Genomic DNA, 72,089 nt, shown 5'->3' on the forward strand with positions numbered 1-72,089 from the left:
AACTCATTTTTGGCAGAACCCAGTTGAGTTTATAAGCACGGCAGCCCCAGTAAGAAGCAAATGATAAATGGCAAATCATTGATGGGTCAATGGCCTATTGAGCAATGGCCTGCCTCATTGGCATTATGGGGAAAAATGTGATAGAATGGTGGACTAGAAATTTCCACACTGACAGATATGGTTAGATCAGTAACCTTTCATGCTTATTAGGCAACTTTTTTCTTAAAAACACCTTACCTCATACATAGGGTTGTAAAGATCAAAAGAGATTGTATTTGTAAAGCAATTAGTATGGTGCCTGTGTTAGAAGAATATTTAGTTTAGCTTAGTAGGATTTGATTGATAGGGAACAAGCTCAGAATTCTATGTAGGAGACACAGAGAAGACAGTTGAACTCCTGGAGGGAGGGAGCTGCTTTTTCTCTTGTGTGTGTAGATGAACTCAGCTGAGTTCATCTACAAGCAAGAGACCTGGTTTGCTGGAGATAGGTCGAGTTGAGGTGAGACATTACAGGGATGGACTCTGGATGTCAACAATCCTAGCTCCCTCTCCTTGCTTGGATTAATAGCTGTAACAACTGGACATCTGTGATACTCATCTGCTGAAGAGATATCTGTGGACACACGTGAGATCCCCACAACTGCAGCTGGACCTGTTGACCCTCCAGTTTCTGGATTGGTTTGAGATTAGGCAGCTGTTAGCTTTAGCTTGTAGTGTAGTTCTACCCTCACAGACTTTGGGGAGGGGACCCTTAGTACTTTAAGGTAGAATACTTAATCCCTTCCTTACCTGTCCCAAATATTATTAAAATCCCTTTTATATATACAAATTCTCCTTGTTAAGCTTCCTTTCCCAAACCTGGCACCTCATCTACTATAAGGACCCACTGAGATTTGACCTAGCTAATATAACCTGGTGGTATCCCCTTTTACCCCAATTATCCCATTTCCACACCTACCCTAGCCATCAAAGGTTTAATTTATTCATTAAAGTTTAATTTAGTTACTACACCTGGCACATGTTAGGTGCTTTAAAAATATTTGTTCTCTTAAAAAGTATGGAGAGAATAATATGGAAATAGGTATCACATGATAACATTTGTACAACCCGGTAGAATTGCTTGTCAGTTCTGGGAGCAGGGAGGAAAGACAGGAGGGGAAAAAATGAATTATGTAAGCATGGAAAAATATTTACAAAATAAATAAAAATGAAAAACTATGGAGACATTCCTCCATACTCGGTTGGCTCAGACTGTTGATGTAACTGCATCACCTGAGTACAAAACAGTCACAAGAAGCTGGAGGGACTCTCAAATGTTTGGCTGTTGGAATATGATGGAACTTCTGTTCAACTTCATCAACTCACGTTCTCAAAGCCTATCCTATTGAATGACCTTCTCCTGCTATGGCTAATTAATCTTGTGTCTGTTGAAGGACCTCTAAACTTCATTTTGTTGTTTATTAAACCTAAACTCCCAGAGGCCTGGAACAATTGGCAAAGACTTGAAGAACTGGAACATAATGAGCATATCAAATTGGGGAAGAAGGGGGATGGGCAGTGCAAAGGAAAGTGAGCCTGGATTGGCCTTCATGTTTCTGGTGGTACTTTTCATGATGGCTTTAGAAATAGGGGTTACTTACTGTAGGGCATCCTCCGGTCCTTAGAGATTAGAGAGTAAACTTCATTGTTGTTCAGTTATTTCAATTGTGTCCAACTCTTTTACACCCTATTTGGGGTTTTCTTGGCAGAGATACTGAAATGGTTTACTATTTTCTTCTCCAGCTCATTTTGCAGATGAGGAACTGAAACAAATAGGGTCAAGTGACTTGTCCAGGGTCATTTTGCTTTTAAGTGTCTGAGGCCAAATTGGAACTCAAGTCTTCCTTACTCCAGACTTGACTCTCTCTCCACTGAGCCACCTAGATGCCAAAGAGTAAACTACTTATGGTCATTCAATAAGAAGAAAACAATATAAGTAGGTTCTATGTCCTTAAGAAATGTAATTTGAGGAAGCAAGGAGGTGGGTAGTAAGTCACTTAACTCACATTTCCTAGCCCTTACTGCTCTTCTGCCTTGGAACCAATGCACAGTATTGATTCTAAGATGGAAGGTGAGGATTTAAAAATATATATATATTTTGAAGGCATTTTGGTAAACTGTATAATAGGTCCTCCAGCTTTGTTGGACCTTCAGACTGGTAAGTTAAGTCTCTTTAACTAAGAAATCTCTTCAGAACTCAATTTACCTTCAAAGTAGAATGGATAAACTGAATTTTGGAGGATGGAGAGAGAGTTCCTCCCTCATGAAAAATAGACAAATTCAGAAGAATTAGTAGAATTCAGCCCTTTGCAAGAACCGGATACCTTTATATTGCAAATAGTCTTTATCAAACAAGTGCCTGGTGGGGGAGAGAAAAGGGTGTCTCCTGGGAAAAAAGCCTTTCACAAATATGAGAATGATGATTTTATAAACTTTAGTTTTGAATGCCTTTTTGGAAATGAACCAGCTGAACCAGAATGTCCCAATCGTATAATTGTGTATGAACTTGGCAGCCATTGAGCAGTAGCATGAGGGATCCTAATAGCGAGGGAAGGCCAACCAAAATAGATATAAGGAATTTGGGAATTGTTTAACAACTATGATAAAAAAAATGTTTTTTTTACTTTTTTTTTTTACTTTTGCTTGTAATTTCATTTAGAATTTTACTGAGCGACCACAATTTTGCAACATATCTTTTTTTTTAAGAGACCTATTGACTTTTCTGGACATATAATTACATTGGGATGCTATCCTAGAAGGCTTGGAAGATTCTAGTACTAAGAGTGATGGTCATGGGGGCAGCTAGGTGGCTAAGTGGATAGAGAGCCAGGCCTGGAGATGGGAAGTCCTGGTTTCAAATTTGGCTTCAGACACTTCCTAGCTGTGTGACCCTGGACTAGTCACTTAACCTCTATTGCCTAGCCCTTACTACTCTTCTGCCTCAGAAGAGATACTTAGTAATAATTCTGAGATGGAAAGCAAAAGTTTAAAAAAAAATGTGATTGTCATCCAAAGACTAGCATTTCCCAGACAGAGCTTCCTTCCTTCCACCCACAATGTAAGGAGCCTTTACCTTAAAGAAAACAAACTTGTCCTCAAGATACTGACCAGTCCTGGGCTCAGCATCCTGGTCACCAAGAAGCATAAAAATTTCCATGCACTTGGAGTCTAGGCTCCTCAGACTGTGGTCTAAAGACCACTTCAAGTCACCATTCCTTGCCCTGATGACTGGGCAAGTTTCCAAATGGTAAAAAAAGGAGCCATGAAGCCTTAACTAAGAGAATACTGGTAATAGAACTGCCTCCCACTCCATCCTCATAGTCTTTAAACTTCTTAGGGACAAGCCACTTCAAGGACAAAAATGCTAGTTTGTTATGTGGAATAGTGACTCTCATTCAGAAATTCTTCTGCAAACAGCTTCTGCTGACTGTCACTCTCAGTACAAAAATGTTCCAACCCTTCCAGGATAGTATCCCTGTGCAAGTAGAAAGGTTTGCTCAGTTCTACACAGGCCAATACTAGTGCTTGCAGGAGGTAACTGACCAAGTTTTTAAAATTTATTCAGAATTGTCTCTAAATGGTTTCAGAAGGTTTAAGATAAACTGACCTTTCTCACCCTTCTGTTGTCCTCAACCATATATCCAGAAATCAATTTATTTAGAGGTTTAGCAATAGCAACAAAGTTCTCCTGCAATAACAGCTATCTCTGTTACTGCCACCATTTTGGTGCAGACCCTCATCACCTCATATCTAGACCATTGCAATAGCCCGCTGGCAGGTCTGTCTCCTCCTACTCCAGTCTATTCTCCACTCAACCAATAAAATAATTTGCCTCTTGTTTATTTGGGCATATGTTTTGGAGTTTTTGGTTTTATAAGATAATTCACTTACAAAAATGAATAACATGGAAATATGTTTTGTGTGACAATATATGTATAACCCAGATTGAATTGCTTGCCAACTCTGGAAGTGGGGAGGGAAACAATATGGATCATACAGCTTTGGGCAAAAACAAACAAACAAATAAATAAATGTTATTAGCATACACACACACACACACACACACACACAAAATAAAGTTTTGCCTAAAGTTCAAATCTGACCACGTCTCCCTCAAAAACCTCCAGTGGCATCACTGGAAGAGTGTCCTTGATTTAGGGTTCCAGTTAGTATTCCATTTTTATTTGTCCACTTAGCACTGGATAGCTTTTAAAAAGGGATTTTTTTTTGATACAGCAAAAAGAACTCCTTCAAATATTTTCCCCCAAAACTGAGGGGATAAAGCTTCCCCAAACCACCTTTGGTGGGTATTAGGTTCAAAACTTCCTACATAGCAATGATCTCACTAAGTTCATGTCTAAAGGTGTCATTACTGCTGTCTTCTGCTAGACCAAAGTCATTTCAGATGATTGCTCCATACTGGAGGAGGGATTGGGACAAGCTGCAAAACCAGGCCTGATTTCCTGGATTCCTATATTCCTATGACTCACACTCCTCACTTAAAAAAAAAAAAGTTTGTTTATTTAATTAATTCATTTAGAATATTTTTCCATAGTTACATGAATCATATTCTTTCCCCTTCCCTCCTCCCACCCCTCTCCTGTAGCCAATGAGCAATTCCATTGGGTTTTACATGTATCATTGATCAAGACCTATTTCCATATTATTAATATTTGCACTAGGGTGATCATTTAGAGTCGACATCCCCAATCATATTGCCACTGAACCATGTGATCAAGCAGTTGTTTTTCTTCTGTGTTTCTACTCCCACAATTCTTTCTCTGGATGTGAATAGTGTTCTTTCTCATAAGTCCCTCAGAATTATCCTGGATCATTGCATTGCTGCTAGTAGAGAAGTCTATTATATTCAAATTTGCCACAGTGTATCCGGCACTCCGTATCAATTCCGGGAGGTTGTTCCAGTTCACATGGAATTCCTCCAGTTCATTATTCCTTTTAGCACAATAGTATTCCATCACCAACAGATACCACAATTTGTTTAGCCATTCCCCAGTCAAAGGGCATCCTCCCATTTTCCAATTTTTTGCCACCACAAAGAGTGTGGCTATAAATATTTTTGTACAAGTCTTTTTCCTTATTATCTCTTTGGGGCATAAACCCAGCAGTGGTATGGCTGGATCAAAGGGCATACTCCTCACTTTTGAAACTCCTAAAGTTAGAATATCTACTCTCTTCACCTAGAATAGAAAAGGATGAATAAAAAGGCCAAGGACCAAGGTATAATTTTAACACTTACAGAGAGTGTGACACTTTTTTCTCAGATGATAATGAAAAGAACAGATGGTTGATAATGACTCAAGTTGTCCCAGCTACATAGCCAATGGAAAAAGGCTTTTCCCAAACAAATGATAGGGTAACTGGATCTAGTTACAGAATGTCCCTCAATGCACCAGTCCTCATGAAGCATCTTCTTACCATTGCCCATGTGAATGATTTCATCAAACTGATGGGGTCTGCACAAATGCCAGATCCCCATCGTACTTAAAATCATAAAATTTTGGAGAGTTGGGAATCCTAGGGTGACTGATGACCTTTGGGATTCTGCAAACTTCTTTTTCCAGACTTATTATGGAACAAATAGGAGTTACAGCTACTTCTAGCTGCAGTGAGATGGAAAAGGAGGTATATCCAAACTTCAGTGTTCTCTCTTTTCTCCTGTTGCTGCCAACCTGATCTTGGCAAATTCTGAAACAACTTCCTTTCAGCCTTTGATTAACATGGTAAATGTCCAAACTAGAATCTTTTCTAAGGGTAAAGCAAAGATGTTCATTGTCATCACTACTATTTGATATCATGCTATAGGTGCTAAGTATAGCCATAAGATAAAAAAAAATAAATTGAAAGAAGTAATCAAAAGCAAAGAAGAAAATAAAATTATTTCTTTTTGTAAGATGATATGATGGTGTAGTTGGAGAACCCTGGAAAGTTAACTAAAAATTAATTGAAACTTCAGCAAACTTTTAGGATATAAGGTAAATCCACATAAATCATCAACATTCTTCTATCAATAAAACTAAGCTGGAAGAGATAGAAAGAGCAATTCCATTTAAAATAGCAACAGAATGTATAAAATAATTCAGAGTCCTCCTACAAAAATACATAGACAGGAACTATATGCATATAGCTATGAAACTTCATTTATAGAAATAAAGGCAGATCTAATAATTGGAGAAATATTAATTGCTCATGGATAGGACAAAGCAATATGACAAAATAACAATACTACTTATTGGTGATGCTATCTATGTTGGGATAAAATGAGGTACACGTATATCATTGAATAGTTAAAAAAAGAAAGGGGAAGTTTACTTCTGTTAAGATTAAAATTCTCTGGAGACTGTATATTAATTTGTAATTATTTGTTAAATAACAAAAAGTGGATTGGAGAGAGAAAAGGCATATAGTCATATGGCTGGTCATACACCTTCCCTAGCTAACCTGAGCTCACTGCTCACCTTGTTCCTCCATTCACTCTCATAGCTTAGCCAGAAAGACCCAAGAGTTTCCTTGATCTATAATTCTTTACCCCACCCCCACTCCCAACATCACTTTTCCTGGGTCTTCCTGCTTGGACAGACTTGACCTTAGTCCAAGTCAAAGGTCAGTCTTCCAGACTTCAGAAGTCATGTGGGACAAGAGGCAAGTTTTTCAAGGACACCAGGAAGCTATGAGGCTTCTGGCATCCTCCCAGAGTATACATGCATCCCCTTTATACAGATAAGCTTTAGGCCTTGGTCTTAATCCAATCAAGGGGTGGAGGCTGAACCAAAATCCAGTTCATTAGAAATTAGGTTTTCAAATTCAATATGGAACTTTCCTTTTAACATACCAAGACTGATTTTAGGGTACTAAGAAAAAGGGGGTACAAACTAATGTTAAATTCTCACAACTTCCCACTCTGATTTTTGGGGACCCATTTTAGTCTCCCCAATGAATCATTCTATATATAATATCTATACATTTCAGGGTTATCTAAACACAATGCATAAGGGCCCAAAGATATTATACATTTCATGAAAGGTTCAACTACATTTGGGTGTTTTTTAGCATATTAAAAATGATTGATGGTAGCCACACTCTTTGTGGTAGCAAAAAATTAGAAAATGAGGGGATGCCCTTCGATTGGAGAATAGCTGAACAAATTGTGGTATCTGTTGGTGATGGAATACTATAGTGCTGAAAGCACAATAATGAACTGGAGGAATTCCATGTGAACTGGAACAACCTCCAGGAATTGATGCAGACTGAAAGGAGCAGAACAAGGAGAACCTTATACACAAAGACTGATACACTGTGGCACAACTGAATGTAATGGACTTCTCTAATAGCAGCAATGCAATGATCCAGAACAATTCTGAGGGACTTATGAGAAAGAACACTATTCACATCTAGAGAAAGAACTGTGGGAGTAGAAACACAGAAGAAAAACAACTGCTTCATCACATGGATCAATGGGGATATATTTGGGAATGTAGACTCTAAGCGATCACCCTAATTAATAATATGGAAGTAGGTCTTGATCAATGATACATGTAAAACCCAGTGGAATTGCTCATTGACTATGGGAGTGGGGTGGGAGAAGGGGAGGGAAAGAACATGAATCATGTAACCATGGAAAAATATTCTAAGTTAATTAATTAAATAAAATTTTCAAATAAAAACAATAATGACAAAGCCATTAGAGGACACTCCCCTTTTCTGGCACAGGAGTTTTAAAATCAAAATAAAATATTGGCACATGGGAAAGATAGAAGTGGATAGAGGGTTCAGCCCCCCACAGTTTAGTTTGTTATATCCAAAGGCTCATTCAGAGTCTTATAATGTAATGTTTAATTTCTGGGGACATCCCTTATTGTCATCTTTTAGTCCATCTAAAATCATGATGGTCCTCACAGCATTTTCCCTGGGAGATCTGCTTTTCTAGTATAGGTTATTGGTGATAGCTTTATCTAAAATTGCTTTTAAAAATCTTAGTCTATAGACTTTTAGGATAACTTCACAAAATCTCCTCAAGAGGGTAAGATACTGCCCAGGATCTAATCCTATATCTACAAGCACATACATAACCTGAAGATAACAAAAAATAATGTTCTAACATGGTGTATATTCTTTAAGAATGTCAGTGAACTTGGTATAGGATATGTGGCTAGTTACTCGTTTAAGAATGCATTAAATAAATTACCCAAATAATATATAAATTACCTTTCCCAAAATAAGAAAAACATAAAATAAAAATTGTAAAAAGTTCCTGATATTTATTAAAGGTCTAGTGGAGGTAGGTTATATCCTACTAGGTCAGGTGAAACAATATTACAGTTACCCACTATCTGCCATAACTAAAGAAAGTTGCCATACCAAAGAAGAAAGAGGGACAAGAGTATGACAAAAAGGGGAATGTGATCCCCTAATCTTATTTCTACTTTATACAAAAGTCATAGGGATAGCAAGCTAGAGTCAGAGGTAAGTGAGAATATTCTCCATAAAAAGGATATGTTCTACCAGGCTAAGTCAGAAGAGTCCTGCTTCAGTCTTTGCTGAACAGTCACTTTTTCAACCCTCTCCTGAAATAGCTCTCCCCACCTTGGCACTGACATGTATCACCCCCACAGGAGTTATTGACATTTATAATCATTGGCTTAATAGCATTGATCAGTGACTTGTTAGCACTCCCTTTGTTGTTTATCTGGAATCAGACTCAAACATCAGTTATAGACCCATAAAATTTAATCACCAATGGCAGCTTTCAATAGTCTAAACTTTAGGGCATGTGGTGTTGTCAGGGCTGTTAGATATTGGAAACTGGCCCTTCAATTAACAAAATATCAGGTATAATGCCATAAACTCAAGTTTTAAAAATTCATACTTAAAACTAACAAAACAAAATGGAAGAGAAAAAAATTTAATCATTTCATAAATCCAATTTGACAATGTAACAGTTAAACACACATGTTTTAAAGAAACAGATTGATTACTTAAAAGTTAAATCTGGTAGGGAGAAGGAAGTAGAGCCAAGATGGTAGGACAGCAGCACAGAAAGATGGAACCACTCTGAAAATCCTTTTAAATCAAACTTAATCTAGTGCCTCAAAATGAATATTGGAATCACAGAACCAATAAAGGGATGGAGTGAAGTAACTCTCTTGCAGAAAAAACTTGAAAGATATGCAGAGAGGATCTATTTCACTGGGATGAGAGGGGAGCCAGTAGTAAAACTGCTCCAGATTCTGAACCTAAGCACAAGCCAACTTTGAAATCCTAGGACCCTGCTTCAGACAACAGCAGAGTCCCAGCCCTTTGAAGTCCCAAGCTCTGGCCCAAGTCTGCAGTGAGTCCCCAGGTCTGCAGTGCTTGGCCTGTTCAAATCTGTGGTGAAGTTCCCAAGCTCCATCACAGGGCAGTCCACATTGCACCAGGCTGGTGTATGCCCAGAATGAGGCTCTGAGCTTCTGTCCAAGACTGCAATGGAGACTCAAAACTCTGGCCAACCACAACTCAAGACAGTTCTTGTCTGGCTGGTGATAGCCTAAAGGAGACCCAAAGTCCTGTTCAAACTGGCACTGAGGCCCCAAGCCTCAAGGTAAGATAGCTCACAGTACTCTGAACCCTGTAAGACACTAGAGGAGATTGAATCAGTAGAAGAGGTGGTTTCCAGAATTTCTAGCCCACAGGCCATCATACCACCTTGAGAGAAATAAAACTTACAGAAACCTAGAACTAGAGCTGAGAGTAGCAGCAAGGAAAAACTGAAGTTTAAGAGTGTGTTCTCTCTACCCTGAGAACAGAGTCCACTTTTAAGACAAAAGTAAAAGTTAAAAAAAAAAAAAAGGTTAGGAAAATGAGCAAACAACCCAAAACAAAAAACCAAAAAATCCCTACCTAACCATAGAAAATTTTTATGGAGATAAGGAAGAGCAAGGCAGAGACTCAGTAGGTGATAGTGAGATTAAAGCAGCCACATGCAAAACTTCAAAGAAAAAAGGAATTGGTCTCAAACTCTGGAAGACCTCAAAAAGGAATTAAAAAAATAAGAAAGGCAGAGGGAAAAAATGGAGAAAACGAAAGTAATGCAAAAAGAAAATTAAAAAGCAGAATTGGCCAAATAGAAAAAGAGGTACAAAAATCCAATGAAGAAAAGAGTTCCATAAAAAGTAGGATTGACTGGAGAAGTTCCAGGCGAACTGGAGAGACCTCTGGGAACTGATGCAGAGCGAAAGGAGCAGAGCCAGAAGAACTCTATACACAGAGACTGATATACTGTGGTAAAATTGAATGTAATGGACCTCTGTACCAGCAGCAATACAATGACCCAGGACAATTCTGAGGGATTTATGGTAAAGACGCTACCCACATTCAGAGGAAGGACTGCAGGAGAGGAAACATATAAGAAAAACAACTGCTTGAACGCATGGGTCGGGGTGGACATGATTGAGGGTGTGGACTCGAAACTACCACACCAATGCAACTACCAACAATTTGGAAATTGGTCTTGATCAAGGACACATGACAAAGCTAGTGGAAATGCGCAATCGGCCAAGGGTGGGTGGTGGGGTGCGGGGGGGGGGGTTGAAGGGGAAAGGTGGAGCATGAATCATGTAACCATGTTAAAAATGAATATTAATAAATGTTAAAAAAAAAGTAGAATTGATCAAGCTCAGAGAAGAAAATCACTCTTTAAAAATTAGAATTGAGTAGAAAGAAACTAATGACTTTATGAGACATCAAGAAACAATCAACAAAATCAAAAGAATGAAAAGACAGAAGAAAATATGTAACATCTCATTGAAAAAAACAACTAACCTGGAAAATAGATCTAGGAGAGACAATCTAAGAATTATTGATCTACTTGAAAGTAATTATCAAAACAAAATGCTAGACATCATATTATAAGAAATTATCAATGAAAACTGCCCTGTTATTCTTGAACAAGAAAATAAAATAGATATTGAAAGAATTCCTAGATCACCACCTCTAATAAATCCCTGAATGACAATTCCCAGAAATATAGCCAAATGCAAGAGCTTTCAGGCAAAGGAGAAAATACTGCGAATGGCAAGAAAGAAACAATTTAAATATCATGGAACCACAGTCAAGATTACAAAGGACTTAGCAGATTCTACATTAAAAGATTAGAAGTCTTGGAATGTGATATTCCAGAAGGCAAAGGAACTAGATTTATAATCCAGAATCACTTACCCAGAAAAACTGAATATATTTATTCAAGGGGGAAAATGGTCATTTAATAAAATAGAAGATTTTTCAAGCATTCCTGATGCAAACACCAGAACTAAATAGAAAATCTGATGTCCAAACACAAGATTCAAGAGAAGTATAAAAAGCTAAATAAGAAAGAGAAAATGTAAGTGATTCAATAAGATTCAACTGTTTATATTCCTACATAGAAAGATATTTGTTATTCAATTTTTTTTATCATTAGCAAAGCATTTAGAAGGAGTTTACATAGACAGGGAGTATGAAAGTAAGCTGTTAAGGATGACACGATATTAAAAAAAATCAAGGGGTTAAAAAGAGGAATCCACTGAGAGAAAAGGGGAGAGATAAAATAGGGTAAATTACATGACTTAAAGATGTGCAAGAAAAACTATTACAATGGAGGGCACAATGAGGGTGGTGGTAGGCAATGCTTAAACCTTACTCTCATCTGAATTGGCTAAGAGAGGGGAAAACAACCAGACTCATTGGTGTATAGGATCCTATCTTACCCTATAGAGAATGTGGGAGGAGAATAAGAAGGAGGTGGGTGGGGAGGGGAGCAATATAAGGGAAGGAATGGGGGCGAAGATTAAAAGCAAAACACTTGTGGAGAGACACAGTAAAAGGAGAAAGTGCAGAATAAGAAGGGAAAATAAGATTGAGAGGAATACACAGATGGCAATTATAACTGTGAATATGAATGAGAGAAATTCACCCATAAAATGGAAGTGGATAGCAGAGTGGACTAAAAACCAGAATCCTACTATGTGTTGGTTACAAGAAACACATCTAAGGCAAGTAGACACACACAAAACAAAGGTAAGGAAATGGAGCAGAATCTATTGCTTCAACTGAGGTAAAAAAAAAAAGCATGAGTAACAATCATAATCTCAGACAAAGCTAAAGCAAAAATAGATCTAATTAAAAGAGAGGAGGAAGGAAATTACATCTTGATAAAAGGTACTATATACAATGAAGTAACTTTAATACTTAACATATACTCACCAAATGGTATAGTTTCAACATTTTTAAAGGAGAAACTAAATGAGCTTAAAAAAAATAGACAGTAAAAGTATACTAGTGGGAGACCTCATCCTTCCTCTCTCAGAACTAAATAAATCTAACTCAAAAGTAAACAAGAGGAAGTAAAGAAATTGAATGAAATTTTAGGAAAGTTAGATTTAATAGCTCTCTGGAGAAAATTGACTGGAGATTAAAAAAGTGTATGTACACAAAAATTAACCACATATTTGGGCATAAAAACTTCATAACCAAATGCAGGAAAGCAGAAATAATAAATGTACCCTATTCAGGTCACACAACAATAAAAATTAAAATTAATAAGGGTTCTTGGAAAGACAAATTAAAAATTAATTGGAAACTAAACAATCTAATTCTAAAAAAACAGTCAAAGAACAAATTTTAGAAACAATCAATAATTTCATTAAGGAGAATGACAACAAGGAGACAACATATCAAAATTCATGGGATATAGCCAAAGCAGTACTTAGGGGAAATTATACCTCTGAATGCTTATATCAATAAAATAGAGAAAAAGCAGATCAATTAATTGGGTATGCAACTAAAAAATTAGAAAAAGAACAAATTAAATATCTCCACTGAAATACTAAATTGGAAATCCTCAAAATCAAAGGAGAAATTAATATACTGAAAATAAGGGAACTCTTGAACTAATAAATAAAAGCAGGAGTTGGTTTTATTAAAAAAAAGACCCAACAAAATAAAATAGATAGAGCATTGGTTAATTTGATTAAAAAAAAAAGAAAGAAGAAAATAAAATTACCAGTATCAAAAATTAAAAGGGAGGGGGCAGCTGGGTAGTTCAGTGGATTGAGAGCCAAGCCTAGAGACGGGAGGTCCTAGGTTCAAATCTGGCCTCAGATACTTCCCAGCTGTGTGACCTTGGGCAAGTCACTTAACCTCCATTGCCTATCCCTTACCACTCTTTTGCCTTGGAGCCAATACACAGTATTGATTCCAAGATGGAAGGTAAGGGTTTAAAAAAAAATGAAAAGGGTAAATTCCTCACCAATGAAGAGGAAATTAAAGTAATTATTAGGAGCTATTTTGCTAAATTATATGACAACAAATTTGACCATCTAGGTGAAATGGATGAATATTTGCAAAAATATAAATTGTCCAGATTAATGAAAGAGGAAACAGAATAGAAAAAGAAATTTAACAAGCCATTAAAGAACACCCTAATTGAATTATATCAAACATTTAAAGAACAATTTATCCCAATACTATATAAACTATTTGGCAAAATAAGCAAAGAAGGAGTCTACCAATTTTTTTTATGACTCATATTTGGTGCTGATACCTCATCCAGGAATAGCAAAAACAGAGAAAGAAAGAAAAGCCAAAAAAAAGAAAAAAAAAAAGGAAGAGGGCCAAGTCCTCCATATAAACCCAGACACTGAGTGCCAATTAAAGAGTTAGAAACCAGCAGTGAACAAATGCTCGGCATCAGAGTTCCAGAGACCTGGTTTTTATACCAAGACAATAACAAAGTGAATATTTCCAAACAAGGATCATGACTTATAAAACAAGACATAACTTTTTTAGAAACGGTTACCCAGGGGCAGCTGGGTAGCTCAGTGGAGTGAGAGTCAGGCCTAGAGACAGAAGGTCCTAGGTTCAAACCCGGCCTCAGCCACTTCCCAGCTGTGTGACCCTGGGCAAGTCACTTGACCCCCATTGCCCACCCTTACCACTCTTCCACCTATGAGACAATACACCGAAGTACAAGGGATTAAAAAAAAAAAAAAAGAAACAGTTACCGAATTACAAAGCTGATTGGTTAGTTCATTTAGGAAAACCCATATTAGTCTTAAGGTCAAATCACAAGACAATAACCTTATTAATAAATACTGATGACCATTATCTCAGGGCTCTGATCTGTTGAGAGGATGGTTATTTCAAAATAGAAAAGGGTGAGTATTCTTGTACCATATCAGGACATGATGCAGCATTCCGGGACCTGAAACTCATAAACTCATTTTCCATCTCATGATAGAAGGGAAATATGACTTAGGGAGGGGTTGGAAATCCCCTTAGAAGCAGTTTTATGCTTTAGTTAGAGATCTTCATAAAATCATGAATTCTACTAATTGTAACTAGGATTATAATGGAATCACTTTATTTTATTTATTTGTTTGTTTGTTTGTTTATTTAAAACCTTACCTTCCATCTTGGAGTCAATACTGTGTATTGGCTCCAAGGCAGAAGAGTGGTAAGGGTAGGCAATGAGGGTCAAGTGACTTGCCCAGGGTCACACAGCTGGGAAGTATCTGAGGCCAGATTTGAACCTAGGACCTCCTGTCTCTAGGCCTGGCTCTCAATCCACTGAGCTACTCAGCTGCCCCCTGGAATCACTTTAAAATCACAATATTGATTAGGTTTAAACTTATCACTATCATTAAAATCCAATCAAGCATAAGGGGGTAAGGGGGTCTTTCTTCCTTAAATTATCCCTCCTCTGATCCAAAGAAAACTGCTACCAGTTTTCTGCAGGATCATCACAATCTAAAACCAGTGCAACATTCTATATGATAATGTCGAAAGGCACACTTACGTTAATACATGAGATATTGATTGTACATTAGTAAGTTTCAATAACAGTATTTAATCCCACAGTCAACACAATCTTGCAGCATTCAGGTATCATGACGTCTTCTTTCTTCCAACATGATAAATCTGTCCCATCCATCATTTTGGTAGATCTAGTCCATCAAGTTAGTCTCTATGTAAGTCACCATCCAGTCCTTAACTAGTTGAATCTGTGAACTTCTTTTAGAACCAATACAACAGGGGCCAAAGGCAGAACCATAATAGAAAAATTCTACTATGCGTTCCCAGGTGATTCCTTGCTCAAAAATCTCATCTGAATGCAAAGGAAATGCCTCCTTGCGAAGTCCAAATCAATAATTGTGTTGTTACAAACAGATTCATAGTGATCTCCAGCAGAGCGCATGGCTGAATATAGAGGCTTTAGTAAGGGTACATCTGCAAAGAAGTTCTCTTCTGGACTCAATAGGTTATCAAAACCTTTCTGTTTAAGTTTGTAGTTCACAAAATCAGCCACAAGAGCAGGGACAGCAGTTGCCATTGTGGGAAGATAACCTGTTAATGTTCATAAGAGCAATAATAGACATTAAATTATATATATATATNATAGAAAAATTCTACTATGCGTTCCCAGGTGATTCCTTGCTCAAAAATCTCATCTGAATGCAAAGGAAATGCCTCCTTGCGAAGTCCAAATCAATAATTGTGTTGTTACAAACAGATTCATAGTGATCTCCAGCAGAGCGCATGGCTGAATATAGAGGCTTTAGTAAGGGTACATCTGCAAAGAAGTTCTCTTCTGGACTCAATAGGTTATCAAAACCTTTCTGTTTAAGTTTGTAGTTCACAAAATCAGCCACAAGAGCAGGGACAGCAGTTGCCATTGTGGGAAGATAACCTGTTAATGTTCATAAGAGCAATAATAGGCATTAAATTATATATATATAATTATATATATATATTATATATATATTATATATATAAATTATATATATAATTTGAAAATGTATATATATATATACATATATATATACATTTTCAAAGAGACAAATGGCCATGAGGAAGTGTGACATACAACACAAAAATCAAACAATATTAACATAGTGACAAAAAGCACAAGAAGGTTGTTGTAAAGTTTCAAAGAAAGAGGGAAAACAACATTGCTTAGAGAGAGGACCACAAATCCAATTTGGTGTTATATGGTGCTGATTTCCAGTTCCAGCACATCTTGAAAAATGACAATGATGACAATCAAAGAGAGATTAATAATAGGTGTGTCTTTGAGTATCCTCAGAGGTCATAGCCAATATGGTCTCCTGACATCTACACACCATGATACATCCTTCCTTTTCCTAAATCCATCACATATATTAGACATATATGTGATTATTATGACTTTAAATCCACTAGGTAATCAATGTTGTAATCTTTTCTGAAAAATAGATTCAGATACAAGATCAGTAAGTACAGAGCTAGAAGATATGATTCCAGTAGTGGGTTGGTATGTCTCAAGAGTCACCATATACTCATTCCAAGGTATCTGTAGAATGTTTCTAAGGGAAAGGATAAAGTACATAGAATTTCAACAATATTAGATTAGAGTTCAAACAGTAAATACTCCTTTAGGACCTGCAAAATAGACCAGGATAACCTATACCATGCTCACACTTGGGACACTTCCAGGACTTAAGGCAACAATAGTAAGCTCAACATAGTTAGATCCCAAGTGCTATAGATGGAGGTTAGTTCTTTACCTATAATGGTCTGTACTTCCTGAAAGTTGTGGAATATTCATGATGTATTACACTCCTTAAATAGGAATGGCAAAAAGGACTCTAGCAGGTTTTAGCCGAATCTATGGTGAATTTGACAAGAGCACTGTGTGCATGTTCAGAGTGGAATTTAGTTTTAATGTGATGTTTGTTGTTGATTAATTCAGTCTAAGTGAAGTGTTTGTTGTTACTGAAATTTTCTTGTCCAATTTTTTCAATTCCCCAATTTTCCTATTTAATTTCAATGTTCCTAATTTCCTAATTTCAAATTTCCAATTTTCCTTTCAAATTTCCAATTTCAATTTTCCTTCCCATCCATTATCTCTCCTTGTAAGAGTAGGGGACTTTGAGGAGGCAAAGTCTCATATAAGATGTACTGTGACAAATAGATCTATACCAGTCAGTTGGGAAGTAGAATAGGCCTGGGCATTAAAGGAACAGCTAATTCCTGTCTCACTATATGTACATTCTTCATGAGTGTCAACAGTGATCACCCATTGAGAAAAGTAATTGTCTGTGATCTCAAAACAGTAAAAGGATAGTCCCTGCTTTTGACATTTTAACAAAGAATGACAAGGTACATTTTTTGTACAAGACAGATGACACTTATAGTACTCATGGTATGTCTGATTACACAAGAGAGGTAAAACAGTAGGAGTAGAAAAATTGGTTATAAAAAAAGACTCAAGCACTGGATTCTCATAGACTGAAAATAAAGGCAAATTTGTGTTATTTGGAGGGCATCTGATAGATCCTAAGCTAATAAAACAACCATGGGGAGTTAATGATGAAATGAGGTTACAGGAAACTTTAAAAAGTTTGCCCATCACTGCTGTAGAGGAAAGTATCTGAGACATCTCATAGGGTGATAGGTGATGTGAAGCAAGGCACAGGAGAGAATATACCACATATGCAAGAGAAATTCCCCAAGTACTACACATGCCCCCTTTCTCTCTTTTTGTACCCTAAATTCATCCGATGACATGTATACTCTTAAAACATGCCTCTACCTGAAAGGGCACCCACCCCTCCAACACATATTTTCTGGGGTTTGGGGCCTGGAATGCCCTACCCAGGGGAGGAAGATTCTGTGAAAAGGTGGAGAGTTTCCAGGACTGGTAGGAGACAATCCCATAGACCCTCAATAAATCTAGAAACCTTAATCCCTGCAGCTGCAATTGCCCTGACCACACCATCTGTATCATCCTTGAATAAACACTTCTATCAGATGAACAGAGTCTGAATTTCCAGTTCTTTGGGTGAGAACTTGCATTTGCTCTCCTACAATAAATTCATTCCCCCATAATATTAGCAACGTAAAACCTTACACAGTCCTCAGGATTATTGGGGTTCCATCGTGGGTCTTGTAATGGCCTCTGTTTCCTCATCTTCATCCTGAGAATTATTGGTAGTCTCAAAAATTGCCTTTCTCCCTCAGGAGTAAGGCATGCATTAGATCTATTACATCATCCCAACTTGGATTAAAACTCTGAAAAAAGACCTAAAACTGTCTCAGAACTCTATTGGATAACAGTCAGAGCTGGGTGTGTCCTTTTGCCACATGCTAAGAAAGAACAGTATGTGATATTTTAATGTTACCATATTGCCCTCAGAGGAAACAGGTCCTTATGGGAGTTGTTATTTTCCATTATTGAGTCTAAAGTCTGTGTGAAGACTGAGTAGAGAAGATGGGGAGAAAATGAACCTTCTTCATTTTGAGGAGACTACTCTGGGTGAGGACTTACCCTTGGTGGAGGAGGGGTGCAGAGAGTGGGCAGAGAGGTGGAGTCAGGAGCAGAATGGAGGGATGGGTTCAGAGAGAGTTGATCACACTTGGGTGGGTGGGTGGGGGGATGGAAATAGCCAGGGCTTTAGGGGGTGGGGAAGAGTGAGAAGACCCAGGAGGACGAAAAGAAATAGAAAATGGGTCTGCAAGTGGGTGAAAAGAATGTGTTATAGAAGGAGGGTCAGAAACTTTGGGGAGGGTCCCCAAAAGAATGAAGCAGGAGCAGGCTGAGGCAATGGGAGAAAGGCCAGAGAGGAGGGATCAGGGAGAAAAGAGAGAAGAGGGGACAGGCTAAGACAATAAGAGAGAAGAGGGGACAGGCTAAGACAATAGGCGAGGGGCCAAAAAGGAAGAAGGGGCCATAGAATAAGAAGGGTATGAAAAGACAAAGGAAAACTGATTAGAAATTTGGTTGCTTGATTGAACTTTTGTAGATTTCATCAAGGAGCATGACCCAAATGTACCAATAATCTAATTTTTTGAAGGTTTTATTTCCAATAGCTAATTATAACTCTTTTAACATCTTAAAGTCCAAAGATCCAAAAAGGAGATGAAAAGGGGTCTGTTGCTGGTATAGTCATAGTCTTTAACCTTTCTTACAAAGGCTAATGGCTTCTTTTTTTGTCATTCCTGGCTTTACTGGCAGTGGCCCTTATTCTCATGAGATGAGCAGCCTGGGTAAAGGAGATTCTCCTTAGTTAGAATTCTTGTTGCATGTATTTCCCATTTCCACCAAAAAGAACAAACATGCACACAAAAAAAGATTAGAAACTGTTGAGGAAACAAAAAATAAATTAGACACTATTGGTTACTGCCTAAGTCTGCATCTTGGATCTTTCCCTAGAGGCCACATGGTTTTGTTGAACCACCTATGCACAGTTTAATTTGTGGTTTTTCCTTCTTTAAAAAATGAGTAAAGAAATCAAGAAAGAAAACTAAAGATCAACTCTTTCTTACTCGTATATTTTTAACACTAGAGTAATGCCTTTCGCTTTTCTAACTTTGGTGTCTGGTTATTATCTTGCTTTCTTTTCTGTTCTTCTAATCACTTTTTGCTTTATTCCTCAACCAAAAAAAATGACAAAAATAATTGTCAAACAGAAACAAGAAACAGTCATCCAATCCAAAGTTTCTTCTTGATGACCTAAACTTTGCAGGAACCCAGAACTTATATATATGTCCCTCTTATATGACAAGGAAAAACTTATAAAAAGGCAAGAAAAAAGAGGAATTCAGACTCTAGATTACCAGAAATGTTAAGATTAAAATTCTCTGGAGACCGCATATTAATTTATAATTATTTATTAAATAGTGAAAATCAGGTCAGAGAAAGAAATGGCCCATAGCCACATGACAGGTTGCACACCTTCCCTAGCTAACACTACCTCACTTTTGCTTCTCCATCCACTCTCACTGCTTGATCAGAAGGACCCAAGAGTTTCCTTGATCCATAACTTATTACCCCCACCCTCCACCCCATATCACTTTTTCCGGGATCACCTTGATTGAATAGACTTGACCTCTGTCTGGGTCAGAGATCAGTCTTCTAGACTCTAGGAGTCATGTGGCACAAGAAGTAAGCATCTTCTAGGAAACCTGGGAGCCATGAGGCTTCTGGCATCTTCTCAGAGTGCACATGCATCCTCTTATACAAATAAGCCTCAGGCCTCAGTCTTAATCCAATCAAGGGGTGGGGACTGAACTAAAACCCAATTCTCTAGGGAATGGGTTTTCAAATTCAATATTAAACTTTCCTTTTAATACTCCAAGACTGACCTTAGGGTACAAAGAAAAAGAGATGCAAACTGGTGTTAAATTTTCTGAGTTATAAAGATTTTTTCAATCCTGACTTTATGATTCAATGTGTCAACCATCCTTCCCAACTTTATACAATTTTGAAGTTTTATAAGTAGCCTTCTTTACCTTTTTTCAAGTCATTGATTAAAAAAAATATACAGACTAAAGCCAAAGACAAATTCCTGAGACACTCCATTAGAGGATTCCCTTGAAATTGGCATTTTTAAAAAAACTCTTAGCTTCTGTCTTAGAATTGATACTAGATTGATTTCAAGTCAGAAGAGAAACAGAGGCTAGACAATTAGGGTTGAGAGACTTGATTGGGGTTACACAACTAGGAGGTGTCTGAGATCAGATATGAACCCAGGACCACCCATTTGAACTCCAGGCCCAGCTCTCTAGCCACTGAACCATCTAGCTGCTCCTGACATAGTTTTTTACATGACTACTGATTCTAGTTGTTCAATCAAGTCCATATTTACCTATTTTTTATTTAGCTCTCATCTTTCTATCTCTTCAACCACTGTGTATGGGAGACTCGGGCAAATATTTTGTTAAAAACCAGGTAATTTATATCTGTAGTGTTCCCCTGGTCCACCACTATAGTAACATCTACCACTATAGTTGCCCTGTTATTTTTTTAAAAAAGAAAAAATGACACTATCCTTGGATGACCTGTTCTTGATGAAGTCATGCTGACTCTTAGTAATCACCACATCCCTTTCTAAATATTCATAAACCATCTGATAATATAAAATAGAAATAATATAAAAGAAATGTAACATGTATATGTTATTGAAAAATATATGTCACATAAGCTAGGCATTATATAATTCACATAGTATATGAATGTATAAATTTTATATACTCACATAAAATAGGTAAAAACATTTTAGAATTTTATTGGAAAGTGAAGGGAAGCTCCTCAGCTTATGTTCTGAAAATATTATTTACTTCTCTTCTTTGCAAAGCAGGGCAATGTTTGACTTCCTGCAGTCCTGTTCTCTATGACCTCTCTAAGATCACTGACAAAGACTGAGCAATCATATTCAATATTTCTGTTACTATCCTGGGCATCTAGTTCTTTCTGGGTCTGGTGACTTTGTCATAGAAGGAAGCCACATGTTCTCTATCTCTTTATTTATCTTGGGTTTAGATTCTCTATTAAGTAGCTTTGATCTACCCTTTCCAGTCCAAAAATCATTTTCCTTGTCATAGAAAACAGAAGCAAAGTAAGTGTCGAATAGCTCTGCCTTCTCTTCATCATTCCACTTTCATCAGACCATCTAACCTAAAGCAAAGCTCTTATCTCTTTTTTAAACCCTTTCTTTCAGTCTTAGTATGAATTCTAAGACAAAAGAATGACGAGGGCTAGGCAATTGGGGTTAAGTGGCTTTCCCAGAGTCACACAGCTAGGAAGTGTTTGAGGCCAGCCCTCCTGACTCCAGGCCTGATGCTCTATCCACTGTACCACCTAGCTTTCTCAAGCTTACGTCTTCTTTTATTCTCTTTTCCCCAAGATATCTAAAACAAACAAATAAACAAAAAACAACAACAAAAAACCCAAATCTTTTTTTTTTCTTGGCATCTACTCCTAGAGTTAGCTTGTTCTGAGTTTTAGAAATATTAACGCTATTCTTTATAACACAGTTCTGTTTAGGGAATCACAAAACCTCTTTGCCTTCTGGGATAAAAGTAACAATTATTCAGATTAGTTGACACTCATGTTGGTAGACCCAGTGCATAGCAAGAGCTTCATTAGTGCATAGCCTACGAAGATTGAAAACCCCCCTTGCTACCAAAAATAAAGCTCCTATCACATAGGCTAGTTTTTCTTTAAAAAAAAAAAATCAATTAAATCATCCTCCAGATTTAATTGATCCAAGGGAACTATCATTAATGTAGCTTACTTGTTGCCAAAGGCATAAAATCCAACACCAAAGCAGTTGGGGTTCTTTGGGTTTGATAAACTTTGCACTACTATGTAAATTAACACATCTTTCTGAGGAATTATGCCTTCATTGCAAACCCCAAGGCCAGGGATTGTGCATCCCACTGAACCAATACTGCATCTTTGCTGAATAGCCTTTCCATGTTATTTCTAGGTAATCTTCCTTTTGTTGAATGCTATCTGGTTTACGAGTGTATTTTTTTTTCATTCCAAATTTGAGACTGAATGACCAGACTAGCCTGAATCAGGCCTGGCCCAGAATAATTTACATTGACTTTTTCCAAGTATTTAACATCACATTTATATAGAAACTTTATCATTCCCTTTGTAGAGGGCATCTAGTTTGTGACTTTGACTTCAACTCCAGCATTTCTTTCAAGCATAATTGAACTCTTTCTTCCATCCACCAATTTATGTACTGACACGCTGATTTCGTCTGCTTTTCCCGAAGGCAAATTTTTATGTCACTCTTCTAGAATAGCTCCAGTCTTTTTTTTTTTTAAACCCTTACCTTCAGACTCAGAATCAATACTGTGTATTTTGTTTCAAGGCAGAAGAGTGGTAAGAGCTAGACAATGGGGGTTAAGTGACTTGTCCAGGGTCATACAGCTAGGACGTAATTTAGGTCAGATTTGAACCCCAGACCTCCTGTCTCCAGGCCTGTCTCTAAATCAACTGAACCACCTAGCTGCCCCTAGGGTATAGTTGGGAAACCAAAGAGCAAAAGAAAAAATGGAGGTGGTGAGAGGATTGCCTTTTTTAGTTTCTCTCCAAGTAAATAGGTTCAATAAACAATCTCCCTTTGTTGTGGAAGAGCTTTGAGGTGACACCCTGGGTCTGGGACAGGTTCCTTTTGCAAGGATGCAAGGCTCCAAAATTAGTTTAAAAATAAAAAAAGAGAAATTTAATTACTTGGGGGTAATATTGAATTGTTGGGAGACAGTGTGCAGGTGGAACACTGTCTACCTGCACACTGTCTCCCTGAGGAGATAGGATATGGGGTTTTTATTTCCCTTTGACAACAGGGGTACAGGATAAGAAAGAGGGGATGGGCTGAATCAGGAGTGAGGTAATTCATTGGGTTGGGGGGGGGTATAAGAAATGATGCATGGAATTCAAAGGATGACTAGATTAGGTGCCACCCAATGCTTTTCCGGGTGGAACTGGGAGGTGTATATCTATGTTAATTGAAGATCTAGTGGTAAGTCCAAGGGGGATGTTCCTCTCAGGGAGCAGAAAGGAATTTCCTATGTCTGTTTTGACCTGGAACCCTTCTGGAGTTTGGAGTGTCTAGGAGGGAACCTGTACCTCCATATCACCATCAGGTCACACCAGATATTAAAATTTAGAATCATCTCATTCAACCCCTCATTTTATAAATGAAGAAACCTAGGACAAGAAAGAGGAAGTGACTTGGCAAATGTTACACAATGGGTAGCTAGATTAAACTCTAGGTCTGATTGCCTGTCCTTTCTACCTTACCTCTCTTTGCCCTCAGGGATCCCAGAGACTTCTCCGGGCCAATAATAAAGAAAAGAATCAGCCAGGTAAGTAGGTTAACAAGTGTTACCTCCTCAGGATTGAAGATCAGACTGGGGAAATTACACAGGATGTCAGAAGAAAATTACCACCTCTCTCATAGTTACTTGAGGAATGTTTTCTTAAAGGAGGCAGGCAGAGAGATTGTGGCTGGGGTAGGGGTCATAAAACTTTTAAATAAAGGCACAGTTTCTTGTGCTTTGTACTTTATAAAGTATAAATAATCGTATACGCAGGTGATAGTATAATTGTTGCCCAACAGGGGGGCAGAGGTCACATTGAAACATGTTCTGTGGTGGAAGGAGGCATTGCACAAAGGTAGCATTAAACAAGTTGTCATTCTGAGAGCAGCTTGGAGGAGGAAGACATAGAGACAGGAGGAAAGTCCTTTGTTCTAATTCTGCCCCAGAGACCTTGACTTTTCTTCATAAAATGAGCCTAGATCCACAGAGCTTCTCATATGGGAGCCCAGTTGGAAGTTGAGGAGAATGTGGGTAGTATCTGGTGGATGGCAACCAATGAAGAAAGAAATTAAGTAACCTTGAATGACAAAGAAATTTCTACGAACACAAATAGTTCTTGATTTTCTCTAGCCTATAGCCCCATCCCCAAATAAAGAGGCACTTTGGGATGCTTAAGAATCACTCTTTATGGGGGCAGCTGGGTGGCTCAGTGGATTGAGAGCCAGACCTAGAGACCTAGGTCCTGGGTTCAAATTTGGACTCAGACACTTCCTAGCTGTGTAGCTCTGGGCAAGTCACTAGCCCTTACCACTCTTTTGCCTTAGAACCAATACACAGTATTGATTCTAAAATGGAAAGTAAGGGTTGAAAAAAAAATCACTATTCATCTTCTGTCTTCAATGTCTGAACAACTCAAGGCTGACTTGATTTACACTGTGAGTTTCTTTCTACTACCTACATCAGCAAGACTAGATATAAGCCAAAATCTAAGCTTTAAATAAATCTTTCCTAGGGTATCTGAGTAGGAATAATAAGCCTGAGTGAGGAAAAGGAACCTAATCCCTCTCATTAGAGTCCAGGTTCCCCAGCTCTGGTCACCCTGTCGTGGACCCAGGGGAGAAGGAGAGATTTCCTCAGCCCTTTCTAAGTCCAGCAACAGTTAATTATTGTTAGGGTGTTTTTTTTTTTTTTTTTTAATGAAAGAAACTGAAGGCAACCAGGAACTGAAAATCTAGAAACGCCTCTCTCAGATTTTCTCTGGCAAGGCCAGGCTGTTCATCTTAAGGTTCAAATATCAGGAAGAGCTGATGGTGGCAAGGAACAGAACTTCTGGTCCTCCAAGATGAGGCTTCAGTCCTCCAGCTGCTGGATAGTCCTCAGCCTTCAGCAAGGAACACATTGTTGAGGAAATCTCTCTCTGGGAGGAAGTCACTATTTCTTAGGAACTCTAAAATCTGGGAATTCTCAAATCCACAAGGTAATCTCCATGTCCAGAAGCATCTATTATTATTGCTAATCTCAGAAAAGAAAGTATTTGTTACTGGAGAAGCCTATTGGTACAGTGGGGTGTGTGTGTGTGTGCGTGTGTGTGTGTGTGTGTGTGTGTGTGTGTGTGTGTGTGTGTGTGTGTGTAGGGGGGAGTGGATTGCTTAGAAAGGAATATCAACAAACTATTAAAAAAATAAAACAAAACACTGAGAAGAGAGAACAAGTTGAGACTAGGTGGGAGAGTTTCATCAATCTTGAGATGGATATGCTTAGGTTTAAAAGATAACTCGTGAGTTCCTGGCTTCATCAGTCATGAGTCCTTTGGGTGGAGCTAACTGGTGGCAAAGGAAGGAATCCCAAGTTTCTAGTCTAATACTCTTGGAACAGATAACTACCAATAAGGCAAGGAACACAAACTCTGCTCCAGCTTTTCAGAAGACATCTATGCTGAGGGGGAACAGTGTAGAGCCAAGCTTGAAAACCCACTCAGTGATGCCGTGTGTCTTCTTTTACAACCTGCTACATTAACTAAGGAATATTTTGTAGTTATTATTGTTTCAGTTTGGTTTTGTCAAATGAGAGCTTGTGAATTTTCTCTCTGCCTCTGTCTGTCTGTCTGTCTGTCTGTCTCTTTTTCTGTGGATATATGTATATGTGTACAGATGTAGGCTATAAATACTCATCCTATGCTTGATTTACATTGTACAGTGAGTTTCTTTCTACTATCTGCTTTGGGAAGATGCCAAAATCTAAACTTTAAGTAAATCTTCCCAGGGGCATCAGCTTTGGAGGGAACCTTACTCCTCTCATTAGAGTCCAGATTCCCCAGATCTGGTCACCAGGCTGAGGATCCAGGGGAGAGGGAGAGATTGGCTCAACCCCTCCTAAATCCAGCATCACTTTATTATGATTATGATTATATTATTTCAAATCCTTACCTTCCACCTTAGAATCAATAATGTGTATTGGTTCCAAAGCAGAAGAGTGGTAAGGGCTAGGCAATGGGGGTTAAGTGACTTGCCCAGGATCACACAGCTAGGAAGTGTCTGAGTCTGGATTTGAACTTAGGACCTCCATCTCTAGTCTTGGCTCTCAATCCACTGAACCACCCAGTTGTCCCCTTTAGCTTATCATTATTAGGTGGCAGTTGTTTTCTTTCTTTTTAAAGAAAGAAATAGAAGGTGACCAGGAACTGAAATTCTAGAAACTCTTCTCTCAGATTTTCCCTGACAAAGCCAGCCTGTTTACCCTAAGGTTCAAATGTCTATTTTCTACTCTTGGAGGGATAAATTGATAATTTTCCCCACTCACTCCAACCCTATCTCCCACTGCTTCACTCTTATCTAGAAATCCGAAGACAGGAAAATAAAACAAATGAGACATTTCACAATTCACTTGTATAGACCACAACACTAAAGAGGTCCCTGAGATATCTCCTGTAGGATTCACCACATCCTATAATACATCATGTCAGTGTGTGTGTGTGTGTGTGTGTGTGTGTGTGTGTGTGTGTGTGTGTGTGGTGGAGGAGGACAGGGGAGAATTCATCATATTGACCAGAGACAGACTTCCAGAACAATACTCTATTAGAGATGTAAATACTGGCTATAGAAAGTCACCAGCATTTCCTTCTCCAATTTTGTTAAAATATCACAGGAAGAATGTCTTGGCTATCATAAAGGACCAGGTCAGACTAATACAAAGTCATTAATCATTGACTGAAAGTACTATTTAAAACCGAGAGACTTTAAAGCACCACACCAGATCACTAGGCCAGAATGGAGTACTGGGACATCACATTTAGTCAGCTGTGACAGAATAGCATACTGGAGACTGGCAGTAAGCCAGTCATGTAGAGATCTAGAGTAAAGGTTGCTCTGCCTTTGTCACAGAAGTGGGTGACCAGCAGAGCCCTGCAAAGATACCAGGGGAGGTGCATAAGGAGAGAAAGGATAATGGCTTTGGAATCCTGGAGATGGAAGCTTCATTAGTCACCTGTATTTCCCTTTTACCCATTGTACTCCGAGTTCTTCCCATCTGTGAAGGATTATACCCCAGATTTATGGAGGAATATTTTGTAGCTACTCTTCTTATTATACTATATTAGTAATTATGTCTGCTTTGAATTAATTGTATCTACTGTTGGCATATTGTTACTGTCTGGGGATTCAATTTATTAGTGTAAATACAAGTTAGCAGAGTAGCCTAGGAGTGCTATATATGGATATGTATGTGTAGGCTTACATAAAGTTACATATTTATGTATGTAGATGTGTGTCTATCTAAGGTATCCATCTATCTATCTATCTATCTATCTATCTATCTATCTATCTACTGACAAAATAACTCAGTGGGCTGCCCAATAAACTGCATGCCATAGTCTGGGCAATTTGCATTCTTTACTTTCTTAAATACATTTTTATTTATATCTTTTGTTTTCGCATCCCCTGTATTTCCCCTCCTTCTCCCAGAGAGCTATGTGGGAGACGTTTATCCTTCCCTCTTTTCCTGGGGTCAAGAGTGTGACCTCATATTCTGTGGACTACTTGACTTTGAGGCAAGGATAGAATAGCAGCTGGAAAAAGGCAACAATAGAGTCAAGAGACAAGAGGCAGGGAGATGTCGCCTGGACTGCCCCTGCACAAGGTGGTCCAGGAAAAAAAGAAAGCCACAATTAGCTCTGGAGATGTGATGTGTGAGAGTTAGTGGGCAGAGAAAAGGTTTGATAAACTGAGGCAAGAGGTGATTTTGCTCTCATCTCTTCTGGTTTTGTTGCTGGCTGGACTTCCCGGTGATCGTGACTAGGGGGCCCTAATGGCAGCCACAGGATAGCAAGCTAAATGGAGCATTGAGGAAGGTATATCTCTCCTTTTTCCATCTTTTTCCCCTACTACTTTTGAGTAATAAAATTATTAATTCACAGTCAGTCTCATAATTTTCCTTCTTACAGAGCCATCATCACTATTTTCTTTTTAAACTCTTATCTTCTCTTAGAATTGATACAATTGGTTCCAAGACAGAAGAATGGTAAGGTCAAGGCATTGGGGGTTAAATGACTTGCCTCGGGTCACACAGCTAGGAAATGTCTGAAGCCAGATATGAACTCAGGATCTCTCATCTCCAGGCCTGGCATTCTATCCACTTGAGCCACCTAGCTGCTCCCACCAGCTCTTATTACCAGGAAAAGAATTCAACAACACTGAACAACACACAGAAAAGGTCTGAAATGATCATACAATGTTTCACAGATGGAGAAGGTATCTTCTCATGTCTCTTCTTTGGAACCAATCTTGGTTATAATGTTGCACATTGCATTTTGATTATTTTAAGGCTTTATTTTTCATTTACTTTGTATAATCGTTGTATATATTGTTTTCCTGGTCAGCTTTGCATAATTTTCCCCATAACATACATTCTCACTTGGTTTTTCCTATATTGATTACTAAACTCTCTCTTTTGATCTTCAGAGGCAACTGGTGATTCAGTAGATAGAGCATGTTCAGGGAGGGCTAGCATTTCTGGCATGAGGGCTTCCCAAGTTCTTTTCAGGGCTGCTCATCCACCTATAATGCCTGCCTTTCACCTAACTCTCATGTGTGGCTTCAAGAAGCAGTAACATGCCTCATGGCCACAGCCTGGGAAAACCACTTCTGCAGGCGAAATTTGTAAGTGAATTGGGGGATGTCTATCCCAAGCATGTGAAGACTTCCCCTGGCAGAATGGGCAGATAACAACAATTTATTCCAAAGGCCATGAAGGCCACTGAAGCAGACTCTATGGAGTGCTTAGATCTTGGTCAGACATGGAAGATGATAAGGTCATCCACACCTACATCTGGGGCCATCACCACTTGTCCTGACTTTTGTCTTGCCACTGAACTTTAATGGCTCTGGAAGAGAAGTGAAGCTGATGACTTTGTGCAACTGTGCTTCACTTAAATCCAGTTCACTCAAAAGTCAAGATATCATCCTAAGATGTCATTAGTCCTCTCCAAATTGAAGGATGAACAATGGGCAGATTGAGATTCCCTATGCTGATGGAATCAATCACTCAACAAGCATTTAATTATTGTTAACTTAATGAATCAGGCTTTGGGCATACAAAAAAAGTGTAAACTCTCCCTAAAAGTGTAAAAGTGAAAACTCTCCCTTAAAGGAGATTACATTAGAACAGGGGAGACAACATTACAAAAATAAATCTCAAGGTGGGTCCCTAAAGGATAGCCCTATGAGACTGTGTGCTACATACCTGGGAAGAAACATGATTTGGGATTGGTGAAGACATGCTAGAGAAACTGAGGAGAGAAAGAATCAGAGAAAAAAAAAGGGGTAAGGGCAAAGTGTGGTATTTGGATAATTTATCAGAGAGCTTCTCAGAGTTGCTGGCATGTGGAGAGAGAAGGCTCCCTAATACTTTACTGCTCTGCTGCTGGAACTGATACTTAGTATCAATTTTAAGACAGAAAGTAAGGGTTTAAAAAAATTCTTTTAAGTGCTTACTATGATTAGGCACTTCTAAGTGCTGAAGATACAAAGAAAAGCAAAAGAGAGCTCCTATTCTGGAGGAATAACCAATCTAACATAATAGCCGGAAGGGAGCTAAACTGGCCAAGAGTAAGCTAACCAACCTGCTTGGAGAGACCAGTATCAAACCCCAAAACAGCAAATATCAGATGCAGATACATAATAGATATAAATCTGTATTATATATACATATTTATTTTTACTAATTACATGTAACTTGCATTTCCATAAGTTTTCCAAAGTTATATGATCAAACTTATCTCCTTCCCTCCCTTCCCTTCCCTCTCCTGTTGCTGTTTTTTTCAAGTAACCGAGGGGAAAAAACCAAAATATTACTTAAAAAAGAAAATATGTGCAAAAATACATAGAAAGTAATTTTGGAAAGGAGTATACTATTGAGAGGAAGGGGAAGAGAGACAGGAGAAAAAACTGAGAGAGAGCGAGAGAATCAGAAAAGGTTCCTTATAAAATGTGCTACTGAGTTATATCTTGAAGGAAGAGGAAGATTCTATGAGATAGGGGTGAGGAGACATGTTATAGGCATGGAGAATTGTCAGTGTAAAGAGATGGAGATGGGTAAGGGAGTATATGAGGGATAGAAAACAGGCTAGTGTGACTGGATTCCAGAGCATGTGTAAGGGAGCAATGTATAAAAAGACTGAAGATGGAAAAAGGGGTCAGGTTTTGAAGAGATTTGAATGCCAAATGGAGAGATTCCAGTGGTAATAGGGAGCTATTGGAGTTTATTTAGCAGAGGAATGATACAGTCAGAACTTTGCTTTAGGAAAATCACTTTTGCAGCTGTGTGGAATTTAGATTGGAATGTACAGTGATTTAAGGCAGGGAGATGAAATAGGAGACTATTTTTATAGTCCAAGCAAGAAGAGATAAGGATCTCAACTAAGAAGATGGTTGTCATTATCCCTCTTTCCCCCTCCCCAGCTCCAAACCACTCCTCTTTTAAACTTTCCTATTCCTGTCAAAGGCATAGCCTTGTTTCCAGTCTCCCAGATTTATAATCTTGGAATTATCCTCAGTTCCTTCCTCTCCCTCACCCTCAAGCATAACTAATATGATGCCAAATCTTAAATAGCTGGAAGAATATTCAGTGCTCATGGCTAGGCTGTTGCAACATAATATGAATGACAATACTTCCAAAGTTAATTTACACTTTTAATGCTAACCAATAAAATTGCCAAGGGCATACTTTATAGAACTTGATGAAATAATAACAAAATTCATTTTGAAGAACAAAACATTTAGAATGTCAAGGGAAATGATAAAAAGAAGTAAGGATGAAAAGGAAACAGTACTTCCAGATCTCAAACTGTATAATAAAGCTTCATACTAAACTGGTATTGGTTGAAGACTAGAGCGATAGATCAATGGAACAGACTAGACAAAGGTGATTTGGAAACAGAAGAATTCAGTAACTTAGTGTTTGAGAAAGCAGAAAATATAAGATTTCCTAGGGGGGGGAATCTATATTTGATAAAAAACAATAACAACAACAACTGCTGGGAAAACTGGAAATTAGTCTGGCAGAAATTAGGTTTAGACTAACACCCTACACCATATTATGCAATATATGCTAAATGAACACGTGACCTTAGAATTGAAGAAAAATTAAGGGGTAGCCAGATGGTTCAGTGGATAGAGAGCCAGGCCTGAAGATGAGAGATCCTGAGTTCAAATCTGGATGCAGACACTTTCTAGCTATGTGACCCCGGGCAAGTCACTTATCCACAATTGCCCAGCCTTTACTGCTCTTCTGATTGAGAAATGACACTAAGATAAAGGTAAGGGTTCAATATACATATGTACATATGTACACAATATACATATATAGAGGATAAGAAGGGAAGTGACCAAATGGGAAAATGTCTTTGTATCAAATTTCTCTGATAAGTGTTTGGCATCCAAGATATGTAAACAATAAATATTTATATATATGCATATATACATATATATATATACACACACACATACATACTATATATATATGCCCTTCCACAATGCATAAATGATCAATGGATATTAATAAAGAGTTCTCAAAAGAAGAATTATAAGGTATTCACAACCACATGAAGGAATATTTCAAATCATAAAGAATAAGATAAATGCAAATAAAAACAACACTGAGGTTTTTACCTCTTATCCTGAAAATTGCCAAAAATGGCAATAGTAGGTCAAGAATATTAAAGGAATTAATGAAAAGAATGTAAAGGAAGGAAGTTTAGCAGTGCAAAATGTTAAACTATATTATAAGGCAGTAATTATCAAAACTATCTGGTACTGGCTAAGAAATAGAACGGTGGAACAGTGGAATAAAGTAAATATACATTACACAGCAATAAATGATTATAGTAACTTTGTGTTTGATAAATGTAAAAGATTTAAGCTTTTCAGATAAGAATTCACTGTTTGGTAAAATTGTTGGGAAAACTGGAAAGCAGTCTGGTGGAAACAAGGTATAGACCAGTATTTTACACTATTTATCAAGATATGGTTCAAAATGGATATATGAATTAGACATAAAGGAGATATTATAAATAAATTACAGGAACATGGAACATATTACCTATCAAATTTGTGGATAGGAGAAGAATTTATGAATGAACAAGAGATAAAAAGCATTGTGAAATGTAAAATGAACAATTTTTATTACATTAAATTATAATTAAAGCCAATGTATTCCAAGTTAGAAGGAAAGCAGAAAATTGGGAGGAAAATTTATAAACAATTTATCAAATAAATATATAGAGAGCTTTGTTGAATTTATAAGAATATGAGTCATTCCCCAATTGATAAATGACCAAAGTATATTAACAGATCATTTTTGGAGAAGGTAATCAAAGCTATATAGTCTTCTGAAAAAATGCCCTAAATCATCATTGATTAGAGGAAAGCAAATTAAAACAACTTTAAGATATCATCTCATACCTGACAGATTGGCAAAAATGATAGAAGAGGAGAATGATGAATTTTGGAGGGGATATTGAAAAAATTGAATACTAATACAATTTTAATGATGCTATGGACTGATCCAACTATTAGGAGAGAAGCCTAGAGTTATGCCTAGAGAGTTAAAATTAGAGGAACATGGATATCCTTTGGCTCAGTGATACTACTATTAGGCCTGGATCCTAAAGTGAACAGGGAAAAAGGAAAAGAACATATATATATATATATATATATATTTTTTTTTAAATTTTAAACCCTTAACTTCTGTGTATTGACTTATAGGTGGAAGAGTGGTAAGGGTAGGCAATGGGGGTCAAGTGACTTGCCCAGGGTCACACAGCTGGGAAGTGTCTGAGGCCGGATTTGAACCTAGGACCTCCCATCTCTAGGTCTGACTCTCAATCCACTGAGCTACCCAGCTGCCCCTGAACCTATATATTTTAAAATATTTATAGCAGCTTTCTTTGAAGTGGCAAAGAACTAGAAATTGAGGGGATGCCTATCAATTGGGGAACAACTGAATAAGTAGTGGTATATGACTGTGATAATACTGTGCTGCAGGAACTCATGAGCAGATCAGTTTTAGAAAATCACAGAAAGACTAGCATGAAATAATGAAGAGTGAAACAAGCAGAAATGAGAAAACATTGTATACCGTAACAACAATATTGTTCTAAGAGTAAATGTGAAAGACTAAGCCATTCAAAGTTATATGAATATTAAAATTAAGTAGAAAGGATCTATGCAGGGTGATGCTATCTACCTCCAGAGAAAGAACTAAAACGTGTTATATAGTTTCATATGTATATATATGTGCATATATATATGTATATATATACATATATATGTCAAATATTGGTCTTCTCTAGTGCAGTGTTGTGGGGGAAGGAGGGAAATAGTTTGGAACTCAAATGTATCAAGAAATAAATGAATATTAATAAAATAAAATTAGAAAAAATTATAATAGTCAATATTGGAAGGGCTCTAGAAGGACAAGCACATTAATACATTTTTGGTGGAGCTATGAAATGGTACTATCATTTTGAAAAACATTTTGGAATTATGCAAATAAAATGTTTATATACTTTGAAGCAGAAGTTCCAACTAGGCTAGGCTTATACCCCCAAAGAAGTCATAAATAAGAAAAAAGTCCATAAAATACAAAATATTTATTGTAGCACTTTTTGGTGATAATTTAAGAACTGGAAACATAGTACCTGCCCATAAGTTGGGGAATGACTAAATAAAATGTGATGCATGAATGTAATAGAATATTATTCTGATATTAGAAATGATATATGTGATGAATACAGAGAAGCATAGAAAGATATACATGTATCCTTCTTAGATCATGACTTTCCCCATTGTAATTTCAATATATTAAGGGTCAGGATAAAAAATTAAATTGGAATTTTGAGGGAGTTTTGCTGAAGCTGCAGAGAACACATGAAGGCAGCAGACAAAACAGAAAAAAAAATTTAGAAACTCAGAAATTAATAAAATATGTGTAGAGTATTATATAACAACATTTTATCTTTTAATAGCATAGATATACACAATTTCTTTTTTAAAACTGAAATAAGTAAAAAGTTAAAGTTTGCAAAAAAGAACACAGCAGATGACACACAAAGGCTAGAAATGTAGAGATATCTTAACACTGATCTACATATAGCCTCTGACCAACTACTTTATCCCAATTTTACAATAAAGTACTGTAAACACCCTGTAAAAGAAAAAGAAAAAATCAGACATATATCTGATACGAAGGGAGGGCCAAACTATTTTACTCAGATTTTCCAGATAAGTGCCCTGCCCCTAGCCCCTGAGATATGGAAGGGATATCTGTATATGAACAGATGCTGAGTGAAGTAAGCAGAGCCAAGAAAACAATGTACACAGGAACCAAAACAACATGAATGGAAAGAACAATTATGCACTAAAAATTCAAAAGTAAATGTAACTAAATTATAAAGATCAGAAAGGACTCAAATAAAAAGATATGAGGTGAGGCATGTATGTGATTCAGTGAGTAGAGAGCCAGCCTATAGATGGGATGTCTTGGGTTCAAATGAACCCTCAGACACTTCCTAGCTGTGTGACTGGGCAAGTCACTTAACCCTACTGCCTAGCCCTTAACACTGCTGATGGGAATTGATCCCTGTCCATTGCTTCTTAGGCCATTTCTGTTTCCTTTAGGGCCTACATCTGTACTCACTGTCCTCTGGAAAGCATTTCTGGGTCTTGCATCTCTGCCTTCTCCTGCCCACTCTGCCATGGTTCAATCAATGAATAATCAAATAAACATTGATTAAGTAACTATTATGTGCCATGCACTGTGCTGGGGCAAGAAAGCTGCCACTACTAGCCCTTGTGCTCTTTTGTCCCATGCTAATCCTGAGTAGTACTGTAGGCTTAGAACTGCTGGGTTCTGACTGTCCCTACCATCATGGCAGGCATGACTCTGTCCCACTGTGCAGAAGGTTCCTGCAGGACTGTGCTGTCACTGCCTACTTATACTTTTCAGGAACACTCTGGGAGTGCTGCTGTTGCAGGGACCTGATCCTGTCCTCCTATGCTGGGAAAAGGATATAACAACCTAAAAAGGAATAAAGCCAGAGAAAGCTCTAGGCCAGTAATGGCAAATCTTTTAGAGACCAAGTGCCCAAACTGCAATCCTCAAGCCACGTGTGAGCCCCACACCTTACTCTAGGCAGGGGAGGGAGGAAGTACTCCCATTGGGCTGCTGGGCAGAGGGTTGGGTGATGGGGGAAATATCCTCAGGCATTCATGGAGAGGGGAAAGGGAGCAGCCTACATGCCATAGGCTCACCAACACAACTTTAGGGATTCTCTCACTATTGAGGTCCTTCATATCACCACTCAATGCTTAGCTATGTCCATATGCAGTTATAGTACTCTTCTAGGTTAGTCCAGATTCAAGCCAGTCTTCCAGTAGTTTAGGTTCCATGTTGGAGCATAATAAGGCACTTACAAGGCATTTAGCATTTAGCAAAAAGATTTCCTTAGCCATTGTTTGTGTTCATTCAACAAGAATAGGTATTGAGGATACTTTGAGTGGATTCAGCTGAGAGAAAAATTCCTTTCTGTGAGTTACTCAATGTTATCCATTAGCCAAGCATAAAAGATCAGCTTGGAGCTCCTTGTGACTATTTGGTTCTAAGTTATATGGACTTGATGCTAACAGTCCAAGATTTTAGTCCTTTGAGCTAGCTAAGTCTAGAGAATGGTCTTAATATATTTTAAGGAAAAGCTAAACTAATTTTCTTTCTTTCTTTTTTTTTTTTTTAAACCCTTACATTCCGTCTTAGAGTCAATACTGTGTTTTGGCTCTAAGGCAGAACAGTGGTAAGGGTAGGCAATGGGGGTCAAGTGACTTGCCCAGGGTCACACAGCTGGGAAGTGTCTGAGGCCAGATTTGAACCTAGGATCTCCCGTCTCTAGGCCTGGCTCTCAATCCTCTGAACTACCCAGCTGCCCCCTAAACTAATTTTCATGGAACTATACCAAAGGGCTATCAAATTGTGCATACTTTTTGACCCAGAAATACCACTACTAGGTCTATATCTTGAAGAAATTTAAAAGAAAAAAAAAAAGGAAAAAGTCTCTATATGTACAAAAATATTTATAAACAGCTCTTTTTTTTAAAGCAAATAACAAAAGGAAGTTTACTTAGCTTTAACATAGCAAGGATATATAACAAGGATACAGAGGCATTTAGCTTCAACAGATGGGCACATATCTTTAGTCATCAAGGAAGGGTATGATGATTTTCATTGTTTTTAGCTATCCACCAAATCAGAGGAGCCATGACTCTATATATGTGGGACTTTTATGCCATTTGGTGACCAGGAAGCTGAACTGAAGGGAATAAGAGCCAATTAGGTACCAGGAACAAGTTGATTTCTTTTTAGAGAAAGTTAATGCCTATTGTGTGAAAAGGGGAGCAGGGGGAACCCTGGTCTTTAAAATTTTTGTTTTAATTTTTTATCAATTAATTAATTTAGAATCTTTTTCCATGATTACATGATTCACGTTCTTTCCCTCCCCTACTCCCTGTAAGCAGCTCTTTTTGAAGGGGCAAAGAATTAGAAATTGAGGGAATGCATGTCAATTGGGGAATGACTGAACAAGTTGTGGTATATGATTGTGATGGAATACTATTGTGCTATAAGAAATGATGAGCATGGTTTCAGAAAAAACTGGAAAAACTTACATGAACTGATGCAAAGTGAGCAGATCCCAAGAGAACATTGTACGATGTAACAGCAATATTTTACAATGATCAACTGTGAATGATTTAGCTAGTCTCAGCAATCCAATGATCCAAGACAATTCCAAAGGACTTTTGATGAAAAATGCTATCCAGGGGGCAGCTGTGTAGCTCAGTGGATTGAGAGCCAGGCCTAGAGATGGGAGGTCCTAGGTTCAAATCTGGCCTCAGGCCTTCCCAGCTGTGTGACCCTGGGCAAGTCACTTGACCCCCATTGCCTACCCTTACCACTCTTCTGCCTTGGAGCCAATACACAGTATTGACTCCAAGATGGAAGGTAAGGGTGTAAAAAAAAATGCTATCCACCTCCACAGAAGAAACTGTTGGAGTCTGAATGCTAATCAAAACATTTTTTTTTATTACTTTCTTTATTTTCCTTGGGATTTTCGGGGGTTGTGTTTTCTTTCACAACATGGCTAGTGTGGAAATATGTTTTGCATGACTACACATGTATAATCTATATCAAATTGCTTGCTTTTTCAAAGAGGGGAGAGGGGAAAAAAGGATGGAGAGAATTTGGAATTCAAAATTTAAAAGAAATGTTGAAAATTGTTTTTACATGTAATTGGAAAAAACACAAAAACATTTTAAAAAAGAAATCTAGATATGAAAGAACACTTGTGGGTGAAGGTCAAATGAAAAATGTGACATTTTCAGGGGACAGCTAGATATAAGTAGGTCATAGGAATTGAGAAGTTCGAAGAACTTGAAAGCTAATAGATTTGAGAAAATATTGATATTATTAACAAAATATTGACCTTTCCTGGAATGAGAGTAGAAGTTGGGATGGAGAGGGAAACTGTAAGCCAGGTATTGAATCCATTAAGAAAGGAGGATTAAATCTAAGAGATTGGTAGATAACATCCACTAGGATCTAGATTGGGTGAAAATTTCATATAGAAAACCTTGAAGGGGAAGTTGCTGAATGATGGGGTGAGAGGGGGATGGAATCTACTCTCTAAGTAGGCAGGGAAGTGGCATGGAAATGAATATTCTGATTCCACCTCTAGAACCAGTGAGTCAGAAGATATTTTTCTACTGGAAAGAAGCACCTGGGACATCACATCATCTTAGAGTAACCAGATCTTTGTGAGAGTCAGAAGATGGGGGAACATCAAAGGAAGAGGTCTAAAATGAGGTGAAATTGGTCTAAAATGAAGGAAATCACAGGGTCAGGCCAAAAATAAATAAATAGTGTAAAAGACATGTATGACTAGAAAGGAAGGTGGACTGGTTATGCAGTGAAAACAGCAGAAGGGACTTTACTCTTGGAAAGTAGAGGGCATGACCCGTGACCCTTTTCAGATATCTTCTGCTTGTCCTACACATGACACAATCTTTACATAGAAGGATAATTTTATTTTATTTTATTGCTTTACCCTTTGACTGATGCTGGATTTTTTTTTTTGCTTCTCTATTTCTTTTTATTACAATTAAGTGTAATAACAAATTTCTACATAAGTTTTCCCAATTTATATGCTCAAACTTATCTCCCTCCCTTTTCTTCCCCCTCCCAGTGCTAGCAGGTGATTTGATCTGGATTATACATGTATTATCATTCAAAACATATTTCCCTATTAGTCATTTTTGTAAGTGAGTAGTCTTATAAAGCCAAAACCCCAAAACATAAAAACCCAAATAAGCAAGGGAGAAATCATGTGTTTTCATCTGCATTCTGACTCCAACAGTTCTTTCTCTGGAAGTAGATAGCATTCTTTGTCATAAGTTCCTCAGAATTGTCCTGAATCATTGTTTTGATGACAGTAGCTAAGTCTATCACAGTTGATCATTCCACAATATTGCTGTTACCTTGTACAATGTCTTTCTGGCTCTGCTTATTTCACTCTGCATCAGTTCATGGAAATCTTTCTAGATCTTTCTGAAATCATCCTGTTCATCCTTCCTTATGGCGCAATAGTATTCCATCACCATCATATTCTACAATTTGTTCAGCCATTCCTCAAATGATGGTCATCCTTTTAATTTCTTTGCCACCACAAAAAGAGCAGCAAAAATTTGTTTGTACAAGTAGGTCCTTTCCCATTTTCAAAAATCTCTTTAACATACAGACTTAGTAGTGGTATTACTGGATCAAAGGATAGGCATTTTTATAGCCCCAGGAATAATTCCAAATTGTCCTCCAGAATGGTTGGCTCAGTCCACCAGCAATTCATTAGTTTCCCAATTTTTCTACACCCTCTCAAACTTTTATCATTTTCCTTTACCCTCATATTGGCCAATCTGATAGGTATAAGGTGATACCTCAGAGTTGTTTTTGCATTTTTCTAATCAAGAGTAATTTATTCCTTCAAGTTTCTCTTGTTGCCATCTTCTATCCCCCCCTTTACATTTTCTGCATATCATCTTAGATCATTTAGTACTCCAACCTCTCTGTATGAATAATTCTAATTACTATAATAGTGAGTAAGATTTTTGAGAGTTACTCATGCCATTTTTCTATAAAGGAATACAAGTAAGATGATCTTATTGAAGCCCTTAAAGAAGCAAATTAAAATAATTTTTTTTCTTTCTCCTCTCTTTCTTATTTACCTTTTCATGTGTCTCTTGATTTTTGTGGTTGCATATTAAACTTTCCACTTAGTTCTGGTCTTTTCTTTGTAAATCTTTGTAAATCTTCTATTTTGTTGAATGCCCATACTTTCCCCTGAAAGTATATAGTCAGTTTTGATGGGTAGGTGATCCTTGGTTGTTGACCCAATTCTCTTGCCTTCTGAATATCATATTCCAAGCCCTGCAATCTTTTAGTGTGGAGGCTGACAGATCCTGTGTAATTCTGATTTGTGCTCCTTGACATCTGAATTGTCTCTTTCTGACTTCTTGTAAAATTTTCTCCTTAGCTTGGAAGCTTTTGAATTTGGCAATTATATTCCAGGGAGTTGTCTTTTGAGTCAAGAGTAATTTAGAACATTTTTTCATATGATTATTGATGGCATTGATTTCTTCATCTGAAAACTGTTTATTCATATCCTTTAACCATTTGACAATTGGGGAATGATTTATATTCTCATAAACTTGATTAGTTCTTTATATATTTGAGAAATGAGACCTTTATCAGACAAATTTGTTAAAAAAATTTTTTCCCAGTTTGTTGTTTCCCTTCCTATATTGTTTGCATTGGTTTTGTTTGTACAAAACCTTTTTAATTTAATATAATCAAAATTATTCATTTTAACATCTTGTGATGTTCTTTATCTCTTTTTTGGTCATAAATTCTTCCCTTCTCCATAGATCTGACAGGTAATTTATGTTCCCCTAATTTACTTATAATGTCATCCATAATGTCTAAATCATGTCCATTTTGACCTTATGATGGTATAGGGTATGAGATATTGATCAATATCTAGTTTTTTCCATACTGTTTTCTAATTTTCCTAGCAGTTTTTGTCAAATAATGATTTCTTATCCCAAAAGCTGGGATCTTTGGGTTTATAAAATACTAGATTGTTGAGGTCATTTACCCCTAATTTATTCCACCCTTCTATTTCTTAGCCAGTACTGGATTGTTTAGAACAGTGGTTCCCAAACGTTTTTGGCCTACCACCCCCTTTCCAGAAAAAATATTACTTAGTGCCCCCTGTCACATACTATCACTGCCCCCTTGCAGTTATTCACTGCCCCCAAATGCACCTGTGGCCATCACTGCCTCCCCAGATCACTGCAGCACCCACCAGGGGTTGGTGGCGCCCACTTTGGGAATCACTGGTTTAGATGATTACTGCTTTATAGTAAAGTTTAAGATCTGGTATTTCGAGACTTCTTTCCTTCATATTTTTTAATTAGTTCCCTTGATATTCTTGATCTTTTATTCTTCTAGATGAATTTTGTTATAGAGGGGTAATTTTAGATGCTTTCAGTTAAGAGCAGTCAAAGACTCAGAATAAATATTCTGCATGTGTTTTAAAAAACCCCTTCTAGGGACAGTTAAGTAGATAGAATGCCAGGCCTGGGATTAAATCTGGCCTCAGACACTTCCTAGCTGTGTGAGCCTGGGCAAGTCACTTAACTCCAATTGTCTAGTCCTTACTACTCTTCTATCCTAGAATTGATACTAAGACAGAAGGCAACAGGGTTTTATTCTTTTTAGACCCCATCTTTGCGGGGAGAGTTATTTCACTCCTGAACTTAGCTCAAATCCATTGTTACATTTGTAACACTTTAGTAAGTCCAAAATAGAACTTAGAGTCTTTTCTCCCAAATTCAAAACTTTCCCTATTACTGTCAAGGGGACCACTATTCTCATTGTCACCCAAGTTCTCCAAACTTCTTTCCTTTATGTTCCCTTCTCTTCACTCTCATAGCCACCACCTTAGTTCATGTCCTCAAAACCTCTCACCTGAATTATTGCAATAGCCTTCTAAGTAACCAGCTTGCCTCAGTTATCTCTCCACTTTGATCCATATTCTATATAGCTGCCAAAATGATTTTTATCAAGTACAGTTCTGACCATGTCAACTCTGCCTCACTCAATAAACTTCAGTAGCTCCCTATTATCTCTAGAATCAAATATCAACTCCTTTGTCATTTAAGGTCACCTCCTTCATACATTTCCAGTTTTCACATATATTATTACTCACCTCCATACACTCTATATTCCAGCCATACTATTCTTTTTTTTTAAACTCTTAACTTCTGTGTATTGGCTCATAGGTGGAAGAGTGGTAAGGGTGGGCAATGGGGGTCAAGTGACTTGCCCAGGGTCACACAGCTGGGAAGTGTCTGAGGCTGGATTTGAACCTAGGACCTCCTGTCTCCAGGCCTGACTCTCAATCCACTGAGCTACCCAACTGCCCCTCCCCCCCAGCCATACTATTCTATTGGCTGCTTCTCACATATAACCTCTATCTCCTATCTCAATATCTCCCATGTCTGGAATTCTCTCCCTAAGTCCCTCTTTTTGTAAGAGGTCTTTCCTGCCCTCTCTCAACTTCCCCCAATTACTAGCGCCTTCTTCTCTAAGGTTATTTCCATTTATTCTATATGTGGAGACAGCTAGATCGTACAGTATTAAAAAAAATCAATAAGACCTAAAAAAACTTTATTTTGCCTCAGTTTCCTCATCTGTGAAATGAAGATAATAATAGCATCTGCCTCTTAAGGCTGTTGTGAGGATAAAATGAAATAACATTTATAAAGTATTATGTAAATCTGAAAGTGCTATTTAGAGGCTAGGTATTAGTATTGTTATGTAGCTTGCGTGTACCTTTTTATAGATATGTTATCTCCCCTATTAAATGTAAACTCTTTGAGGAAAGGGAGTTTTTGCTTTTTCATTGCATCCTTGGGGTTTGGTACCTAAGTGCTTCCTAAATGTTTATGGACTGATTGATTCAACATTGCTCTGGAATTGCTTCCATGAGGAAAAGGAAGGAATGAGGGGTACAGTATTCTCTGTGATGGAACAATCACTGTGTACAATAATGTCTTTTTGTCCCAGTGCCCTGAGCTCTGTTGGGGTGAGGAAGGCTTATACATTTGGCAATAAATTATCACAGGGCTTGTGACATCTAATTCTTTATCTGAGTACAGTTCTTAAGAGTGCAAGGAAATTGATCTATAGATTATATAGTTCAATCCTCCCATTTTACAAATGGACATAATTGAGATTTCAAAAAGATAAGTGATTTTTCAAGAGCTCCACTGCAAGATAGTAAGTAGCAGAAGACTAGGTTAAAAACTCTGAGAATCTAAGAGTCTAGGCTAGAACCGAGGGCTGGTAATTCCCAATTTATCATCCTCTGCTGTTTCGCCAACTCTCTTCTGTGTTGTCTTGAATTATTATTTAAATATCACCATGTCAAGGGCACCCATCTTGTGGTAGAAGGAATGCTAGATTAGGAAGTAGAACATGTAGGCTAAGCTTCAGTTTGAAATATTGACTAACTAGTTGTGTGAACTTGGATATTTAATTTTCCTTCTTCATTTTTTTCTCTCTGTATATGAGGATAATAAACCTTGCCCTTCCTCCTTCAGAGGGTCATTACACACTTGAATAGTAGATATGAGTCAATCTAGGCATGAAAGTTATGTGGTAAAACCATGTAACTTTTCACCTGCTTCCTTAGCACCATTGTCAGGACCCAAAGCCTAGTTCAGGACAGCCTTGGGGATGAGATTACATTGAATTCAATTGGCAGGGTAGGAGCTCACTGAGTCCAGGCAAGTTAAAATAGGGACACCCTGTCCTTCGTAGGACCTGGCTAGCCCAGGAGGGAGAACAGGGAGTGACCCTGATTTCCTTCCTCTCTACTGCCTTCCCAAAAGGAGGAGGGGAAGCTTCAGAAATGATCAAGGAAATATGGAAGCTTCATCAACAACATCGACAACAACCTGGTTATTAGTTGCTTCCGAGTCTAAACCCACCTTGAACTCAAAAGAAAAACTCCCTCAGTGGCCTGTTGCAGGTCCAAAGGAAGCAGTGTAATGAGTATAATGAAGGGGTTGGACTAAATGACCTATAAGGTCTCTTCCAAATCTAAATCCTAAAATCCTGAGGATTTGGGTGGGGCGAGGCTACTAATACATTCTCCAAATTCCAGGGACATACTCTTATTCTGTAGAGGGGTTCAGCCCGTCCTAATGAGAGAGTTGGCTCATTCTGCTCTCACCTGGCACCTCCTACCCTTCCCTAGGATAGGCCTCCCCATCCTTGGACAGCTCTTCATCTCCAGGCCAGAGGGCCTGCTCAGAGGCAAAGGGAAGGACTACCTTGCTTCTACTCTCCTGCTGTCAGACAGGAAAGAGTGAATTCCTCAAACACGATAAAGAGACCTGAGGCAGTAATTAGGGGTTCTGGCTGCAAGGGGCAGCCTGGGACAGGAGCTGCGGGGGTGGGAAAAGGGGAACGCAGCCACAGACTGTGAGGACCAGCTCACGGACGCGCGGTCGGGATTCAGGGATAGGGCCTGGGAACCTCTGAGAGGGACTGGGTGAGGTGGAGGCGGGACAAGAGACTGGGCCTCGGACTACGCCCAGAAGGGGCGGAGCCCAAGTGGTACCCTACTGGGATAGCCAATCGGAAAGCTGGAGACGGGACAGGGGCCAAGGCAGGATTCGGGCCCACGCTCAGGGATTGGACAACAGCCGGAGGCGGGGTGGGAAGCCGGGCTCTGGGCCGCTGTCCCGTTTCTTGGCAATGCATGCATATATACCACAGTGAAAAGGCGCCTATGACAGGGGTTTTGCTGCTCTCTAGTGCTTCGCGGCTGCGGGTCTCATTCTATCAGCGCCCCACTGTTCCCGGGGTCACTTCATCCAGGGCACATTCACTAGCGGAGAGCATTTAGCTTTGAGTCATTCCTTCAAGTATTCCTCCCTGCGCATCTATCCCCTTTCTTTGCACCCCCAGGCCTTGATGCAATTAGAAATGAACGACTCCATCGAACAGATGCTTATCCAGACCTATGAATTCGAGAAGCTGAGAGACTTTCGACCCATACTGTCTGAGTATTGGTGAGTGAAATCCCCTTGCCTCGACCCTGGGGACAACCTTTGGATAGGCATAACTAAGCCAGGATTTACACTCTCAGGTTCCACCTGTATGCTGGGGAGAGAGGAACCCGGGACAGGTCATGAGGTTTAGAAGAGAAAGCTTGGGAGCATAATGGGGATCTCCAAAGGAACTGTTTCTCTTCCCCACTCAGCAAGGGCTAGAGATGGGGGAGAAGGAACTGAAAACAAGGACAACCGAGATAAGAACTAGAGAGGTGGAAGGTATTAAATAAAAGTGGGGAAGGAGTTTATAACCTATTTGGGAGGCCAGGTCCCATAGAGTGTGTATGGAGAGAAGGAAGTTCTTGAGCTTTCTTGCAGCTCTCATCCAAGGGTGGACTGGACAGACATTCAACCCACTCCCAAGAGGGTAGAGGTCAAGTTGAAAATACCATGTGACACTTAAATGAAAGATGAGGTAGAAGACACAGAGAGCAATAGCTCACAGGGAATTAGGAGGTATTGATCTACCTCCCCTTCCCACATCTCCCACCATCCTCTATTCCCATCCTCTACCCCACTCCATATTCTCTTCCTCTCACTTACCTCCTGGGAGGACTATGTAGAAGATGTGTCCAATGAAGACTGTAGGTGATTTGGGTTTTCAGGTAGGATCCAAGCTCATTGAAGAAGGTCTCTTCTTCCCTCTCTGTATATGTCTCCCTGGTTTTCCACATCCTTATCCTGGATGATTAGGAGTTTGTGTATGTTTTTGTGTCTGCATAAATGCATGTGCATCTGTGTGACTGCATATGTGTATGTGCAACTGTTAAACTCTTTTCGTGGAGATGAACATGAGGTTATTAGAAAGCAGAGGCCCAGGATGGAGCTGGCCCTTCTGAGTGAGCAGCCACCCTTTACAATTGGCATTTTGTGCCCTGAATACCCCATTGTCCAGGAAGATGGGAAAGGAAAGGAGGCGATATCTGCTCTGCTCACTAGTTATCCTCCCTCAGCTTTCCTGATTGCCTCCCACCACACACACCAAGCCTAGATAGGAAAGCAGGAGAGACATGTCATTCCCTATCAGAATCTCTGAGGCAGATGGGAGCCTGGTCCTGGCAAGGAAGGAGGGAGAGACATCTAATTATGAGTGTAGGGATGGTTTTTTTGCCCCAGCATACAGTGGAAGAGGTAGACCAGAAGCCTTCTGAGGGCAAACAGCAGGATGTTAGTGGGTGGGTAAATGAGGGAAGGGACAGATGAGGAAGGCATCCTCAACATTCAGAAGGGTATATGTAAATAAGCCCCAAAACTTTTTTTTTTTTAACATCAACTGCCTTCCCTGCCAAATAATTGTGCTACCAGGACCAGGAGATTTAATTGTCCATATTTCTCAAAACATTAGTCTGACTTTTATTGTGGAAAAAGGCCTTTCTAATCCCTAAAACATTTCCTATTGTCCCTTTGTAATCCATTTTTCTTACCCTTCCAGGTCGGCTTCCTTAGTCTTGGCCCTCATCTACCTAGGAGTCATTTTCATGGGGCAAAGATTTATGAAAAACCGAAAAGGCTTCAACCTACGATTGCCCCTGACAATTTGGTCTTTCACCCTTGCCATTTTCAGGTATTGACTCTTGGTTCCTCTCTTTCCTAAGGTATTTCCCTATCCCATGGGGTCTAGACTTCCCTAGAATTCAATACTTCTATCTCTTGGACTCCCAAGACCCTCAAATTCCTCTCATCATTAGTGGCCCCTAACCACTTTTCTCCATTTCTCAGATCATAACAATCTCAAACTCTCCCACTTCATGGGCCACCAATGCCCATCACCTTCCTTACCAGCATTCTTAGTTCTCTCCCCAATATCTCCTACTCTATTTTCCACTCACCCCCAATCCTCTCTACCCTCTAAATCCCCAATCTCCTTGACCTTTGATACTTTCTGAGGAGTTCCCCTGGAATCCCCACATGTATATTCTCATGGGCCCTGACACTCTCAGAATCCCTTGGGGCCATCATTCCTTTCAGGTCTCCCAATCTCCTGAGCTTCTTCTTCCACTCACACACCCAGGTGTGATCTTCCACCCCTGGAGACCTCCTCTTAAGTGGGAGATGGGGTCAGAAACAGTCAAGCAAAGAGGGCTTATTGGTTTTGGGCTATCCCTTTCAGCATCCTGGGAGCTATGAGGACGTGGAGATATCTAGGAGCTCTAGTGATGTGGGGGGGGCTGAAGAATTCCTTGTGTCACATTGGCTTCATCACCAACCCCACTGTGCGCTTCTGGTCCTTGCTTTTTGTACTCAGCAAGATTGTGGAGCTTGGTAAGTTACAAATATCACCAGCCAAACAACTGTGGAAGTCCCCTTCCTACCCTAGGAATCCCCTCTCTACTTCTTAGAAATGTTCTTCCCACTCAGGAAACTGCTACCCTGAGATACAAACTGTAGTGAAAAGAACACTGGTCTTGGTCTCAAGAAGATCTGGGTCCAAGTCCAAGTTTAGTTGCATTACACAAGCTACATGATCCTGAACTTAATCTCTAAGTTTCAGGTAATTAATCTATAAAATGGGGCTAATAATACCTGTATTACCCATCTCAGGTGGCTGTTGTGAGGAAAGTGCTTTGTAAATAAAGTGCTATATAAATGTTAAGACTAGAAATAATAATAGATCCCCTTCTCACCTTGGGATCCTTACTTCCAGAATCAATCTTCTCACTCTGAACTTCCCCTTCCCTACTGTTCCCACTTCCCAGGTTTGGTGTATGAAAATGGAACTTGGTGCTAGGGGGGCAAGTGGTCAGGTGTGCCTGATGTTCAATGGGGATGGGGCTTCTCAGCCATGACTCATACCCTCTCTCTTTCCCCATCCCCCAGGGGACACTGCATTCATTATACTTCGGAAGCAGAAGCTCCTGTTTTTGCATTGGTTCCACCACAGCACGGTGCTAGTGTACACATGTTTTGCCTACAAGGATGCTGTGGCAGGTGGTTACTGGTTCATGACTATGAATTATGGTGTACATGCTTTCATGTATTCCTACTATACAGTGAAGGCCCTGGGTCTAAAACCCCCTCGAATTCTGCCCATGATCATCACCACTCTGCAGATCACCCAGATGTTTGCAGGGGCTTTTGTCAGCATCTTGAGTTTCCTCTGGGGAAAGGATTGCGCCTGCTACACCTCTACACAATACCTCTTCTGGACTTTTGCAATGTACTTGGCGTACTTTGCTCTCTTTCTACACTTCTTTTACAAGGCCTACTTCAGAACTGCCCAGACCAAGGCTAAGGCCAAGAGCCAATGAAGTTAGAGATCTAAAGAAGTAAGGGAGCCAACTAAACCTTCTCCCTTGGGGGGGAAGCTTTCTGTGAGGAGAAAGCCCTGGGGAGAGGGAATGAAGAATAGGGCTAGGCTCTGGGGATGATTGTGTGTGATCCCCCACTATTCAAATATGCTTCTGGAGAGATAAGGGAGATTTGCCAAGATGTGTTCCCTCCTTTTGAATCATGTTGGAACTTGAGAAAACTCCTCCCTGCCACATATACACACATACATACATACAGAGAAAAAAAAAACATATTTTGATATCTCTTTTTTTTAATGTGAAGGCCAAGGAGAATATCCCCTTTCCAGGCCCTTGGATAAGATGGAGGCTAGAGCTGGTCCTGTCAGAAAGGTAGCCCTGGCCTTCCCAGGTTATTTATATTTCTATCAAGAAATCTTAATTCTTCTTGCTATATTTTTAAAAATTAAACATTTAAAAGAAATGTGCCTTCTCCCCCTCCCCTACCAGAAGTGCTCCTTGGAATTGGACCTGCTCTGCTCATGTGGAAAGTTTGGTATGGGAGTTTGGCAGTATTGGCTGGGAGTAGGAAAGACATGTGGGTCTTAGCCTAGCAGAGGGTGTGGAACTACCCCTCCACAAATGTATGAACAATTATATACAGATAGACACCGAAACAGGAACAAATCTACAGACACCAAAGGCTCATAGGTAGCACCAATGGTGATGGTGGAGAACACAGGGAGTAGCTTAGATGGAGTCTGTCAGAGAAAACACCAGCCAGGGGACCCCCCCACAAGCAGACAGAAACAGCACACCATCAGGGACACAGACATACACACAGAGAACAGAAATAGAGAACAGTCACTTAAGAAATGTTCTTTATAGACTCATAGAATGTTAGGAGTAGAGGGTAAAATGAGAGAGTGGTACTAGATGAAGAAACTGGGATCCAGAGAAGGGAGAGACTTGGATGAAATCATTCATCAAATCAGTAACCAATCCAGGACTGAGAACCGAGATCGTCTGTCTCCAGGTCCTTCAGCCTCTTTTCACTGCACCACCCTCCCTCAGCTTATGATGAGGCGACACACATAACTCCCAGAGTCACAGATGCACACACCCTCTATCTTATTACTGCCACTGGCTTGTCCCAGGCTCCGGAGTGATCGAATCAGATCTGCTGGCAGTCCCACCCCCCTGTGGCCACGAGGTGGCGCCGTGTCCGCATTGATCGTGGCTAACCTAGGCGGAATAGGCTGGTCCTCGTCCCTTTCACTCCCTGGCCAAGCTTGGTCTTTCTCCGAAGGAGCCATGGGTTTCTCTCTCCGTTCTCCACGAGAACAAATTGAAGCTTGGAGGCTGGGGTGGGCAGGTGGAGATTGAATGTCCCCACCTATCAAGGTAGGGTTAGGAATCCTATTTGGGAGGGAGAGGGGGAATATGGGAGAATTAGGTTATTCCTAGGGACACTGAACCCCAGTCTGAATCAGCAGGTGGCAGGGGAGTCTCCGGTTTATGTTTTCTTTCTCTTTCTTTTTTAAACTGGTGAGGGAGAGAGTCGGAGACCGCTGGAGGGGTCCAAGACAAGTTGGTAGATGAACACGGAACGTCTGTCATCCATATATGTCCCTCAGAGGGAGCTTTCAAGTGATCCTCCCCCTCCCCGGCCTCAGGCTTGGGGTCACTGTTTCTGTACCTCCGGATCCGGTTTGTCACTCAGGGACCCCTAGAGACCAGAGGGTGGAACAGGGAATGCCCCCCCGCCCCAGTTCTTCCCAGAGGAGGAGGAGGTCCAGGCGCTGGAAGGGGGTGAAACTGAGCAAGCCTTGGGGAATCGCAGTCTAAGGCCTGGCCGATAGTCCGCTGCCCTGCTCCTGGTGGCTGGGTGGGATTGGCTAGGGGGACCGGCCGTTCATACTGGCCGCTCCACGGCATACTGACACGGGCTGAGGTTGGCGGCCGGGGCCGGTCCGGGCACTGCGGTATAACTGAAGGAGGCGTGCTGTTTGGCTTTGAGCCGCAGACTGGCCAGGCTCGAATTACACGGGTCCCGATATACGTAAGGGGAGGAGGCGGCCGCGGCGGCGGCAGCGGCGGAGGCGTACGGGCAAGACACCGCCCCCGAAGACACCGCAGCCGGGGCCAATCCCGCAGGACCACCACCCAATCCCTGCAGACCTCCGGGGCCCGCCACGGTTCCCGCAGCACCCGCGGCAGCCGTGGGCACCATGGAGGCAGCGGTGGCTATAGAGCCAGGAGGAGAAAACACGGGCTGCGAGGCCAGCGGGCCCACATTGACCGAGTTGAAGGCGAAGGGAAAGGTCTTGGCTGCAAGGGGTGGGGCCAAGGCCTTGGGCGGCCAGTTCCCGTAGGAGTACCCTGGATACAGCTCCTCGTAGGGAGGCACCAGCCCTCCCAGCGACGCCCCGAAACCGCCTTTGCACAGCTCAGCTTGCTGGCTCCTCTCTCTCTTCCGCCACTTGGCCCGGCGATTCTTGAACCACACCTGGGGACGTGGGGACCAGGGGGTCAGAAACGGCTGGTAGCACAGGGATGTAGGGACGCCGAAAGACCGAGGAAAAACAAGGGCCAGGGGAACCCAGGGTCAAGGAGATCAAGAAAATAAGAGGGGACTTTTTCCAGTGGGAGACAAAAGGGTCTGAGGAGGCAATGGTGGGGAGGTGAGGGAAGAGCAGAAGGCGGGGCAGGGTTAGGAAGAAGGGAGACAATTGGCTGGAACACGTAGGGTGGAGCCAGGGGGTGGGGCGAAGCTGGCCGGGGGAAGCCAGATGGGTCCAGGTGTGGGTGCTAGGCAAGGGTCGGTAAGGAATAAGGGGAGGGCGGGATAGGGTAGAGTGGAAGACAGTTGTTGAGGATGGGAAGAGGTAGCCTCCATACCCGAACTCGAGCCTCGGTGAGGTTGGTCCACACTGCAATCTCTTCTCGGGTGCTCATGTCCGGGTAGCGGTTTCGCTGGAAGGTCGCTTCCAATTCCTGCAGCTGCTGGCTGGTGAAATGCGTGCGTTGCCGTCGCTGCTTCTTCTTTAGGGAACCATCCTCAGTTGGGGACCCTCCGGCCAATTGGGGCGGGGCCTTCTCTGTATCTGGATGAGAGGGAGGAAAGCCCAAGTCACCCTGGCAGGACCTAGGTCCTCCACTAGAACTGAGCCATCATATGTTCCTCCAAACACTACAAGGATAGCCCCAAGCTAACCCCTCACCAGGGCCCACCTTCTCTTCTTGGCCTCTGAGCCAAGAACCTCTTACTCTATCTCTCTTCTTCCCCCTAGGAGAGGATCCCCCAAAACTCACCGCTATGCTCCTGGCCCTTGCAGCTGTGTTCCGGGTGAGGTGGGTGAGGGGTGCCAGCATCAGACAGAGACAGTGCAGGGCTCCTGGCCTCAGCCTCACTCAGCAGGGCAAACTCCATGGGGCCCAGAGCGGGGCAGCTCTGGGAGCAAAGAGGAAGGGTAATCAGTGGGAAACCTTAAACAGGCAACCTAGGCCCTACCTCCCCATCTCCACCCCCCTCCACTCCAGTGCCAAGACTATACAACCTAGGAATCCTGTTTGACTCTTCATCTCACCCCCATATCCAAATAGTTGTTAAGCCTTATCAATCCTGCCTCTACAATATCTAATGTATCTGTTTCCTATGTCCTCATAATCACCTTAGTTCAGACCCTTATCATTTCTCATCTCAACTATTTCAAAAGTAAAGATATTAGCCCTTCAGTCTCTTCCCTTTCCAATCCATTCTCCACACAACAGCCAAACTGATATTCCTAAAACATAGATCTGACCATGTCACTTCTGTGCTCAAGAAGCTACAGTTAATTGCCATTAGGATAAGATATAATCTGACCCTTCACAATCACATTCTAAACTATATTTCTGGACTGATTACATCTTCCTCCCAGTTATACACACTATGCTATAGCTAGATTATTTTATCTTCTGCCTCTGTGCTTTTGAATAAGCTGTGCCTCAATGCTTGGAATGCTCTCCCTTCTCCCTTTTGGAATTTCTAGTTCCCTTTAGAGCTCAGTTCAAATGCCACATCCTTTGAGGGATCTTTCCCAATTTCCCTAGTTGTTATTGCCTTCCTCCAAATCATTGCTATATTTATTCTGAATTTATTCTTGTATTTACTTCACAGTGAACATGTCATATTCACACAAATGCCCCGTGGAATGTAAACTTCTTGAGGGAGGAATTGTTTCATTTTTGTATCTGTATCCCTAGTGCTGAGCATAACACAGTGAGCACTTAATAAGTGCCTGTTGATTTATGGGTTGCACCAAGGTGGGCTGCATCAGTATGTCTTAGTTCAAGTGAGATGAAGAATGATGGCCTGGAAGGCAGTGGCTATAGCCACTTCCATCTATACCAGTGCCTACGTCCAAGAAAGAAGTCTTTCCCAGAGGGCTCTACCTAAACACACACATGCAGACACATTTGACAGATATCTATGGATGTTCCCTTCTCCCTATATAACTACATGAGCATACAGACACTGCACAAGTTGTTTTCCTCTTTGGAATGCTACCACACACAACTCATACCCTCTTCTCTGGATACCTGGGTCTGATTTTACATCTAGTGCAGCACTAAATGCCTTTTAAGTAAAATACTCCACTCCCTCCTCAGTGATCTTATAAACACCTATTCATAGGCACACATGCTACCATAAACACACATATATGCATATATGTAATTCATTCATTTATACATAATATATATTCTGTACATACTTCCTCCATGTGTAACCCCTGTCTGTTTCCTAAGGAATTGCTTAGCAAGGCTACTAGCCTTAGAGAAGTCATTGTTTGGCTTAGTCTAGCTCCTTTCAATTCAGCTTAACAAAAGTTTATAAGCACTTGCTACAGGCAAGTCACTGGAGACTGGAAGACATGACAAACATAAAAAGAAATATATCCTCCCCCCAAGGAGCTTACATTTTCCTGGATGGGAAAGCCCTAGGTATTCCTAACCCTAGATCAGATCCCCTAAATCCACACTGGACTTTCCTATTTCATACTGACCTGGACAGTGACTTCCTGGTCTCTGATCCTTTAAGGGCATTGAAGAACTTATTCTTGTGGGACAGGAGTCCCCCAAAAGGGTAAAGGGTGCAAAGATCCCAGCAACCTTTATGGGAAAAGGGGTTGGAAATTCTGAAGTGATCCTATTCTGGCTGGCAGTGGGGAAGTATCCATCTGCCATGTCGGCCCAGAGTAGCGGTGGGGTGGAGTTCTATGCAAAATTCTTCAACATAGCATTAATATAGTAGATAAACCCTGATTGAGTCATATCTCCCTTCGCTGCCTCTGAAATTGTTGTAAATCCTTTCTAGGAAGGAGCATATGGATATTTATTTGCATATGGTAATGCCCCTTTTCTCTTCCCAGTTGTAAAAGATCACAGCTGTCCCTGTCCCCAACAGAGTTACATCCTCCTCCCATCGTTCCCTGGGTGCTCCCAGCCAACAATCCTCTCAGTCACTACTATCAGCTACCAGTCACTTTTGACAACCAAAATCTACCTTATTCAGTCAAAAGTCTATCCCTTCTTTATCCTCCCAACCCTTTCTCCAAGACAGGGATAGGGGGCCAAAGCCAAAACCAGGAATGGCTCCCAGTTTTCCCTGTAGAGTGAGAAAATGACTCTTTACTCCATCCTTGCCCTCAAAGTATCTTTTTTCTGAATCTAAAGAAGTGAGTCTTTGAGACTAGAAAGGAAGAGAGAAAACCTGGAAAAGGAATGGGAGTCGGGGAAGGGGAGAGGTCAGACAGCTTGGGGCCCCCCAGGGCCCTCCTCTAGGTAAGAGTCGGGTTACCCAGAAAAGACAAAGAGAAACCCTGGAATAGTAAAGAGATACCAGACATGAAGTCTTATTCCAGAATTCAGAGTCAACATTTTTTGCTCTTTCCCTACAAACTGTCTACTAACTTTCCTATGAACTATGTACTCACTCCTCACTCCCAAATCTCCAGGTATGAATGTTAGACAGTAAAAAGAACCTCATTCTTTAGAATAGTTTGAAAATTCTTGTCTGGATATAGTTTAGCTCTCTGAGGGTGAGGATATGTAGGACAGAAGGGTCATACATCCCTTATCTACTTACCAATTTAGGGTCCTTCCCCCAGTCCCTGCCCATTAATTACCCAAGTATAAGAAGAAAAGAATAAAATAAACAAACCCTAGGAGTTCATCTGTTTCTTCCTTATGCCTTGTCTCCTTGATATGACCAGAGTCTAGAGCAGGATCTCCCCTTTATGGATCTATTAGTAATCAACTCCAGAGCTGGTATACCCATAAAGAGCAAGATAAAAGGGTTCAGGATTGCCCAAGACTCATCTTCAGTGGTAGATAGCTAGATGGCATAATGTATGGAGGGCAGAACTTGAGTTTGAATCCTTTAGATCCTTACTAGTTATGCAACCCTAGGTAAGATATTCAGCCTCTCTATACCTTATTTTACCCATCTTTAGAATGGGGATAATAATAGTACCTCAGTATTGTTATGAGGATTGAATGAGTTAACAATTTAAAAGCTCCTCTAGCTTAAAGTGCTTTATAAATGCTAGCTATTATTATTATTATTATTATTATTAAATGAATCCTGACAATTTTGAGTCTCACCTATTACAATTATTATAGGACTATATACTATTATAGGACTTTGGGCCTTGAATCTTGGGACTTTGTCCTGGACAATATCCATTTCTATCTCCCAAACAATCTTCCAAACTCTGAGTCTTAGTTTCTTCCTCTATTTGGGCTAGAAGCAGTGGAAATGTAGAAAACTAGCAACCAGAGAAGGAAAAAAAAAGATATGGGCAACAGGGTCCAACCCTTGTACACTCACAAAAATTTTTCTTCATGTTCACCACAGTAGCTATTCATATACTTACATGGAGACAAAGAGACATTTGTACATACAACTGCCTCTATACACTCTTATCCATGGATATAAATACATACAACTTAAAGAAAAAGGTGCTCACATGCAGAGACAATTTTATACACATCTACTATTACATACTATCATTCATACACAGAAATACTCAGACATTCAAACTCAGACAGACATACCCACATGGAGCCACAGTCATCTCACCCTTGCCCTGTGACAGTGACAGCTGCTTTGGTTGTTTTGGAGCCTGTGGTTCTCCCCACTTGGGCCCCTTTCCACCCCATCCCCCAACCCCTCAGCAGGCAGGCTTCAGGAGGGAGGGAAAGGGGGCCATGGATAGTTTCGATGCTCAGCTCTGGGAAAGCCCGAGAGGCTGTCTGGGAGAAGAGATGAGACTCGGCTCTCACCAAAGAAGCCAGAGTACTTTTGGCAAGTGGAAAGAAGATGGGATCTGATCCTGCATCCCAAGATCCATTTCCTCATACATCCCCTATTCTCTTAGCTATTACAGCTACATTACTGTTCCCATAGTTCCCTGTTGAGGCACAGCCTCTTTCTCCTTTAATAAGGAAGAGTATGGGTTTTGGAGAGGATACATTGTCTAAGCTCAGCAGTAAATGTGTGAACTGTAGTAAACAGTTGAACCTGGACATAAGAATTCAGCTGAGAACCACCTCTGGAACCAGGGATCCTGAGGAAGACAACCTCCCATGATCTTATCATGGGGAAGAAGGATAACAACAGGAAGGGCAGAGAAGATCCTTATGTTTGGAGCAAAAGGGAAGCTATAAAAAAGAAAAGAGAGAACCCTAGAAAGTCAGTACCTTATAAAAGAAAGAATAGAGCCAAAGCCCCCTAAACACGCCATACCATCAAAAGGCAAAGAGTGCAGGGAGGAACACTGGGGCAGGGAGGCAGGTGGTAATTAGGCAGAACTGAGATGGGCAGGGGGAGTATTATTAACCTGGGCTAGAGATAGGCTGAGTGTGAAAGACCCTGCACTTGACAGAAGTCAGGACAAACCAGAATTTTGGAAGTGAGGGAGTTAGGACAGAGGCCAGGGAATGGGCAGAATTTAGCAGATATAATGAAACCTTGATGTTTGTGAGTTGGTAGGGGCAAGAGATGGTAAACAAGTCTTGAAGTTCAAGGCACACAGGAGTTAGGTGTAACAGATAAATGATTACAACTCTGGCCAAATCCTCTTTTATTTGTTACACAGTAATCTAAAAGGTTACAAGGCTCAAAATGTCCACCACAACCATAAGCCCAGAATAGGATCTTTATTCTCTATCCCTTTTATACTTTTGGTTGGTGTGGGAGTTCTCCAGCACTATAGGTCTGTGCAGGAGGAAACTAGAGTAAGAGGTAGTCAGGGGCCTGTAGGGGGGCTGAGATCCTGCCTGGATCTAGGATTGCAGGAAAGTTCTTAACAGAGAGGGAAGATCAAAATAGGACTGGATTCAGGCTGTGCTGCTAGTCAGGGAGAAAGAAGAGAAAGATGATAAAATATCTAGGGGACACAATGAGGTTGATGCCAGCTAGTGTCAAAGCAGTAGGTCCAAGGTCAGTGAAGTTTTGCTGCCAACTTGATAGGACAGAGAAGATTTGAAACCTCTGCTTCTTTCCAAAAGAAAATAACCTTTTTTCCCCTGGAGCCTCAAACTGAGTGATTATAAAGACCAATTACAGGGTTGTAGTGCCATTGTCATTTTGACTTGAATCCTGTTGGGACGACCTGAAGTCTAGATTGGAGGGAGACTTCCTCTTTCAGAATCCAAATGGGAGGATCTCAAACTGGGCCTGTAGGCAGTTACAAAAGAAGGAGAGAAGAGGTACTTGATTCATACTGTTCTGTGGCACAGCATGGCAAGGAAGTACAGAGGACATTAAAGCAAGGGACTCATAAAAGACCTGGTCAGTCCTGTGAGATTGCAGCTCTGTTATCCCTGGAGGTAGAACTGATACAACTTCTTTCATCACAGAGGCTACAAATACATTAGAATTCCATGACCCGCTGTGTCCTGAAATCATCTGGACTGAACTGATCCAGGTAGGAGTTATCAGTGGAGGCTCTGAGCCTGAAAGCCCCAGCCCAGTCGAGAACTCCATGTCCTCAGGTGGTGGCAGCGGGAACCCAGGTTACAAAAAAGTGAGAATAAAAGGTGTTGATTTATTAAGTCTACCATTCTATCATGCCTTTTACCTGCAATGTCATTTTGGCAAGTGGCTTTACTTAAACATACTATGTAGCCAACTCTGTGCTGGCTGCTGAGGAGGAAATGAGAAAGATGTGAAATAATTCCTGCCTTGACTCCTAGGAGTTTCTAGCATGGTCGAAAAGACAAGACTTAGGTAAGTCACAATGTTAAGTCATCAGGTAATTAAATTCCTAAACGAACCACGTAGAATCTAGTACTATAGGAATACCAAAATGAAAGATTTGCTTTGATCTGATGCTATCTGATGCACTTTGAAACTGGATAGAAGAGATAGGATCTATGATGAGCCCTAAAGGCCAGGTAAGATTTAGATTTATTGTTGTTGTTTATTGGTGTCCAACTCTTGGCAAATTTCCTCGAGTGATTGGTTTGCCATCTCCTCCAGTGTATCCCAGATGAGGAACTGAGGAATATAGGAGTTAAGTGACTTGCCCAGGGTCAAACAGCTAGTTAAGTAAGTGTCTGAGGCCAGATGTGACCTCAGATCTTATTGGCTTCAAACTTGGTGCTCTATCTAATGCTTCACATTAGTTGCCCAGGATTTAGATAGACTGAGAGAAATGTAAAGAGCCTTCTAAAAGAAGAAAGCAGAATGAATGAAGAAGGTGTAAAGATGGGAATAAACATGACCTTTTTTGAAGGGCAGGGAGGATACTAACCTAGCTGGGGGTGCCATATATATCATAAAGAGAAATGCCCGAGTTGGCAGGGTAGATTGAGGCTAAGATGTTGAACCTTATTGTATAGGGAATGGGGAACCTTTGAAGGTATATGGGCAAAAGAACAATAGTATAGGAACCACACTTCACAAAGATTAATCTGGCAACCCGAGCATAATGAACTGGAGAGGGAGAGATCAGAGATTGGGAAGAATGGTTATCAGCATATTGAAGTAGCTGGTTATGAAGTGATGAGAAGTAAGAGGACATAGCAATGGAAAAGGGGAACAGATTTAAAAGATACATTCTCTAACCTTTGCCATTTTCCCTGCTATCTTTTAGCTCATTTTCCACCCCTGCCCTTTATTAGCCCAGGACTAGATGGATGCAATGCCAAGGACTGGGAGAAAGAAGGTAGCATTTGTTCAAGGTCTGTAACTTGGGCTATGGGAATTGTGTCATCTCTAGAGTCCTAGGGGTGACTCATAGGTTAGTCCTGGGCTTAATCTTAACCCCTGCCCAGTCTATATTGCCAGCTATGATTGAGAAGGCGCCACCTAGTGTGAAGGGGAAAGCAAATAATAGGAATATAAGTGGTAAATTTTTTAAAAATCTAGGACCTGATCCCCTCTCCTAATTCTGCTCTTTTATGAGTTTTTGGCCTGCTGTCCTTGCCCTCATTCTACATGGGTCAGGACTGAAGGTGGGTTAGAGGAAAGAAGAAAAAACTGACCAGGATAGGTTTCAAGTGTGAGAAAGTGGAGTGTGTACACCTTGGGTTCACCACCCAAATCTCTCTTAGGAGAGGACAGGGAGTTTAGGATTGGAACATAGTCAAGGATGTCCATGCTGTTTTGCCATCAATCAATAAGTATTCATTAAATCCCTACTATGTGCCAACCACTGGGCTAGGTTCTAGGAATACAAAGACAATAACAATCAGAGATACATATAATTCCTCCCAGAGTTAGACCCTCTATCCATTTAGATCAGCATTCTGTTGTCAACCGCATCTCTGATCAACATGTTGTGGAGTACAGGTACGTCTTCCCTGACATCAGCCTTCAAGTTCAGGCATATTCAATTTGTCTTAATGGTCATCCATTGCCCCTGTCATTCATCCATTTCTTCCAACCCATTTTGGTCCATATATATTTCATTCCTGAGACCACCTCTTGTGGTAGGGAGAGATGAGCTCCCTAAATTTATTCCTTTTATGATTACAGTGCTTCCTTTAATTTGCCTTAAACTTAAATCAGTTAAGCTTCAAGGGAATCTTAATCAGTTTTGGGATTTGGTGAAAGTGTTCCTCTTATCCATACTAATCCTGCTGTTATAAATGTCGATTCTGTATTTTCTTGTCTGTTTTTCCAAACTAAAGGTTCCTAGTCTTTATCAGGCTGTCCTCAGACAGCAAGTAGTTCTTGCCTGTCCCCTATCCCTCAGATAATTCTAGTTGCCATCTCTGGCTTTTCTTTTCTAGTTCTGTTTCATCTTTCTTGAGGAGCAGACAGAACTGTCTACAGAAAGCATTATTTTCTACAGACTGGCAAAAAGAAAGCTTCTGTTGACCTTTTTGGCCAAAGCAGGGCCTGGGGCCAATACTCTGTCCATTCTTTATGATCTTCAGTGAGTGATCCTTGAGTTCTGAGTTCTAAGCCCTTCATTTAGAGTTTGAGCATTTTAATCCCCTAAATGGACTCCTAGTCTGCTCTTGATCATATGAAGACTATATCTATGATACTATATCACTTACCTACTTTTCCATTTAGCCCACAACCTTTTTAGTCCTCTATTTGCGTCTTATTCTTCTGTCTCCAACATGTGATGTGTCCAGGAGAGTAGAGAAAGAGCAGGGCAGGGGAATCAGAGAATACACAGTGGGTTTAGAGCTAGGGGACAATTCTACAATTCTGGAGACCTAGGGCAGGGACATGTAATGGAAATGTAGCTGGTAAAATAGAATGTTCTTAGCTTTAGAGCTAAGACCTAAGGTTTTACATATACTAGAACATACATTTGAACCCAAAGATTATTCTCCTTCCTCCTTTCTATACCCAGGTTCACAGGGCTTAGGTTTGAGGGAATAATGTTCAGGAGTCAAGGAAAATTCATTTTTTCAGGGAGGGAGCAGACTCTGTTAACTGGTTAACTATCTATGTTTCTCTTCCTCGCTTCTCTAACTCAGTTCCTTTCCCCAGAGCCAGTATAAAAATGAGAAGTGATATGATACATGAGGCCTCTAGGGCCAGTTGTGCCCCTGGTATGAATGTGTGTGTGTGTAGACAACAGGAAAATGAGGGTCAGGGCCAATTGGGTCTTTTCAACAGCTAGAATCCCGACTCTCTTTCTCTATATCTTTCCTTTGTTCCTACACTCCTTCATTCCTTTCCTTCCTTTCCTCCCTTCTTTCCTTCTTGCCCTTACCCTCTGGCTCTCTGGCAGTTGTTGCTTCAGTCTCCCCTTAAAAAGATCTATCCTGCTTCTCTTCTCAGCTTAGCTCTAGACGATTGCTGTTTAGAGTTGGGTTAAGGATTATCTTCATTTTCTCCAAGGCAGAAAATGTCAGCATCTTTAAGTCAGGGGTAAAGGTAGGAATCTTGTTCGGGTGGAAGTCAGACAAGGAAAAGCCCAGAAAAGCACAATGGAATAGGACTGTTTGTCCGGGTCCTCAGGACCCCTCCAACCTTCAACTTGGGGGCCTCTCTCTTTCGTTCTCAATGAAATTTTTCCCTTTTCTCTGGAACCGGTGCAAGGTATTTCTGGAACTAAATGAAAGTGTACAAACTGCTAAGTGCGATTCAGTCCTGGCCTTATCTCGCACAAACGCAACCACCCGTGTGCACAGTCCAGCCCAGGAAAAAGGACACAGCCGAATCCCAACCCAGAGCCCACCATTCCAGACCTACAGTAGGGCCCAGGACTTCGGGAACCATATTCACAGCCCTAACTCCAAACACAGCACTCTAGGTTCTTTCTCCAAACTCCCGATACAAAGAGTCCTGCCCAGTCCGGCCCCGGAGCTCCCGGCCCCATCACACAGCTCCAGCACACTGCCCTGGATATACAGTTCCATCTGGAGCCCAGAGTTCTGGACACCTCTTTTCCCTAGACCCCATTCCACCAGTCCCAGCCACATTGCTCCGGAGATTTTGCCCTTCTGGAACATCTGCTGCCCCAGTCAAGCGTTCAGCGGTCCCGGACTTTGGGGAAAGTAAGCCGACGAAAGAAACAAGTAAAGGAGTCTGAGGCTACCCAGCCCTCGGGCTACCAGCTCGGGGGGTGGGAGGGGGACCCCACGGGGATCCACTGCATTGCCCAGGAGCTTCCTCTCCTAACTCTCCTTCTAACTCTCTGCATAGTTTCCCGTTCTCCCCATCTGCACCGGCTCCCGACGACCCCTTCAGTCCCTTTCTCTTAAACCTTGGTCACTTAATTCCCTGATAATCCGTCACTCCTCTGCGGTCCGGGTCCTCGATCTTCTCAACTCCCGATTCTCCCATAACCCGGGTCCCGTTTGCTTCTCTTTCAGTCCCCGGTTCCCCTCTGCCCAGCCCTGGCCCCCAGATCTTGTCCCTCAGCCCCGGCAACAGCAAAGCAGCACGGGCACTCACAGCGCGTCCAGCGGCGAGCGGACTCTCGGCTGTCCCGGGGGACGGGGCACGGAGTGGGGGGGCTCCCCCCAACGTCCGGGCCGCAGCTCCTTTAGAGCGGTCCGGGACTCACAGAGGGAGTGAGAGAGAGACACCCGGAGCCGACTGACTCCCCCCGCCCACGCCCATTCACTTTATGGCAAGTCCCCGGCGCCCCCAGCCCGCCCGCAGCAGAATCGCCTTGCCGCCACGCCCCCTTCCAGCTGCGCACCCAAGGTCCTGCCCCCTTCCAGCTGTGAATCCTCGGGTCCCGCCCTCTTGGGGGTGGGTCCATCCCGCCCCTGACCGTTCCTGGGTGACATAGAGCTCCACCCCCTGACCAATAGAAGGCAGCCCTGGCCACTCAGCCTCTACCCTCGTGTCCCAGCCCAAACCTGACGAAGAAAAGAGGCGAGACAAGCTAGGGCTGGCTGTGAAGGAGCTGTGGGTGGCGTTGCAGGCTGGAGATCGAGAGATCTTGGGGTCTAGGGGTACAAGCGGAGAGAAGAGGGGAACCTGGGAATGACACTGCATTTGGGTGGAAGCACAAAAGAAGGTTTGGCGGACTGAGGGTCAGATGAGAGAAGTAAAGGGGTGGATGGGTTGTCCAGAGGAAAAGAAGTGAAGAGGGGTCAGGGATAGCGACAGTGGGAACTCAGGGGGCAAGGGACAGAGATACCGGGGTACTTTAGTAGGAGCCGGATCAGCGTTAGGGGTAGGGAGCTGGGAAGAGGCGCTGAGATGCTGAATCCAGATGGAATCAGACAGACCGAGGCCTCCAATTTTTCTTCGGTTCTCACATTTCTCAGAATTCTTTCGTTTGTTTCTCTAAATTTAGTCTCTTATCTCTTGGGCCTTTTGTCTCTCTCTCCTCTCTTTTTTCTCCCCTTCTTCCCTTGTCAGCTCCTCCTCCCTTCCTTCTCTGTCTCTTTCTGGAGTTTCCCCCCTTCTTTTCCTCTTTCCTTTCCAACTCTCTCTAAAAGTACTTCCCCTCCCCTCCTTATCTCTTAAAATAATCTCATTACCATTCAATGGTCTTTTTTTTTTTTTTTTTTTTTTTAATCAATGGTCTACCTTCATGGAACCACTGGAGTTGGGAGTGGGATTAATACCAATCCTAACATTTATATAGCATACCCTCTGGGTCAGGCACTTTCATTTGATTCCTGAAAGATAGGTGCTATTATTATTCTCATTTTTACAGTTGAAGAAACTGAGGCAAATGGGCTAAGAGGCACAGCTAGTTAGTGTCTGAGCTCTTCTATCTATTATGCCACTTCTATGCCCTTAATTAAGGATTACCAGAGAAACAGGAGACCCATCTTGAACTTAACCTTTCCCTGGTAGAAGTCAAACATTTTGTTCTGAGTGATGAGAAAGTAATTTAATTTTTTCAGTCTGTAAAATGAAGGGATTGGACTAAGTGGCCTCAAGTGCCTTCCAGCTCTAAATCTATAATTTGATGATTCCATAGCTTCAGAAATTGGGAGTCCTGGAACCAGGGTCAACAAAAACTTTGGCTTTGAGTTCCAGGACTGGCTCTCAGATCCTAAGAATGTAGCTTAATAGCTAGGAGGGATCTGAGAGGTCATCTTGTTCAGCAACCACATATTACACATAAGAAAAACAGTGACTTGCCTAAGGTCATACAGCAGAGCCAGGATAGGATCTCTAATTCTACATCCAACACTCTTTCTCTTCTCTACTACCCTGCAGCCACAGGATTAGAATCCTTCATCTCATACTTACTATGTGATCACAGGCATGTCACTTAACTTTCATAGGCCTTAGTTTCTTCATTAGTAAAATGGGAATATGTGTAATATTTCTTTCACCAAATTCTTTCAAGGTTCAAATGAGCCAATGAATGAAAGTTTCATAACTTTAAATTGCTGAGTAACTTTAGGTGATTATTATGTCCTTTTGGTGCACTAGTTTCTACCAGAGGTTTAGTCAGTCTGTCATTTGGGGTTAGGCTAAAGAGAGCTCTCTGATCATTAAGTAACTGATGAGGTTCATTCCTCAGTTTACTGGGTCTGTGGACCAGCATGGGCCTGATAGGGAAAGGAAAGCCAGAACTGACAATGGGGAAAGTGGTCACACTATATAGAGCTACTCTCATTCCCTTGTTAGGTCTGTGTTCTCTTTCCTTAATCCTGCTGTCTTCTCATAGAACTGCTTTCTCAGCAGTTCTGGGAACTCAGAGCCAGGCTGGAGCCCAGGTCAAACTGAATGTAGGGTCCTCTGACTGGCTCTTTTTCTAAAACTGTCTCCTTTTTTTTATCTCTGGGTAATAGGGGTATGAAGGCATGTTGAAGCATTAGTTCTTTCAAAACTAGCCACATTCAGAGGAAGAACTGTGGGAGGAGAAACACAGAAGAAAAACAACTGCTTGAACACATGGGCTGATGTTATTGGATATTATTGGGGATGTAGACACTAAACGATAACTCTAGTCCAACTATCAATAATATGGAATTAGGTCTTGATCAATGATACATGTAAAACCCAGTGGAATTGTGTGTCGGCTAAGGGGGGGGGGTTGGGGAGAGGGAAAGAACATGAAACATGTAACTAGGGGAAAATATTAAAAATTAAAATAAAAAAAAGGTTAGTTCTTTTTCTCCTAGCTCTCTCTCCTTTGGTAGCCATTTTGTTTAATGTCTGGCCTCTCCAGTCTTTTTTCATTCCCCATTCCCTTGAAGGTATTAAGAAGTTCAACATTGCTCTGTTCTCCTCTTGCAAGTAGAATGGGCTGTGACAGATTGCAAAGGAAATCACTTCAGGCCCACACCCAACTTAGCCAGACAGAAAATAGACAGCTGAGGTCCTCTGTGGCTGGGATCAGACTGTAAACCTGATGTCTGTAATTCCCATTAACCCTTGGAATTCTAACCAGGGCTAGGGCCAGAGGTTAGTGCCCTTTGGGTTCGTTGGGAAGAAAGAATCAGGGACCCCTTCCCTTCTCTTTTAGAGAAGAGCCATAGGTGGAAGCTTGAACATTCTACCTTTTGTGTGTCTGTGGGAGGCTTTGATCTACAACAATTCCAGTCAATAGGCATTTATTTAGACTGGCTTCCTCAGAGCAAGGAAAGCATGGTGCTTTAGGTTTTATTGTATACATGCACTTTGTAAACCTTAAAGGACTATATAAACACTAGCTAGTATTAACTTCTCATTATACTATTACCTGTAGTGATCTCTACTTACTCTAGTACTTACCTGAAGTACCTCCCTCATGATGTTAGACCCTCTCCCAATGCATATTAGCTTGTGTGTGTATATACATGCAACAACTTGCTACAAAGTAAATACCCATATGGCACAGAGTGTTGAATTTCCAGGAATTAAAAATGTGTTTATATAAGAATTCTATTAAAAAGTACTTTAAAAATACTTAATTTGATCTTTACAACAATTCTGGGAGATAGATGTTATTATCTCTGTTTAACAGATGAAGAAACTGAGGCAGACAGCAGTTAAATGATGTATCCAGAGACATGGACCTAGTAAGCGTCTGGGGCTGGATTTCAACCTAGCTCTTCCTGATTTCAGGTCCAGTGTTACTGTCCACTGTGTCATCTAGCTGCCTACTTTACTACTAGAGATAGATAGATGTGGAAACTGAGACTCTGAGAAATTGTGACTTTCTCATAGTCACACAAATAAGTGTCGATGATGATATTGAAACCAGGTCTATCAGGCTCTAAATTCAGCACCAATTTAGACATACTTGAGGGCAGACACGCAGAAAATTTAAGGAGACACATGGATACACATACATACATACATATATAGAAAATAAAATGTACATTTACATGTACATACATCCATGTATATATAATACACACATGTATATGATTGTGTTCATGTAACACAATTCTACCTGAGATAGTCTGGTATAGCAAATAAAAAGCTGCTGGTCTTGAAAGTCAGAGATATCTAGGTTCAAGACCTGCCCATGACATGACATATCCTAGCTGAGTGACCCTGGGGAAAGTATTAATTTCTATGTGACTGAGGCAATTCTCCAAGACTATAAATGGCCTATTTGCAATGGCAGAGTGAGGGCAGCTAGGTGGCACAGTGGCAGGAGTGGCAGGCCTGGAGTTAGGGAGATCTGAGTTCAAATCCAGATTTAGATACTAGCTGTATGACCTCTGGTAGCTGTGACCTCTGGCAAGTCTCTTAAATTCTGTATGCCTAAGGAGGCAGCAAGGTGGTTCAGTGGATAGAGTGCTAGGCCTGGAATCAGGAAGAATGATCTTTCTGAGTTAAAATCTAGCCTCAGATACTTACTAGCTGTGTGACCCTGGGCAAGTCTCTTAACTGCTGCCTGCCTCAGTTTCCTCATTCATAAAATAAGCTGGAGAAGGAAATGGTCAACCATTCCAATATCTTTGCCAAGAAAACCCCAAACGGGGTCACAAGGAATCAGACATGACTGAAAGTGATTAAAATAACAACAGCAGTAGAGGGAGTTTCCTCCCAGGGACTACTATATAACACTGTAGTCACTGAACTAAGGATCATGTATTTATAAATAAACACACAAACATACACACAAGTTGTGGCATATGATTGTACTGTAACACTACTGTACTGAGCAGACTAGTTTTAGAAAACATGGAAAGACCTACAGGAAATTATGAAGAGTAAGATGAGTAGAATCAAGAAAATGTTGTATACAGCAACAGAAATATTGTTTGAAGAATGACTTGTGTATGATATGTCCACCTCCAGAGAAAGAACTGATAAATAGAAAGATATATGTATATATGTATACATATATATAATTTTTTGTTAAACAATGCTTTTTCTAGTGTGGGGAAGGGAGGGAGAGTTGGAGGTTCCTGGGAATTTTAATGTAACAAATTAATTAATTTAAAAAATATATATATGTATGTGTGTGTATGTCCAATCATGTGTATATTTCCAAATCCATACATTTTCCAAGCTTCCAGTCAAAGGCCCACCCTTCCTATTTTTAAATTTTTTTTCAATTATCAAGTATTTATTTTTCCTTCATGCCTTCCCCTACCCCTAAAAAGAGAAACAAGAACAATACCCTTGTAACAAATAAATACAAACAAAAAATAATGTCCATATTAGAAAGGCCCATCTTTTCAATACCAACATTTTACCAGTTTTGCCATACAGCAGGGAAACCATGGAACAAAACTGCCTCTTAAAAACCAAAATTGAATCATTATTAGGTCTGAATCCCAAAGGGATTAATAAAAAGAGAAAAGACCTATTTGTATAAAAATTATTGTAGCTTTTTTTTATGATAGCAAAGAATTGGAAACTGAGGCATCGTCTATCAATTAGGGAATGGCTGGACAAAGTGTGTTACATGAAAGATGCCATGTTATTGTGCTATAAGAAATAACATGCAGGATGATTTCAGAAAAATTTGAAAAGACACATGAACTGATGCAAAATGAAGTGAGCAGAATAAGAACATTGTATACAGTGATAGAAATATTTCTTGATAAACAACTGTGAATCATCTAGCTATTCTCAGCATTGCAGTGATTTAAGACAATCCTAGAGATTTATGATGAAAAATGCCATTTGTCCTCTGAGAAAGAACTGAAGAAGTCTGAAACACAATATATTTCATTTTCTTTTTCATTTGAGAATGAAACAACCCATATGGAAAAATGTTTTACATGATCACACATGTAAAATCTATAACAGATTGATTACCATCTCAGGGAAGGGGGAGGGGAGGGAAGAAGTAAGGGAAGAAGAGAATTTGGATCTCAAAACTTAAAAAAAAGAATGTTAAAAATTGTTTTTACATGTAATAGAGGGAAAATGAAAGATTTTTAAAAAAGAATATCCACAAAAAACAAAACTCAAACCTCTTGTTCATTGTTTTATCTATTCTTAATTTCTGATTCTTTTAATCATCAAAGCATTACATTAAAAAAAATAAAATTGAATTTCACAGAGGGCAGTGGAAATCATCAGCAGTGTAGGTATGAACAAGTTGCGATATATAAACAACAAGGAATGCTGAAGAAAGACAGGAATAAAAGATATTATCAGGGAGAAGAAGAAATGGGAAGACAAGGAAAGTCACTATCAGGTTGGATGGATTAGGCATTAAACTTTTGGGAAGATCTGGACAAAAGTTCTACAGGATGGACAGGCATGGAAGGACAATTATGCTTTGCAAGTGAGGAAAGAATTCCTTATTTGATGAGATCAATCAATCAATATTATTTGTTAAGCACTTTGTGCCAAGATTTAAAGATAAAGGAAAACCATCCCTTAGCCTTAAGGAGCTTATATTAATTTTTTTACTATGACTTTTTAAACCCATATCTCCTATCTTACAATTGATAGTACATATTAGTTCTAAGTCAGAAGAATAGTAAGGACTAGGCAGTTGGGGTTAAGTGACTTGCCCAAGGTCACACAGCTAGGAAGTGTCTGAGGTTACATTTGAATCTGGATCTCTATCCACTGAGCTACTTAAGTTTCCCTGAGCTTACATTCTAATGTATACAAGATTATACTAAATGAATAACTTTAGAGGGGAAAGAACTAGCTGCTGAGGTGGAGGAACTAGGATAGGTTTGCAGAAGAAGGTATTTAAGCTGTCTCAAAGGAAGCCAAAGATTCTAAAAGGAAGACATAAAGAGTAATGCAATTCTAGGGATGAGGAGAGGGTTAAGAGAGGAGGGGATGTCCATTGCAAAGGCATGAAGACAGGAGGTCAAATGTAATATGGATAGAGGTGTGTAGTTAGAATGTTGAACCCTTGGACTTCATTTTCCAGAATTTTTTTCCCTTCCTCCATGTTGTGTCCTCACATTTGGTTTATAAGTTGGCTGTAACTTCGCCTTCTTTCTCTCTTCTCTTGCAACCTATAGCTCAGTTAGCTCCCTCTTTACTATAGCTTTTTATTTTCCTTTACTTCAAGTGATTATTAAATATAATATTTCAAGATATTGTATATTAATTTTAAGTTTACATTTATGGCAACTACGAAGGGATAGAATTATCAAAAAAATTTTAAGCTTTTCAGAAAAGAATAGGGAGTAGATAAATTTTGCAAGCTGCGCTTTCTCTCCTGCCACTTCTGGTGCTTGCTCCTACCATTTTTCACTGGCTACCCCACCTGCTTGGCTGCTGCTTTTGTTTGTGTGACAGCCTGGGGGTCTTTGCCTTTTCTTCTGTTGGTGAGCTACTGCAGTCTGTGTCCAACTGTCTGAGAGCCATTTAGAAGCACCTCTGTTTTTTCTACAGAGGGTGAAGTATAAATCCCTTCCCCCTACCCCAATGTGGGTCTCAAGCTTGCACTAGCTGCTTTTCAGCAGGGGAACACAGCATGGTGCAGCCCAATCCATGCTATCCATCCCATCCCCAACCCTGTCTAGCTTCCCAACCTGGCTAACCTAGGAGAGGTTCCATGCTCCTAGCTATGGGGGAAGGGGACTGAGTTATCATGGGGCCATTGTTTTTACCCCTGTGTGGGGGAAGGGACAGAACTTTTCTCCCAAACATTCCTTGTGAGGCTTTTACTCCTAGGCAGTGGATACTAGGATTGCGCCACCTACTGACAGGAAGTAGAGATTGCAAGCATGGCTCAGTTTCCTGCCTCTCTCAAACACCTTCCATTTCTAGAGACCCTTATTGAGCTCACGTAGCTTACAGCTTTAGGATGTCTTTTCTTACTTCTATTCATAAGGGTTTTTGTGCTGACTGGATACATTGCAGTTGATAGCTTGACTAATCTTAAAATTCAGATGGGAAGTTCATCTTACACACTGTTGTCATTTTGACCTGCCCAGTTTCTACATCACATCCAATATAGGATTTCTTCACACTATGCCCAGTGTGTGTATGAGGAACTCCAGAGGTGTGACAAAAGGAATCTAAATGAATGATAATACTGGAGAGGGGAAAGAACATTAAAGAAATCTGGAAATTTATTGATGTTAACTTTTTGAGTTTTGTTTTCCCTCCATAATAGTGAAGAAGTTTTTTTGAATTGGAGAAAAGGACTTTTGAATTCATTGACTGTATCCTATTATGCTTATTGTATTTGCTGATTATTTTAAGATTTAATTTTGTTTTTAAGTTTATATATTAATCTACTCAATACTATTCTGTTACACTGAATCATTTTAAGCTACTGTGTTTTAGCTATTAGCTATATGTTCTGTTACATGATCTTTGTACCTTTCCCCTATGACTGTACTGAAGAACATATCATTGTCAAAGTCCATAAACCCTTTTCCTGGCAAAACTATAGGTCCTTAGAGATGCTGAGTTTGTCACCTGATCCATTGAGCTCACTTGTTGCTTATATAGCCTTTTGTTCCATTTTGCCTTTGGTAATTGTCTCATAAATGATGGATAGACTCTATCAAACTGGTTACAATTGTATACAACCTTTGGAGAATTTAATGAGCTAGATAACTCAGTTGATTTTAAGGGGCCTTCAAACATGATTTTTAAATATCTAGTAGCATCAATACCTCTGACTGATCATTTTGCCTGCCTCAGAGTTCTTTAAGCCAAGGGTCCACTTAGTAGTTGAAGTGAAGTGCAATGGCACTGTTGTATTTCCCCATCTTTGCATTTATTATGTAATGGATGAGACATCTGTAGTTATTTTCACTATTTAGTACTTGGCTCCACATAAATGGGTGGGACATAAATCTTTTACATTGTTACAGTCTCATGCCAGAGGGAGGGAGGTTTCCCAAGAGGCTTAGTTACCTCAAAATGGGTTATAATCTCATCTGGGAGGTGGGAAGGTTTTCCTAGGGGGCATGGTACCTCTGGATGGCTCTCAAGAGGGAGCATTACCCAGGTAGCCTAGTGGCTTCTGGATGATTATTTTAGTTTTAACTCTTCAGATTACTCTACCCTTCCACCAGAATGAACTAGATTCTTGGTGACATTTTAGACCCCAAAAGGTTTTCATCAGCAGTACATAGATTTGTGTTGTTTTTTTTTTTTTCCCCCTAGGCTTCTCTGCCAAATTTTGGAATAATGGCAGTAATAGACTCTGTTAAAAATATCTTTGCCAGGGTTGAAAGACTGGCTAGATCTGTAGAACTTGTGACAAGTATCCATGAGTTCATAGGTTTTTTTTTTTTTTTTTATGAGCAAAATTTTTCCACATCAAATCATTTTTCCATTCTTAATTGTCAACTTATAGCATGGTACAAACACTGAAGGTAATGGAGGATTCCATTTGACAGAAGACAGTCTGGACAAAGGCAGTTGTTTTCCTAGTACTAGGCTGAAACTAGATGATCAGATTTTGTAGAGGTTGAACCAGCACCTTGCAGACAATGAATATTCTGCTCTTTTAGATGATGAGTTTGAAGCTCATTGCATAGACTCCTTGTACAAGATGAGGTTTCAGGTGAAGTGTTTCAAAATATTTAATTGAATAGAGGACAGAAGGATTTACATCCCATTGTAGAACTTCAACTTGATTGGCATTTCAGTTCAATTTATTTAGCAAAGACCAGAGTTCTCTCCTCTTTCTTCTCTTCCTGTTTTTTCCTACATTAGCATCAATGATTTGGCTGATAGTACCATTGGTATTTAGTCAGATGTTCTCTTCCTATAGATGCAAATTGTTTAATGACTGTGCTGCTGCCTCCTGCTCATTCACTGCCCGGTTGCAATTGTCTGGGGCCAGAGTTCTGGGTAGGAGGTGGGTACCCTGATTGGCAGAAACAATAGTTGGTATAACAAGCAGACTGGAGGGAGATAAATTGGAGGAACTTTTCAAACAGTGGTCTTCCTGGTGAGGAAGTGCCCTCTATGAAAACTATAGCATTCTTCCCCTCAGGGTGAGCTTGATAATACTCTTCTCCTTTCCTCAAATGACTGGAGTTGGTAAGTGTCCAGCAGCCGCTTTCACTTATTGCTTCTCTGCCCTTATATCTTCGGTTTGCGGTACGACAGGGCAGGTGGTTCATTTTCAGATTTCAAAAAGTAAACTTCAAAAACGCTATAAAGAGAGCAATCCAAACAGTAAAAAGAGTTCATAGGTTTTTTAAATGTAATTCAGCAAGTGGCTATATAGAGACTCATGTGTATACTATAGGATAGTGGGTTTGTTTGCTATTGTCATTAGATGAGCTATTGGGAATTTTGGGAACTTTGGTATTTCTTTGAATGTGTATTACTTGCTGTACTACTACTTTCTAAAGCTGTTACATTATGAAAATCATTTGTATTCACACTATGGATCATGGCCAAGTTAAAAAGAAAATGGATCTCATTTGTATTCTACTTCTCCTTGGCTCTTTGTATTCTACTCTTTGTATTCTACTTCTCCTTGGCTGACACAGTATGTCACTGATTGTAAGCTATATATTTTTGATTTTTAAAACATTTTTAATTATTGTTTTCCCTTGTATGTGCAATACAGTATTTGAGTTTTATTTTTTCTCTCATTTTTTTGAACTTGAAGCACATGTTACCAGTATTAAGTTTTTTTTTTTTCATTTTGCACTAGGGTAAGTTTAAAATATCCATTAGCCCTAATATAAATGCATATTCAAAAGCTTTAGACTATGGAAATTTGTTGTTCATTGTTTAAAAATTATAGGATTTTGCTTAGTGATTCTGTCTGATTCTGGGAGAAGGGAACACAAAATGAGCCAAAGCACAGTGCCTAAGAAGCACAGAGCTACCTTGCATAGTGCCAATCAAGCACAAGGTCAATAAGACTAAACAATTCCAGTAGGATTGAGGAGATTCTAAGCCAAGACAAGAGGACTTGAACTTGTTTGAGGTTCAAGGTTGCAGCTGTTTGACATATGTCAGAAGCAGGTCTTCCCTGTCCTGCATTCTATCAAGCACCTCATTTTGGCTGCCATCCTGGCTCCTATATCTTTGAGAGAAAAGGTAAAATCATACCAAGGAATGGTATTTCCCAATTTGCTGCTAAAATCCAGTCCCTTTTCTGTCTTTCATAGTGTGACAAACTTT

At 40.3% G+C, this 72,089-nt stretch overlaps 2 protein-coding genes across 2 annotated transcripts; one reads left to right on the top strand and one right to left on the bottom strand.

Moving 5' to 3' along the window:
* The first annotated feature begins 24,997 nt into the window (after positions 1-24,997).
* Positions 24,998-48,158, top strand: ELOVL3 (ELOVL fatty acid elongase 3). The gene is made up of 5 exons (XM_044662538.1): positions 24,998-25,147; positions 44,302-44,405; positions 45,880-46,011; positions 46,558-46,709; positions 47,265-48,158. Exons 2-5 carry the CDS (start codon positions 44,308-44,310, stop codon positions 47,693-47,695), a joined length of 813 nt encoding a protein of 270 aa, XP_044518473.1. The 5' UTR covers positions 24,998-25,147; positions 44,302-44,307; the 3' UTR covers positions 47,696-48,158.
* Positions 48,159-48,593: 435 nt separating this feature from the next.
* PITX3 (paired like homeodomain 3) lies at positions 48,594-51,107 on the bottom strand. The gene is made up of 3 exons (XM_044662539.1): positions 50,990-51,107; positions 50,576-50,781; positions 48,594-50,183 (listed from the first exon to the last, which is right to left on the bottom strand). The coding sequence occupies exons 1-3, from the start codon at positions 51,105-51,107 to the stop codon at positions 49,590-49,592; spliced, it is 918 nt and encodes a 305-aa protein (XP_044518474.1). The 3' UTR covers positions 48,594-49,589.
* Positions 51,108-72,089: the final 20,982 nt, after the last annotated feature.

This window comes from Gracilinanus agilis, chromosome 2, assembly GCF_016433145.1.
Source record: "Gracilinanus agilis isolate LMUSP501 chromosome 2, AgileGrace, whole genome shotgun sequence".
NCBI classification, from domain to species: Eukaryota; Metazoa; Chordata; class Mammalia; order Didelphimorphia; family Didelphidae; genus Gracilinanus; species Gracilinanus agilis.

What these genes read in the sequence shown, in the direction of transcription:
- ELOVL3 (XM_044662538.1), top strand. Translation starts at nt 44,308, where the DNA reads ATGCAATTAGAAATGAACGACTCCATCGAACAGATGCTTATCCAGACC. An exon ending in TTCACCCTTGCCATTTTCAG is followed by an intron (nt 46,012 to 46,557) that starts GTATTGACTCTT and finishes TATCCCTTTCAG; the next exon opens with CATCCTGGGAGCTATGAGGA. An exon ending in CAGCAAGATTGTGGAGCTTG is followed by an intron (nt 46,710 to 47,264) that starts GTAAGTTACAAA and finishes CCCATCCCCCAG; the next exon opens with GGGACACTGCATTCATTATA.
- PITX3 (XM_044662539.1), bottom strand. Translation starts at nt 51,107, where the DNA reads ATGGAGTTTGCCCTGCTGAGTGAGGCTGAGGCCAGGAGCCCTGCACTG. An exon ending in CAAGGGCCAGGAGCATAGCG is followed by an intron (nt 50,782 to 50,989) that starts GTGAGTTTTGGG and finishes CCTCTCATCCAG; the next exon opens with ATACAGAGAAGGCCCCGCCC. An exon ending in TCACCGAGGCTCGAGTTCGG is followed by an intron (nt 50,184 to 50,575) that starts GTATGGAGGCTA and finishes CCACGTCCCCAG; the next exon opens with GTGTGGTTCAAGAATCGCCG.